Source organism: Ochlerotatus camptorhynchus, unplaced genomic scaffold, assembly GCF_037179485.1.
Source record: "Ochlerotatus camptorhynchus isolate MF236.1 unplaced genomic scaffold, CSIRO-AGI_Acam_v1.1 ptg000100l, whole genome shotgun sequence".
Taxonomy (NCBI): Eukaryota; Metazoa; Arthropoda; class Insecta; order Diptera; family Culicidae; genus Ochlerotatus; species Ochlerotatus camptorhynchus.
In genome coordinates, this window is record NW_027040590.1 from 21,729 (window position 1) to 93,817 (window position 72,089).

Below are 72,089 nucleotides of genomic sequence, written 5' to 3' on the forward strand. Positions count from 1 at the left end.
GTTTGAATTTTTAGATTGTTAAGAAGCAAATGTTCATTAAAGGGCTATCGGCTATCATCCAGAAACAGAGTTAGCTTTATGGCTAATATCCGTTATGGCAACCTTCCGTATGGAAAACGGCACTACACAGAAAAAAATTATGAATTTTAACTATCGCGTAAAATCTCCCTTCGTTTAATTTTGAGCAATACTTGGCATAAACAGCGAAATCGTTTACAAGCTTGCATACAATATTGCTAATTTATGCGATATTGCGCTTAAATTTACACGAAAAATCGCGTAAATTTATGCCAAATTTAGCGTTAATTTTATGTGCGCTATATCTCGCAGAAATTAACATGAATTTTTCGAACGGTGTACGGTTAACCATATATATTGCTTAATGGGGTAGCATCCAACTGCACAAAACATACAGATTATCCTTACAGGTTCGAACGGACCGAAACGTTGGACAAAAATTAAATAGCAGTATTTTGATTTTGTCGAGACTGAACAGCCATTCACAACTTACAGGTTAAAAGCATACGGACGCGTTCCGAAAGTTTCCATCAAATCATATGCAAATTCAAACACTCGTAGACGATCAACTTCGTGACCAGTGCAGTGTGTGTCAGCCCAAAAGAGCGAAAGTCCCACAATAATTAATGACTTCCACCAACGACGGAACTCAACGGATCAAGCCAGTAGCAGCCAGCAACCCACAACAGAGATGAGCTAAGGGTTCGTTCCTCGTTGGCACTGGATGTTCACGATGGCAGCGACAGTCAACATTGCCGCCAAAGGCGTTGATAAAAAAAAGTTTGTGTTTCGCTTTAATTTTCGCTCGCCAACCCTCTTGAGCGAGCTCGCTTCGTTATTCATACCGACCGTACCGAGACTAGATGGTGGAACAACGATGCCAACAATGGTGACGGGTACACGGGACGTGCTGGAGTGTGTGTGTAAGTATATTCCCTCATGAGTTATGGCATGAATTGCGGCCTGATGGCCAAATGAAGGATGGAAGGATCTTGAAACTCGAGCATCCACTACTGGCTGACTGGATGTGATGATCATCATCAGCAGCTTCGTTATACATCTCTTGACGGTTGATTTGAGCGCAGTATCTACAACAACAACAACGTCAACAGCAAGAAGGCCGTACCCGTCAGGATGACGAAAATTAAAATTCCCCGTCCATTCCGAACAAGCATCATGTCATGAGTTGAGTTGATGGGAAAAGTGAAACAGAATGGGAGAGGAAAATTGAAAACGATGACAGCGTGACAATGTAGACATCCATGCGCTTGTGGGTGAGTGGAGCCAATGGGCGGGGTTTGGTTTCATCATGGAGGGAGGGGTGGGGAAGTTATGAGCATCATGAAATATGTTACCAGCAGTCCCTTGATGAACATTCATGAACGATGTAATGGCGCTTTGATAATGTTGATGAGCAGCAGTTTTGATCCGCCTCGTCGGGATAAGGGTTGCTGGTGATTAGTCTTTTTTAAATCATCTCTTGTGCTGTGCGGTTTTCAGAGGCTGACGAATGAAAAAAAAAAAACAACGAGCTGACTGTGATGGAGTGGATAAACTGAATGAGCTTGACAACAGATAGAAGGGTGATGTTTTGGCTTAGCAAGGTCAGTTGGAATGACCTTGCTGGGCATTGATTGCAAAAACAATACGGGATGAGCAGAGAAGTCAAAGAAGGCCATATCAAGTAACAATTTTGGATTCATCATAGTTTTGAAGAGCGCAGTGTCTACTTAAGACTTAAAATGGACTTGAAGAACATAATAAAACCTGAAATGTGTCTTTGGATAGTACATACCGCATACCGAGTTAGCTGGATGATATATGAACATGTCTGTTAGTTGATATGTTGAATATTTTTTTATTCGGTCATCTGATTGCGGAGATATGTCTCGAACAAGTTTCGGGAATATGGGCCTTGATACAACAAATAAACAAAAATGTGCGATACATCAAATCACACGAGAATTCGAAAACAAGGTCAATGGCAGCCATACTGAGTCCACATTGGCCACATCGCTTCGGGGAAGTAATCATAATCTGGCTAGAAGATCCAAATCTCAGCATGTGACACTTCAAATCACATGAAAATTCAACAACAAGGCGATTGAGGTGATCATATTGAGTGCCCTGTTACTCCCGGACATGTTCCGGGGCCACCCGAGGAAGAGGCTGCAATCTGATTTCAGTTCTCATGATGCGATTTTTCAAATATTATATTTGTAAGAAAGCTTTGATCTTACCAAAGGTGAACAATTAAGGTTTTAAGCTAGACTAAGAAATTCTGTAACTTTCAAAAACTTGATAATATGATATATTTGGTTAAAAGACAAAAGGTTGGAAGACAAAAGGTCTAAGGCACAAAACGTCGAATGGACAAACGGTCAAATTGTTCATAGAGGGACAAAAGGTCAAAATGAAAATAGAGTGATAAAAGTTTGATGGACAAATGGTTGAATAGACACAGGGTCGAAGGAACAAAAGGTCGAATAAATAAAAGGTTGAACTGAACTTAGAGGAACAAAAGGACAAAAGGTCGAATGGAAAAATGATGAATGTTTAAAAGGATAAATGGAAAAGGTAAAAATGGATAAAAATGCAAATGGACAAAAGTGTCGTGCTCGCTTGCTCGCCATTGTTGAAGAAACACGTCCGTAGTTTTCGAACATAACCAACTGAATGATCTCACATGAACAGTTCTTTCCCATTTGTGGCACAGACCTAACTGGTCCATATGTATGAACAGTTCTACCTTGATACAGCCACCATCCACCCCAACAAACAATTTGGGTTGATCAACAGCTGAATAAGCTATTGTTTAGCTGAATAAGCTTGTTTTTGCCTGAATAAGCTCTTATTCAACATTCAATGTTTGTTGGGACGCGACATCTCTTAGTTCTCTTTTCGTGATTCTCTCGCTATCTCCCTCTGCCTACAAGATTTGCGTGCGGGGCTTTCACACACTATCGCAGCACAAGAATATCCTCCTAAGCAACAATTTTTGTTTTATTTAAGTTTTATAGCAGTTGATATAACCAAATTATAAAACCTTCACTGACGACCACATTGCTTTAACAATCTCCTGAGAACCGCAATACAGCCATGTCATGGCCAATTGGCCCACTTTTAATGCAGTCATTAAAACTTGATATGCGAACTACTTTAGGAGCATAGGATTTATGTCAGTTTTATCACACTCTAGACGTGATTGTTAAAAATGAAAACATAAAACCTCCTCCAGGTCAGAAAGTTTTAACAGCCTTCTAATGACTACCATAAAACTATATTACAACCGCATAAATCGCTCCTGAAGAAGTTGATAAAACATGATACGCAAAACATTTTGACAACTTTGAAGGTTTTAAGTTGGGGTTTTTGGATGATAGTTAATATTGAGAAATATTTTATTGTGGTTTTATTCTTTCGATGTTTGATGTGAAATCATGATCCTTGTCAGTTGGTTATAATGGCTGATATTATTGTACATTGAAAATAAGACGACTTTATTATAATTTTAAACCAATCTGTATATGCTTCACAGCATGCCGTGCAATATTTATGGTGATTATTATACCAAATAGGAGCATAAATTTAGTGCGCCATATGAATACTAAAATATAGGGATATTTTTAATTTGTCTGCATTAGCACCATGCATTAAAGAGTCATTCAAAGATTATCTATTTAGTACAAAACTGTTACTACTGTTGAGAAATAAACAGTCACATATTATTTAATTATACATAGATGTATGAAAGTGTTTTATTGCCTATCAATTAAAGCGTAATTATTCATACTGTGTGAAATTTGTTCATACGGCGACATTTTTTTTCGTTATAACTTGCTACTCCTTAAAAATACCTCAATATAACATATTCTCCTAGATTGGAATTCTATAGCATAACATAAACCTAATGGTTGTATCTTAGCATTTCGTAGTCCAAATTGAGAGCGTTAAGTTATATTTAAGCTATATAACTAGCTTGCTGGTTTCATTCGGTACAGCGAATCAAAACAAAACAAAAACCATGACCACCTGTCAAAAAGTCAACATTCCAAGCGATCCTCCTATTTTCGCTTGTAATCAAGATGTAAGAAATGCTTATTGGATCCACTAAAAGCTTTTTCAATACAAGGTTTAAAGCCGTGATGTCAATACTGGCCATCTCCAAACGGATTTAGTGAAACTGTCGGCGTTGCTTTAAGAAGGGTTCGTGGATCTTTCGGAAGTGTATCGGAAAGCCGCTTGTTCAATATTTTTAAGAGCTCCTTCACCGCACTGTGCCTTATGTAGGGATCGTATAACTGTAGTTCCTCCAGGAGTTTCATATTGTCGATCGTCTCATCTTCATCGTGTTCAGAAGCACTGAAGGGGTTTTCATTTCATATATCTGAATAGATTTGTTTTTTATAATGACAAAAAATTTCAGAGTATTTTTTGTTGTAACAGTATATTTCTTATCTGTGAATCTTAGGCCTCTGATAAAGATGATAGTTGTAATGAAGCTTTAATGAAGGTCTAAGACTGCTTCAAGTTTTATATCGGTCATAAAAAGTGTACCATAAAACATAATTGTATGTTTGTTTTGGTTTTATTCTTCAGTTATAAGTAGTCATGCAGAACCACCTTACAGCTACCGTTAAAACTATGAAGTCTGAGTTTTAATTTAGTAGTCATAAAACAGTTTTATAGATGACTTGACGGCCTGATTTTATGACAAGCACACAAAACCGTAATACAACCATGGGCTGGAAGGGATGCTATGATAAAACAATGATAAAATAAGAATAAATCTTCCAAGCATTTAGATTGTTACTTGGGCTGTTCTCTTTTTCACGGTATCGACAATTGATTATCTCCGGCTTTCTTTCTCACTCCCAACCTATTCTCTCAATTCCATTATTGAGACCGAAGTTTCTGAATCATGGCTCCACGCTCCACGAGCTTGTTGCTGTTCGTGCTTCGTGTCGGATTTCCAGTAGTCCTTTCTGTTCGTGCAAGTGCTCGACTCTCGATTTCGAACTAAGAACTGTGCGATATATTTGAATATTTTGCATTCGAAGAGTTGCACACTTGTCTCATTTTATTCATATAATTCAGATATACACTCTAACCACTACAGAGAGCAGAGGAGAAAGCACAGGTCTGATATACACTCTAACCACTACAAAAAGGTCGAATGGATAAACAGGTCAAATATTTTAAGGATAATCATGTGCAGTTCATTGGAAAATTAAGATAACAAATAGTTACTGTGCATGTCATTACAATTTATCAGACAAATAACTGACTATCTCTAGAGTATATTTCTGCTTTAAATCATAAACAGTTCTTTGGGAGCACTTGTGTAGTTTTTGTAAAGATCTTTTAAATTTTGAGCGTCCAGGTTTATTCGACCATTTGTCCATTCGATCAATTTTCCATTTGGACCATTTGTCCCTCTAAGCTCAATATCACCTTTTGTCCCTTCGACCTTTTTTCTCTTATACCTTTTGTCCTTTCGACATTTTGTCGTTCGACCTTTTCTCCTTGTACCTTACGGCTTTCGACCTTTTGTCCTATAATCTTATGAGAACTGCAGGGCAGAGAAGGTTCAATGAATATCTACAAAATTTCAAAAACTTTAGGGCATTAATTTAAGGGAAATAGTGGAAAACTTAAAATTGTTTCGCAAAATTCAGTGAAGGATAAGGAAGTCCATGGAAGTTTAGAGAACATCAGGGAGGGGAATTGTGAGAAAATAAGCACGATACCAGAAACTTCAGGGATGCTTGGAGAGCTTCACAGAAGTCTTAGATACTCTACTAAAATTATAGACACCTATTAAAAGAAACGTGGATTGAAGGTAAACTCCGATTTTTTCATAAAACTGCAAAATTCAAACATTGGGAAGATTCCAAGAACTTCTGGACAACTTTGGAAACTTCAGGGAATTTTCGAGAAACTTAATGCGAGATTTTAAGGATATCAGGAGAATTTAGAGGAAGGTCAGAAAACTTCACAGAAGACCAGAGAACTTGAGGAAAACTGAGGGAACATTTTTTTTTTCTCCAAAAGCTTAAGGAGACTAGAAAACTTCAGGAAATTCCGAAAACTTCAGGAAAGTTCCGAAAACTTAACGATAATCCAATGTATAGTTTTAATGGTCTTATTATCGAGATATTCATCCACAGGCTGGTTCATTTTCCAGGGAGAGTTCAAAGTTTGGGTCAGATTAAAGATCTGTATGGGTGAGTTGGGTATCTTAAAAATTTTTAGAAATATACATGCTACAAGACCAGAGAACATAAAGGAAGTTTGAAGATTTTTTAGGCAGTTTAATTAATTTTGGTGCAGCAATAACAACTTCCATAAAATTGTCAAGTAAATTGCAGAAACTTTAAATTTGCTCCGAGCAATGTTTGAAGGCTTAAGCATTGTTCTGAGAGCAACAGAGAATTTGTAGAACACCAGGAAAGTGCAGGAACAATTTTAAGGGGAAGTTCCGTAAACTTCAGAGCAGTTTCGAGAACTTTAGAAAAATTGCGGGAGCTTCGACGAAGATCAAAGAACTCCAAGATGGTTCCACTAGATTCAGAAAAATTGCATTTTTTTTTATGTTGTGAGACCATCGGGGTAGTTCAGAGAACCCCAGAGAACATTAGTGATTTCTACCATTCAATTTATTATCTCTTGAGATAATTCGAGTGCTTTGGGAAGAATAACATTTAAAACAGTTTCAAGAAAGCTGTAGGCATTTGCAATAATTTTCCAAGATCTATGGGATATTCAGATAATTACAAATATGTTCCGAAAAGTTCGGAATAATTGCTTGATCTTCTAGGAACATCCTTAAATTTCAGAATAATTTTCTGAACATTAGCCAAGTTCAACAAAATATTTAGAGCAGTAACATAACGTCAGGAAAGCCCCAAATTTGTTTGTGAAAGTCCAGACTTTCAGAATACTTGAAGATATAGAAGAATTAGTTCCGCTAAATTCACGCCAATTTTATGAACTTCAATAATACTTCGATAAGCATAGAACTGTGGCTTTAAATTTTAGAAAAATTGATCATCGAGAAGTCCCGATAGCTGTAGCAAAGTTCAAAGAACAAATGACAAACAAAGTAAAAAAAAAAACACGAGAAAACATTGGAGAACTTCACAGAATTTCAGAGAACTTCTAAAAAGTTCTGAGAATTCCAGCAAAATAACGGAATCGTCAGAGAAGATTCATAAATATGAATAAAAAACAAAATATGTTCCGAGAGTTTCTAATATATTTTGGAAACATCAGGCAAATTTATTGAATTTCATAAATAATAAGACATCTTTAGAATAATTTTTATAGCACTTTCAGTTCAAGACAGTTTCATTGAGTTTTTAGGACTTCAATGAAGCCCAGAGGACTTCTGAAAAGCCTTAAGAAAAAATCTGGGAAGTCCAGATAAAACTTCTGGGTAGTGCAGAGAAAACATCTGGGTAGCCCAGAAAAAATTTCTGGATAGTCCAGAGAAAGTTCTAAGCAGTCCAGAGAAAATTTCTGAAAAGTCCAGAGAAAACATCCAATGAGTGCTGAGAAACTTTCTGGGAAGTCCAGAGAAAACTTTTGGGAAGTCCAGAGAAATTTTTTGGAAAGTCCTTAGAAAACTTATGGAAATCCAGAGAAAACTTCTGGGAGGTACAGAGAAAACATCTGGGTAGCCCAGAAAAAATTTCTGGATAGTCCAGAGAAAGTTCTGAGCAGTCCAGAGAAAATTTCTGAAAAGTCAAGAGAAAACATCCAATAAGTGCTGAGAAACTTTCTGGGAAGTCCAGAGAAAACTTCTGGGAAGTCCTTTGAAAACTTATGGAAAAACCAGAGAAAAGTTCTGGGAAGTCCAGATAAAACTCCTGAGAAGTTCAGAACAAACTTTTTCGAAGTCCAAAGAATTCTGGAAAGTCCAGAAAATTTCTGGAAAGTCCAGAGAAAACGTCTAATTAGTGCAGAGAAACCTTTTTGGAAGTCCATAGAAAACTTCTGGGAAGTCCAGAGAAAACATGTGGGTAGTCCAGAGAAAACTTCTGGAAATTCCAGAGAAAGTTTTGAGAAGTCAAGAGAAAACTTCTGTGAAGTCTAGAAAAAAACTTCTGGAAAGTCCTGAGAAATCTTCGTAGAGGTCCAGAGAAAACATCTGGGAAGTCAAGAGAAAACTTCTGGGAAGTCAAAAGAAAACTTCTGGGAAGTCTAGAGCAAACTTCTGGAAAATCCAGAGAAAACTTCTGGGTAGTCCAGAGAAAACTTCTGGAAAGTCCAGAGAAAGTTCTGAGAAGTCCAGAGAAAACTTCTGGGAAGTCTAGAGAAAACTTCTGGAAAGTCCTGAGAAATCTTCGGAGAAGTCCAGAGAAAACATCTGGGAAGTCAAGAGAAAACTTCTGGGAAGTCAAAAGAAAACTTCTGGGAAGTCTAGAGAAAACTTCTGGGAAGTCCAGAGAAAACTTCTGGGAAGTTTAGAGAAAACTTCTGGAAAGTCCTGAGAAATCTTCGGAGATGTCCAGAGAAAACTTTTGGGAAGTCCAGAGAAAACATCTGGGAAGTCAAGAGAAAACTTCTGGGAAGTCCAGAGAAAACTTCTGGGAAGTCCAGAGAAATCTTCTGAGAAGTTCAGAGCAAACTTCTGAGAAGTTCAGAACAAACTTCTTCGAAGTCCAGAGAACTTCTGAAAAGTTGTAAGTCCAGATAAACCTTCTGGCAAACCGAGAGCAATCTTCTGAGAAGTCCAGAGAAAGCTTATGGGAAGTAAAGAGAAAACTTCTGGGAAGTACAGAAAAAACTACTGGAAAGTCCAGAAAAATACTGAGAAGTACAGAGAACTTCTGGAAAGTTCAGACAACTTCTGGAAACGCCAGAGAATTTATGTTAAGCTCAGAAATCTTTCGAGGAATTCAGTGAACTTTTGGAAATTTCATTTCTTGGAAATCCAGAAAAAAAACTTTTGGGAAGTCCAGAGAAAACATCTGGATAGTCCAGAGAAAACTTCTGGAATGTCCAGAGAAAGTTCTGAGAAGTCCAGAGAAAACTTCCGGGAAGTCTAGAAAAAACTTCTTTAAAGTCCTGAGAAATCTTCGGAGAAGTCTAGAGAAAACTTCTGGGAAGTCCAGAGAAAACTTTTGGGAAGTCCAGAGAAAACTTCTGGGAAGTCTAGAGAAAACTTCTGGAAAGTCCTGAGAAATCTTCGGAGATGTCCATAGAAAACTTTTGGGAAGTCCAGAGAAAACTTTTGGGAAGTCCAGAGAAAACTTCTGCGAAGTTCAGAACAAACTGCTTGAAAGTCCAGAGAACTTCTGAAAAGTTGTAAATCCAGATAAACCTTCTGGCAAATCGAGAGCAATCTTCTGAGAAGTCCAGATAAAGCTTCTGGGAAGCAAAGAGAAAACTTCTGGGAAGTACAGAAAAAAAACTACTGGAAAGTCCAGAAAAATACCGAGAAGTCCAGAGAACTTCTGGAAAGTTCAGACAACTTCTGGAAATGCCAAAGAACTTCTAGTAAGCCCAGAAATCTTCCGGGACATTCAGTGAAATTTTGGAACATCCAGAGAACTTCTTGGAATTCCAGAAAAAAAAACTTTTGGGAAGTCTACAGAATACTTCTGGGAAGTCCAGAGAAAACTTCTGGGAAGTCTAGAGCAAACTTTTGATAAGTGCAGAGAAAACTTCTTGGTAGTCCAAAGAAAACTTCTGGCAAGCCAAATAATCCTGGAGTTCATGTAAACTGATTTACTAGATGAACTTGACATGTAGTAACTAAATATGCCCAAATATATGCATAGTATTTGTGTACATTATTCACGGTATATTATTATTTTTTTTTTTTTTTTTTTTTTTGGGATTTGAACCACTGCGACCATTAAGCTGATCTATTGTGGTATACCCCTGTTTAGTATCGCATCTGTTCAGGACGACGAGTTACCATTTAGGGTAACTGCCGTTGTTGCCTGATAATGCAGAGTTCCCCAATCTGGTATCATTCTTAGAATGAATTCAACCACCATTTTGGGATTTTTTAACCAAATCTCAGAAGGACTTAGTATGCTTTTGTTGAAATGTTGTCTTCTGCGCACGAATAGTGCCGAACATTCGCAGAGTAAATGTTGAGAGGTCTCTGTCTCACAGTCACAAAACCTACAGATATCTGTTTGACTTCGATTTATCTTTTTCAAATGATATCTAGCGGGACAGTGTCCCGTAAGTAGCCCAATAAGTATGTTTAGTGATTTTTTATTTAAATTTAGTATTTTTTCCGTAATTCCTTTGTTTGGAGTAATAAACAATTTGGATTGCCTTGAAGTATTCGTAGCAGCCCAATTTGACTGTATTATATTGTCTTCCCATTTTTTCATTTCCATTTGTATTACACATTTAGATACCCCACAGAAAGGTTCTGGTCCTATAAATTGGACACTTGAGCCTTGTCTAGCGAGTAAATCGGCTTTTTCGTTTCCTTCGATTCCGCAATGGCCTGGTACCCAGTACAGATAAACCTGGTTTTTGACTGCCAGTTGCTTCAGAAGTATTATGCATTCCCACACCAGTTTTGATTGGCATGTGAAAGATTGTAGTGCATTCAATGCTGCCTGGCTATCTGAAAGTATGCAGATTCGCGTGTGTCGATAATTCCTTTTTTGACAAATATATGCACACTCTAAGATAGCGTAAATTTCTGCAAGAAAAACAGTTGTCCATCTTCCCATTGGTATTGAAACGTTAAGCCCCGGGCCTGTGATCCCAGCTCCAGTGCTATCATTCATTTTTGAACCATCTGTGTAGAAAATTATTGATCCTGGTGGAATTATTGGCCCTCCTGATTCCCATATTTCGCGGTTAGATTTAACTACTTTATACGGTATACCTAGGTTTAACCTTTTTTCCATCCAGTCTTCGTTCATTACTACTAATGGATTAATGAGAAAATCTTTCAGTATACTAAGGTGCCCTGAAAGATTGCCTTCAAGATAGACGTTTGTTCTGCGTAGCCTTAGTGCACTCTTTCCAGCTTCCATTTGCACGTATTGATGCAGTGGCAGCATATTGAGAGCTGCCTCCATGGCCTTTGATGGCGTGCTGTGCATTGCTCCTGTTATGGCCATGCAGGCCAAACGTTGAAATTTTTCTAGCTTTTTCTGGGTCACGCTTTGCTTTGTTTTAGGCCACCAAACCAATGAAGCGTATACTATTCTAGGTCTTACAATAACCGTGTAGATCCAATGTATCATTTTAGGATTAAGTCCCCATTTTTTTCCAAATGTTTTTTTACTAACCCAGAGAGCATTCGTGGCTTTTCTTATTACCTGCTCTAAGTGTAAGTTCCAATTAAGTTTATCATCTAGAATGACTCCCAGATACTTTACGTTTGACGAGTATTTTATAATAGATCCATCAATTGACAAACTTTTGAGTGTTACTTGTCTTCTGCGAGTGAACGGGACCAAAACTGTTTTGGATGGGTTTATATTTAACCCTTCATTTTGGCACCACTGAAATGTGCAGTTCAATGCAGATTGCATTCTATCTGTGATGATGTGATCAAATTTTCCACGAACTATTATGACCACGTCATCAGCAAACCCGATAACTTCGAAGCCTTCTTCCACTAGTTTATTGAGAAGATCATCAACAACAAGTGACCATAACAAGGGTGACAATACACCTCCTTGAGGACACCCCCTAGTGGTCTTTATTGTTATTGATGATTCTCCCAAGTCAGCCGATACTTCTCTATTATTCAGCATTTTCATAATCCAAATTATAATGCAAGGATCGACGTTCCTTTTTTCCATTGAGTTTTTTATAGATTTGTAAGATGTATTATCAAAAGCGCCCTCTACATCGAGAAATGCTGCGAGAACAATTTCTTTTTTGTCAAGAGTATTTTCTACTTTTGTAACTAGTTTATGTAAAGCTGTGACTGTAGATTTGTTTGATTGATAAGCAAATTGAGACCTGTTAAGAGGGCTCGTTTGCAAACATTTTGATTTTATATACTCGTCTATTATCTTTTCCATGATTTTAAGCATGGTAGATGTTAGACTTATTGGTCTGAACGATTTTGGATTTGTTTTGTCTCTTTTGCCTGCTTTAGGAATAAAGACAACACGAACGTGGGTCCATATTTTTGGTATATGACCAAGCACTAAACTAGCTTTAAAAATATTAGTTAAGGAATCAAGTAGTACTTCTCCACCTTTCTGAAGAAATGCAGGAAAGATACCATCTTTTCCAGGAGATTTGAATAATTCGAAGGAGTTCACTGCCCACTCAACCTTAGTTCGTGTGAAGATGGTATTAAGTACGGCTGAATTTACGGTCGTAGTCCCGGATGGCCTACAATTCTCTTCTGTACCTACTACATTATCACTCGACACCAAATTTGATCCTGGGAAATGAGTTTTCATCATTATTTCAAGGGTTTCTTTTGTATCAATAGTAAAATTACCATTTGTTTTCTTTAAATTTCCAAGACCATTTGAATGGTCCTTAGAAAGTACTTTTTGTAGTTTGGCTACATCTGGAGTTTTCTCAATGTTTTCACAGTGAGACTTCCAGGTTCTTCTGCGTGATTTCCTTAATTCTTTATTGTATGCGGTAAGGGCCTTTTTATATTGGTCCCACTGTCCAGAAACTTTTACTCGATTGAAAAGTTTCCGAGTTGTTTTCCTTAGCTTATTCAAAGTTCTATTCCACCAAGGAACATCTCTGTTTGAGAGTTCTTCCTTGACTGGACAGCTCGCTTCATACGCCTGTATGATTTTTCCAGTGATATTTTCTGCTGCTTTGTCCAGTTGTCTGATTGATTCTATTTTATCGTCCAATTTTATATCTACAGATCGCATTTTCAACTCGTAACTTTCCCAGTTGGTAATCCTAGGATTTCTGTAGGCTACTTTGAATAATTCACCAGCATTGTACTCAAACACTATATGTTTGTGGTCAGATAAAGATTGTTCATCTGAGACATGCCAGTTTCTAATATTTGTCGAAAGCATAGGACTACAAATTGTCAAGTCCAATACTTCTTGTCTTCTTTTTGTTGTAAATGTAGGTTGATCTCCTTTGTTACATATATCGATGTTATTCGAAGATATGTATTAAAAGAGGTCTTCACCTCTTTTATTAGTATCGGTGCTTCCCCAAGTTATGTGATGGGAATTTGCATCACATCCAATGATGAAGTGTTTGTTGTTCTTTTTGCAGAAGTTAGTGAAGGCTGCTAATTCGGGTGGAGGAACTGTATCCACATCCCCAGGGAAGTAAGCCGAAGCTATGTAGGCTTCAGTTTTTCCCCGGGTTGTGGGAATTTCCATTCGAATTGCAACTAAATCTTTGGTAATATATTGTGTTATAGGTACGAATTTGATCCCCCCTTTTATTAAAATCGCTGTCCGAGGTTTTGGATTGCTTTCATCATAAATTAGCTTACCTGCCTGTGTGCCTATTCCAAGAACTCGGCCCACTCCAAGCCCACGGCTCTTGTATTAGCGCCACGGTTATATTTTCCTTCACGAATCTTCGACAAAGGACTCCGGTTGCCCCTTTGGCATGATGAAGATTTATTTGAATAAATTTTAAGTTAGTACTCATTTTTAATTTTTTTTTTTTTTTTTTTTTTTACTGCTTCTGGTTCTTTGATGACCCAGAGAATTTACGGTCCTGTAGAGGCCCAGAACTATCTCGGCCCTTTGGATGCCCAGATATGTTCCGGTCCTTTAGAGACTCAGAGTAATTCCGGTCCTTTGAAAGCCCAGATGACTTACGGTTCTGTGGAGGCCTAGAATCATTTCGGCCCTTTGCATGCCCAGATATATTCCGGTCCTTTAGAGACCCAGAAAAAATCCAGTCCTTTGAAGGCCCAGAAAGATTCTGGTCTTTAGGAGGCCCAGAAATTATCTGGTCATTTGGAGGCCCACATGGGTTCCTGTCCATCGGATGCCCATAGTGATTCAAGTCCTTGGAGTTTTCTTGAAGGTTTTGATCAGGATTTTGGTTGGTTTTGGAGGACATTACTCCTGGCAAGTTTCCGTCAGTTCCACTTGTTCCCGGGACACTAAGATCGTCTTTGTTCCCAGAATTCTGGCAACTTTCCGGCTTCTTGCCTTTGAGATCGTCACTCGAATCAACCATCCCCTCTGAATCGGGTTTGTACATACCTTTTTTCCGTAGAGTTGTTTGCCCAAACTTGAAGTTGATGAGGAAATTACATGCTTTAAAATGTTGCATGGACGCCTCATCCACAGTGAAGAACCACTCAACGTGTTTCTCATAGAGAGTGTTACGTTGAATTATCCTCCATTTGTTGGTGCTCAAGCCATCGTTTTGGCTCTCTATGAAAACCCGGATAGTGTCATTATCGTCGTTCACGCTTTGAGGGAAAAAGCCAATCATCACGTCTAATCTTGGGATGTCGTCCGCGTCGATTACCGTTAGTTCCACGCCTTCCCATGGAGTAAGCATAGGAACTACAGAATCTAGCCAATCCGCCGTTTCCGTGTCTTGGCAATTACTCACTAGATGTCCAGTTCGTTGCCAACAGTTGATGAATTTCGGTTTGAAGGACTCTCTTCTTTGCTGTGTGACCTTTTGAAGTATGGCCTCCTGCACGACGTACATCTGTTCCATCGTCAATTGGATTTGTGGATAGTTCTTTGGCATAATTCCTACCCTTACCCATTTGGCCACGTCACTGTAGGTCGGATTTTGACCAACTGATTGCTCTTGCCTAATATTTTCCATCCTTTTATTCACAGACGTGTGAACCTGCCCCTTTTGCTTTTTGGGGATAGGTTTTCCGTCACTGTTGTTACTGCTGTTGATATTCCTTGGTCTCTTCGGTGTAGACACATTTGGGGGCAATAGTACCATCGAAAGCGCTTCCTCTCGACCATGCCCACTCAGCAGCAATTTCTTGAACCGCTTCTTTTTCGCTCCACTTAGCTTTGGCTTCAAGACTGGCCTTGACTCACTTTGTTGTTGTTCATTTCGTATCTCCTTAATGGTGACATTCACTCCGTCGTCTTCATCTTCAGAGTTCAGAATGGAAGACGAGACAGATCCCCCACTTCCAACATTATCCATCGAGACACTTTGCAGAAGATCATCTTCTTTGTGTGTATCTTCTGTTTCCATATTTTCGGTAGCTGCCTGCTTAATGGATTCTTCGTTCAAATCCATGATTCCGCACAACAAACTGTATTCAGTTTCGTATTTTTGTTTTTTGTTCAAAAACAAAAAAAAAAAATTCAAGAAAATTTCCCTTCTGGCACACCGCGCACTATTTGAGTGACTCGCAAATTTTCTCTCCACGTATCGGAGTATAGCTCGATGACACTTATTCGATCTTTCCTTTTGTACAATAGATCATCACTGGCACTCAACACGCGGTCGTCTGCCGTCACTTTTCGGTTATCTTTAACTCCCCGCTCTTCACTACTTGCTATCTCCTTTCTTCACTTCTACTATTATTAACACTTCTATTATATTCTGCCAGCAACAGGTGCACTTTTTCACGCTGTTTTTCACGTGAAACACTGCACTATTCTGCTGTACTCCACTTGATCTATGCACTACGGCACTTAAAGTTGATTTTCACGATAACTTTACCCCTGAAAGAGATCACTTTCAAGTATATTTTTTAGAAAACTAAGAGCTTCTATAGCCAACTAGGCGGTTGCCATACTCTCAGCACTCAGCACAACATATTATTATGTAAATAAGATGTTGCAGGTTCTGCAAACCGTCCTGAAGTTCAGATTAATTTATCTTCTAAATAAACTACGACTCGAAAAATGGCCTTAGCAACAGAACACGTTCAAAGCTATTCAAAAAGTGTATGCGCCTCATTTACAATATATTTCCATGTATATCAGATGTTCTAGGTTATCCAAACCGTTCTGGTGATCAATTCTGCAAGATCAATTACGACTTTAACAATCTCTATTGTAACGAAACATGTCCAATAGACTGATGCAAAATTTTACTTTTTCGCTCCACAGTGCTTAAATGGTTTCAAATCGGGTCCTGATGAGCCTCCCAAAGTTACAACTCATTTGGTTAGAAACAGACTTCACACAAGCCATTTGAAGTTTACATGTAAATTACTATGGGAAATCTCAACTTGCCTTCTAGTCTTTTTCTATATTAGGCTGCGAAACAGTTCGATAGCCATTCTTATAGAAAATTTTTTCATCTACAACTTTGCTCAAGATCGTTTCTATGTAAAACAAGATAGGAAAAAGTTATTAATTATTTAACAGATTGGTAAACTTATGACATGATCAAGTAGCTGCTCAGTAGGCAACACTGTATTCTGCAGTGTGACATAGTAGCCATGATTTTTGTGTCCTATTCAACGCCCCAGAAACACCAATGTTGCCTGCTGAGCAGTTGATTGAGCATGATCATAAGACATCAGCGCATTGAACCATTGATAACTTTCGATTCTTGCATTTAATTAAAAAGTGGTCTTGAGCAAAGTTGTAGCTGGAAAACTTTCCTACAAGTACAGCTGAAAGCTTTGAAGCAGACGGATATGGTGAATTATTAGATAGATATGAACAAAAATCTTGATTTTACCATATTAATTCCCATACAAACTTCAAATGGTTTGTGCCATCTCAGTTTCTCACCAAATGGGTTCCAATTTTGAGAGGTTAGTCAGGATCCGATTTGGAATCGTTTAAGTATTGTGGAATGGAAATTTCAAATTTTGCATCACTCTAATGTCCAAGCATATTAATTCACTCTTCATGCATGATTTTCGATCTGTTTTCATGTATATCAGATGTACTAGGCTCTCCAAATCGTCCTGAAGTTCAGGTCAGTGTGGTAGATAAGGTTGATGCGGAATAAAAATAATAATAAAATAAATAAATAAAATACTTGAGAGTTGTGTCAAGTAATGCAACACTCCATTTGAGTTGAGCAAAATTAGCGTGAAGCATGACAGATGTGAAAAGAAATCCTGACACAGCAAGCAGTGCTGGAAAAATGAGGAAAAAACGGATGGTTTAAATATGAGCTACCTAAACTTGTTGAGGACATTCTTGTAACGAACTTTGGAAGCGACGGATAGCAGCAGCAGCAGCAGCAGTAACAACAACAGCAGCAGCAGCAGTAACAACAATAGCAGCAGCAGCAGTGATGGAAGCAGAGCGGCCGTAGCAGCTGAGATTCGTGTAGCCGTGACCGAGGCTGGAAACCTCGGTCCGGTCACGACAGTCAGCTTATCAACAAGATATAGTAGGTCATTTAATATGAGCTCCAGACTATTTTGGGGAATCTAGAACAGCTGGTGTGCATATATAATGCACCTGAACACCACAAATCTGTTTGGGCATACAGTCATATTGTCATATTGTCATAGAAATTGTCATAGTCTTGGATAACCAAGTAAAGCAGACCATCCGGGAGCACCAGCACGATTAGATGAACGTAGAATGTACCGCCAATGGTATATTTTGGCTCCATGAATCTACTTGGATATATTTTGATACTACAAACATTGCCCCAGTATTGGCTGATCTAGTTCATTATCTGAGCAAAGTTCCATTACAATTTGGTGGAACACGAACATCTGATGTATATCAAAATGGATCACGAAAGATGCACATTGGCTCTATGAATCTACTGGGGCATATTTCGGTACTGCATATGCATAGATCAGTTGATGTGAACTCCAGAGTGATTTGGAGAACCTACAAAATCTCACATACACGGAATTTTATAGTAATTAATCACTCTCTCGGTCATTGCTCTAGAATTTTAACGATGTATTCAATGATTAGTACTCCAGTATAATTTAGATGACTTAAAACTTAAAAAAATATGAGATACCGCAATTTTCCAACTGTTAATAAAGCAGCCATCCCATGAAGCAGCACATCCCTTAATTTTCCATGAAGTTCTCAGAAGTATTTATGTAACTTTCACAAAGATCTCCAAACTTTCGAAAATTTCTCTTGACTTTGGAATTGAAGTTCCTTGAACTTCACTGAAATTCTCTGAACTTCCATGTCAGTTACGGAATCCTCTATAAGAATAAACTTCCCTTAGCATCACTAAGACCTCCCTGAAGTTTCATTAATTTTCCTAATGTTTATGGTACACTACTGAAGTTCCCTCCATTTTTTAAGAATTCTTTGAACATCCTGAAGTAATTAGAACTTCCCAAAAAAGTATTTGAAATTTCACTGAAGCTAATTGAATTGCCCTGAGGTTTTTTGATCTTCCCTGATTTACTGGGAACTCGTCTGTAGTCCTTTAGATTCTCCTGAAAATTTTGGAACTGCACTTCCTTTGAGTTCTCTGAACTTTTGTGAAATTCCTAACATTTTTTTAGCATTGTCTTAACTTCGTTACAGTTCTCTGAGCTTCATGAAAAACTTGGAGCTTCTGACAATTTTTTTCTTTTACCTTTGTTACTAGCGTAAGATAGGTATTAGAATCGATTTTCACACGTCTTGCCGTCTGCACCTGACAGCCATCCACACACGCTATCTCACCTGTATGAAACATTATCAATCGATAGAACTCGACTCGATCAGGCTCGACAGTTTGATTACGACATCGTAGAATCAAATTGAACATCAAAAATCGACCCGGCATGGAGGCGAACCAGCCTCAGGCTGAAAGCCTCCTATATAACGATAAATCAATCAATCAATTGTATGTGCGTCTGTGGACGCGTTTCATCTAGGCAAGCTTTTTTCGAGATGGCTCATCCGATCAATATGGTTGATATTGTAACAAGCGTGGAAGCTCAACAAAAACGAACCTTGCTTCCGCGCCAGACAGCAAAGCTGTCGCAAAGCCGCGATGTGACGAATGCCGGATGAGACTGCTGGTAGGATCACTTCCGAACACCTAGAACACGTGCAACCAAATATCCAACAAACTAGTCCAGAATTCTAACTGAAATCATTAAATACGAGTAATACGACAGCCCCATATTCTCGATCAGTCTAGTCAAGACGCATAATACGTTCGCCTGCGTTTATACTTCTCAGCCTAACACGTCTAGTCCAATTGGATTAATTTTCTCTTCGTTTATTGTCTTATAATCTAGTACATCACCTGAATGAACGGGTTTTTCCGGCGGCTGATGAACCGTAGGTGGTGGTAGGTGGCTGGTGACACTCGATGACTCCGGAGGTGTAGCGTTGCGTACCGGTACGATGCGACGAGACGATGAACACTATGTTGAGAAGTATCGATGCGATAGATGCGATGAACTCGCCTCCCCGTGTGCTTTATGCTGGCAGCGGGCGGTGCTTGACGGTCGAAGTACAGCAGGTGACCGTTTTCTCGACCGCTAATATTCTCGGCGGTGTATAAGGACGTTTACTAGGTCCTCGTATGCCGTTTTCGAGAAGGGAAGCACGGATTGAAAGCGTGACGTCACTGGATACCTTAAGTATCGTACGGTAGTATGACGGACCGAATGGTGGAGTACAGGGGGACCGCAATTTTCCGTACCGATGGCGTGCTTCCGGGGATGTAACGATCTTCTCTCACGGCGGTCGTATGGAAATGACGGGTATACGACGTGACCGTTCCCTGACGGTACTCTCTGGCTTTCTAGGGTGGAATCTCGCACGTGGTGACTTCCGGCGGCAAACCAGGTTATGCCCTAACCGGCGACCTTCGTTTGAAGGAAATCTTCAAACGACGAATGTACTTTAAAATCTAACACTTGGTGGAAATTGTATCAAAAGAATTACCTGATGAACGTTTTGCACTACTCGCAGAGGTATCTTTGGCATTTAATTGTTCACAATAATTTCTTGCCTTTAATTTCTGACTAGAAAAATTATTACAATTTTTAGGTTTTGTAAAATTGATATCAGGTTATTTAAACTCACTTAATCGTTTCAATTTTGTTCACACAATTAGTTACTGTTTAATATACAATTGATTGTTCTTTTCTCACAACGTATTTTTTTTCTGTATCCACTTACACCCTTTCTATCGAAATGATCAAACCGGACTGAGAACGATGCTACGAACTTTTTTCCCAAACCCCTTTTGGGTTCTATTGTACATTCTACCGCGAGGACGTGTTCGTTTTTTATTGGTTGAATGTAACCCCATATGAACGTCATGAATTTTTTTAGCTTGTCGCTACTCGCTACCAACGTGCTCGAGGGGACTTGTCCCATTGTTATTCTGTACATATAAATTTAAATTTAAATTATATTTATATCATTGTAAATACATTTTTGTAACCCCGTTACAATATCTCGTTTGAAAGGCCCTATTGCGCCATTGATCGCTATTGATTTTTTTCTCGATCTGACTTCCGGTTTCGGAGATATAAAGGGCAGAGTAATTTTAGCTAACGATTTTTTAAAAATCAACGGTACACTTTATCAACATGATTTTTTTTAACAATAGAAAGACTTAATTAATATCTACTTGTGAAAAAAATTTCATACCGATCTGACGTTTGGTGTTGCAGATTCCACCTTGTTACCTTTGTTACTAGCGTAACATAGGAATTAGAATCGATTTTCACACGTCTTGTCGTCTGCGACCGATAGCCATCCACACAAGATATCTCACCTGTATGAAACATTATCAATCGACCGATCGCGCCAAGGTAGATGACGCAGTGCTAGCCGGATGAATCGTCGCTGGACACGTTCAATCCTTAAGGTCCAGGAAACATCATTTGGAGTCCAAACAACAGAAGCGGTTTCGAGAATTGGCCGTACCAGCGCGCAATACAAGGATTTCAAGCAATATGAATCCGTAAAATCCTTTGCAATTTTCGAAATAAAGCCCAACTGTCGATTTGCCTTGGCAATTATCGAAGTGTAGTGAGAATTGGACGTCAGTTTTGGATCCAGAACAACTACGAGATCAGTAATCACTTCAACTCGTTTAAGTGAAGTACCCTTGATGCTATAATCGAACAATATCGGTTGTTTTGAACGATGAAATGTCATAACAGAGCACTTCGGTACGTTAATAATTAACAACCCAAATAAAAGCCTCAATAATCTGCTGGAAAATGAGGAAAATTTACGAAAATTTTACACAGTCTAATAGTAGTACCAATAGACTGATAAAATCCAACCGTTAGTGTTATCATTTTCTGGCATTTATTCCTTGAAAAAGCTGGAAAACAGGATACAAATTTTTCTGAGCTCCTGTACTTTTTTGCAATTTATGAGTAAAGTAAAATCAAATTTGTGTTGATCTCGTTTGCCGTGTGCAACGATTTTTTCCACCTGTCTGCACACGTTATTTCTAAACAATCCAATTTTCAGAAAGATCTACTAATTTCCATTAGCAGTATGGCTACCCAATATTGAGCAAACTAGATTGTTACTGACAAGATAACATATTAACACTCGGATTTAGGTCGATGTTGTTCATTCACCATCTTGTCAGTCCCAACTTTGTTTACTCAATTTTGGTGGATATGAGTAGATCCTACTCAAATTTGGGTTGTTTAGAAATAACTTGCATCCTGCGCTGTTCTTGCCCATACATCTAAACATCTATACATATAAAGTGGACGTTACGTCAATAAATTCACAAGGAGGATAGTGTAACTGGCGCTTTAAACCTATACGTCACCCTCATTTTTAAAAATCGCTATTAGAACTGGTACATCGTGAAACAAATCTAAAAACTCTAACGACCCGTAGACAGTGATGTCCCTTTTTTTCGATTTCAATTCTGTATTCTCGCGGAACATTTGAAAATGGCCTGTCCTTGGATTGGGCCATCTTGAGAGTCGATCTTATACTTAGCTCTGATTGAATCGGTACCATAGAACCGATTTTTGGTAGTTCGGTCTTATGGTTTTTATTTTAATTGACCTTTCCGACTTTGATAATTCACACAATTATGTAATCCCATTTTCAAGTGCTTTGTTTGCTATCCTCACTTTCGTTCTAGACAAAAATGTTGTTTTATCATTATTATCCTCACTTTCGGACCATCAATACTCTTGCATAAAGAATCGACTATACGCTAGTTTACGTTGGTACCCCAAAAAATTCTTTCCTTTATAATATTCAATTGAATGTTGTCGTGAGGGTAAGGAGCAATGTTTTTTTTTTTTTTTTTTTCTTTATTTTAGAGATTTTTAGCCTGAGGCTAGTTCATCTCTTTAGTCATGGGTGAGGCCTCAGAAGGAGAACCTCCTACGGAGTTGTTTGACAGAGTTTTAGCATAACAATTTGATCGTTTTCCTTAATGACTATCTAGGGTGACCACCATCATGAGGGTCAAAGATTCATCCCATGTGGTGTCCCTCCTGCTACTGAAAACTGTAAAATACAGCTTTCCTGGCTCTTCGCAAAAAAACAAGTTAAAACATATGGAACGATGACCTGAACGAGACGACACCGTGACGAGGTCCAAAGGCTCATCCCGTCCGGTGCCGTCCCGACAGCTAGCAGAAAACAAACAAACAAAAACTGATACTAGCAACTGACTACAAAAACGGACTAAATTTGATGATACAAATTCGCCTCCCTCAGGAATACAAGGAGGGCGTCGGCAGCAGGCGAGTCCTCTCCGAGCAGGTTCCGGATGCTGGAGGTAATCCCGTAAGTCTCCCGGAGGTCCTGGAATTCCGGGCAGACACACAGTAGGTGTTCGACGGTTGCCGGAACGTGGCAGATAGTGCAGCTCCTGCGGAAGGGTCCTCCGCCGAAGTTGAGATATAGACGGCAGTGTCCAGTCCTCAGCCTCGAGAGTATCCTCTGGTCCGGTAGGTTTCGGAGGTCCGTCCATGCCTCCGTGGTTCCCTTGATTTTCCGGATGAAAGGCCCTCGAGTGCTGGCCCATTGGTCGGTCCATGCCTTCCGAACGGTGGCCTTAATCCACCGTTTGACGTCCTGGAGGGGAACTTTGTCGGTGAATCTGGGACCCGACGGTCCAGTTCCAGCGAGTTGGTCGGCTGCCTCGTTTCCGGGAATTCCGCAGTGGCCGGGTATCCACGCAAAAACGGTATTACTGGGTGCGTACTTGACAGTAGCCTGAATCCACGGGTGGGTGGGAGTTGCCGAGCAGAGCTCCTGGATAGCGCTGTACGAATCTGTCAAAATGAGAATTGGTTGATTAGCTGGTGACGTGGCCGCGTGGAAGATCGCGGCCGCTTCTGCCGAGTAAACGGAGCACTGCGGTGGTAGGCTGTTGCTGACGAGTATGCCACTTCCGGATACTCCGATGCCAACGCCCGTGTTGGATCGGGAACCATCGGTGTACCGGTGGGTGAAATCGGTAAACTTGGACCTGAGAAGCTCAGCTACTGTGCAACGTAGGGCTACAGAGTTGTCTCCTGCTTTGAATCGATTCTTGATCGCGTTTTCGATTATGAGTTTGGAAGAGAGCCAACTCTTCTCTCCGTGCCAGTGGATCCTAGCCACCGGGGGGAGGTCGATGCTGGCGATCGATTGCATGATTCTATCCCCCTCGTCGAGGAGGAAGACTCTGCCATTCCCTGCTGTTTTGGCGGCGAAGGATGCAGCTTTGTACAGCGTGGCGTTTATGATGCGGTACCGAAAGGGTAGGACCCCTGCTTCAACACACGCAGAATCTGCGGGGGTGGAAGGTAGGAGACCGGAAATGATCCGGATACAACTGTTGAAAGTCGGGCCAAGAATTTCCTCCTGCTTCTCCGATGCGATGCACGTAAGTTCGGTTCCGTACAGCAGCCGGCTGTCGATGATGGCTTGCGAGACACGGAAGCGAACTGCCCGGTTGTTGGATCGGTGTGGCCTGGAAATGGTCCTGACCAGATTGACCCTGCTTCTACAATCCTTCTTCACCTGGTTGAAGTGGGGCACGAAAGACAACGTGCGGTCCACTAGAACACCCAGAATCCGAACGGAGTTCCTAACGGGGATAGCTTGATCGGCGATCTTGATGGCGGCCCCGCTTACCCTGTGTCGGGACGGGCAGACGTGGCATCTAACACTTTTCCTGGCCGAGAGCTGGAAACCAGCTGTTTCGGCCCATTTCACGACGGCTGTGACGGCAGCTTGCGCTATGTTCCTGGTGCGGATTGTGGTGGGCCCGGTTACCACGATGAGAACGTCGTCGGCATACACAAAGATGTGCACGTTCTTGGGTAGCCGTAAGGAGCAATGAGCACAGGAGAGAGGTAGCGAAAACCTTCAAATGTTGCTGTATTCGTAAATATCGGAAACGCAAATAGTGATGTCATTGTGGGGAGCGATGCTGATGTTGATGATACGTTCGTTAAATTTACCACGCAGTCTGGGATGAGAGTAAATCGATTTTTCGATGTAAATACAATTACAAAAGTTAACACTTCTTTTATTTTATTTTAAAGATCGAAAAGATCGAAAGAAGAGATCGATGTTTTGACGTGATAAATCAAATGATTATTAAATTAGGATTTGGGCTCCTTTTTCTTTTTTCTTTTTTTAAAGTCACTTTAACGCTCTTGGGTTATTCGTGACTTGTCCGGGGGTGAGATTTGAGCTCGTGACTTTGGCGTGAGAGGTATGGATGCTAACCACTACGCCGGGGTCACCCCCTGATTTGGACTCCAATTCAAACTAGCAATTGCTGTTCTATTGAGCAGTGCAGAAACTGAGACAAATAAAAATAAAAATATCCATTGAGGCCTCGTTTATCTATGGATAATATCATAAACGAGATTTTACTGTGTAACAAAGGTTCTATTCACCTGCCCGGTGGATCAATATGGATTTTTACTGAAATTATTGGAACTGCGGTACTCTAATGGAACTATCAGCTCTATACTTTCATCTCCTCATCTATCGTATGAAATTACAACTTTAAGTCTGATAGATCTGAGCATCTCATACTTTCATAAAATGCTTCTGCATCATCCTGATGATCATGAACTTCTCTGGAGTTTTTTATTTGCAATTTACACGAAGTTCTCTGAACTTTCCTGAACTCAACTGGAGTTCTACGTAATGTTGTGAAGTTTCAAAAGTCATCCTAAAAAAATTAAATTTCACTGGAGTTCTATGGATTTTCCTCAAATTTCTTGAACTTCTGTAAGGTTCCCGTTATTTTCCAGAAGCTAAAACGAAACCATAAATGAAGTTTTTTAGATTAGCTATGGAGTTTTTGAATTGTTTCAAAATTCATGAAAGCTTTTAATTTCTCCGAAAGTCTTGACATTCCTGGCGTTTTCGATGCTTCTCTGAAGTTATTGGAACTGCCTTAAAGCTTTCAAAACTTCCCTGAACTCTTAAGAACATTTTGAAAGGTCCCGAATATTTCCTGAAATTAATAAAAATTTCCTGAAATTAATAATAATGTGTCATTAGGTTCATTAATCTTCCCTGAAGTTGCCGAAATTGTTCTTAAATTTAAGAAACTTCATTGAATCTCACGGAACTCTTTTTAAATTTCTCCCTCTTTCTAAATGTCCAAACAAACAATATAGCAGGCTAAAAGTTGAATAAGCCTGTTTTTGGCTGCATCAGGCTGATCTGCAGCTCAAAGTGCGTGCCGATGCTGTAAACAAGCACGCTTCTCGGCAACGGAACAGACAGTTAATAACATGTTTCATAATCAAATTACACATATACATGCATTTTTCCACCCTTCCCCAAATCGAAAAACTGATAAACATTGTTACCAGACTCCCTTAAAGATCGATTTTCAGCGGTATCGCTCTTAAACGGAAAATACCCAATTTAAACACTGAATCGCTTCCAGCTAGGCCTAGTCGTTCATTTTCATTCGCCTTCGGTTGGAAAAATCAGAGGAACAATAATATTATAAATAAAATTCCAATTCTCGATAACGCACCACATCCCACACAACCTCTGCTCTGGTAACCGCAGGAAAAGCCGTTTATACTAACTATCCTATGTTTTTTTTATTTCTTATAAAGCTTCCACCCTCCGATCGGAACGGTTCTCTTTCTTCTTGTTGTTGTCTTCAGCCAATTGAAAATCAAGAACAGCAATTTCCTACCCCCCGATCTGTTGCTTTCACTTTCGCTTTAAACGTATTCAATAGCTTCTCTGCGTCACGCATGTTTTCCAATCGCACTGCCTATGGGACATCGAATATGGCCCACCCACTACTACTGGCATATTTCACTGACTGACGACGAAGACATTGCAAAGTAAAGCCTCGAACAGACGCACTTCTGATAAGCGGGAAAATCGAAGCCAAATAAAGTTATCTCCCCCTGCTCCTGCTCCGAACAGGAAGCAGGAGGCCACACCCCAGGGGCAATCAATGCCTGTTGTGAAACAGATTTCATACCGAATAGGGCCGGGGGAGGAGGCGGCGGCGGCGATTGCACAACTGTAGATTGAAGATTCAAAACCATGATTACAAATCCTAGCGCCTACACCGAGAGGAGACAGCTCTCTATCTCGGTGAGGGATGTCGAACCAGATTAGGGCTACACATATGTATGTGGAAGGCGGATCAGCACAGCTGAGACTCGTGTTTTGGTTAGGCTTTAGGCTTCGAAATCGGGCAATCTGACACGAGCTGGGGAAAATTATGATCCCTTTTTGGGCGACATTTCTTCGCGGAACATGTCTGCATGAAAATGGAGAAGGCGGATTGTGACGAGCATATGTTTACAATCCGATTTTAATAGGATAAGAATCCACTGTAAGCATTCCAAATCCAGACGCGATGGTGAAGCTTGAAATGAATATATTATAAGTTCGTGCTGCTCGGTCTGGATCGTGATGCGCGTGATTGAACTTTCAATGGAGATTCCTCTGGCATGCTTTAAAACTGAACCGATTCCTCCGAAATCCCACCATCAATATTCCATTTCATTCCACACAGTCAGGCAGCCGTCAATCGTTGGGGGTAGCCAATTTATTGCTGCTGAGGAACAAATTTGCTTCATCCGTTCCCGCTCTTTGCCACAACATACTTCCTGGAAAACAAACAATAAAACACCAACTTTTTGTGGCACTTTGGGTTCGCGCCACCACCCCAGTACCAGATCCAGAACCATCCCCGCCGCAAACCTCGACTACGACGAGCGAGGGTTTGTCTGTCGGTTTTTTGTCATCTTCGAAGCGTGAAAAAGTCGACGTGGCGAGCTGGTACCTCACCACCACCACCACCACCGACCGACTAAAAAGTGCCGCCTGAAAGCGACGTGATGTAGCTTTGTCAACAAAACGCGCAAAACTTTTCCGTTTTGGGAACAACTTTTCTTGCAGTCAGACGAACCGACGATGCGGATGATGATGCCGTGGTGTAGGCGGGTTGGTAGGTACAGACAATTATGTTCTGTGTCGTCGAGACGGTGTGGTCAGTTGCGCCAACTTGGTGTATTGAACGGCAAAAGCAACGGCCGAAGAGGAGCGAGGGGGTCATATTTATCCCCACTAATGTTTTTTATGAAAAATCCGTATAAAAAACCGGGAATTTGATCATGTACAATTTTAAAAACTAGTTGTGAAGTAGGTTTCACTTAAATTGTCTTAAGATAGTTAATTCCTTATGATAGAACCAAATATTATGTCTGTTGCCTGCGATATCATTCTAAAGGCAAGTTGCGATTAAGAAATAACTTTTAGTTCCGTTTATTTATTTATTTTTTTGAGGAAAAGCCCACACTAGTGGGTGCAAAACCTCATCATTTCAGTACCAACAGATAGCATTGAATCCTACATATACATTTGCTTGAACTAAGTCCTAAACATATAAAAAGATATGAATGATAACATAATTAACTTAATTTAAACACGGAAAACAGAAACTGTCAGGAAGTTAAAAGTACACTTTAAAACATATTCTTAAGCCTAACGCGGGAGATATTAAAATCAAAGCAGTTATAATATTTGTTGAAAATCTTGCACATGCTAGTTAACGTCTCATAAAAAGCGCCGTAGTTTGTGCGAGAAGTCGGTATGTTGAAAAAATAATCAGAACGTAAGTTTACGCGTCTGATATTGACATTCAACTGCTGCAGAAGTGAACCACAATTAATGTCCGATCGTAGGAGATCCTCGATGAAGGTAAATAGCCTTAGAGACGCCTCGGCGAACACCAAGTAATTGTAGGGACATCAAATTACAGCGACTTGTGCATAGTTGTTAAATGTACCGTCCCGTCTCTTAAGGTTATTTGGTGTTGGATTAGTAGGGTTAGTAGTCGTTGTTTAAAATTGTTAAATTTGTTAGTAGGATTAATTGTTCTAAATATGAAAATTGTATAAAACCGTACAACAGTACAGTGGGTATGAGTATTCTATCTGTGGGCACAACAACATTCGGGCGAAATTTTGATTTCAAAATGGATGGAAAATAACGTCTCACGAGAAGAGCAATGGGATGGGAAAAGCGCGAAGGAAAACCGCCATTCCTCAATCAGTATCTGGCATTCGTGTGCTTCGGATCGTTTAAACCAAGTGTCCTTAAATTAATGCAAAGTGAGTGGTGAATCGCGGGAATATCTATGTGTTCAATCAGGTAATACGGCTTGGCTAATTAATAACCGATAGCTTCTCTTCTTCTTCTTATTCGCATTTCAAGCTTATTGCTTAGCGCATATTAGCTTATTGCGTGCTCTCAACTTAGTGTTCTAAATGCACTTCCGCAGTTATTAATTGAGAGCTTTCGATGCCACTTACCAATGCATGAATTTGTATATTGTGTGGCAAGGCAAGCACAATGATACTCTATGCCCAGGGAAGTCGAGAAAATTTCCAACCCGAAAGATTCCCTCGACCGGACCAGGAATCGAACCCGCCGCCTCCGGCTTGGTAATACCGTGCCTTTACTGACTAGGCTATGAGGCCCCATCCGATAGCTATAATTAATCGAATGACCATTAACCAGTACGGCAATTAATAAAAATAAACCCCGTTGCCCTCACAGGACCTTTCTGTGGTACCATTCGGTACAGCGTCATTTTGTGAACCAACCGACTAAGCCGGTCAGGAAGCACACGAGTCGGATTATTGGTTCTTAGTGGCTATTAATCCTAACAGTAAAGGACATCTTTCGCTTTGGCCTTGCAAGGTCAAAATCGCCGCATTCCTCGGGCCAAGACGGCTCTAAACGCAAAAAAGGACCCCTCTCAGCAGAGTCACTCCGGCTTTGCCTGGACTCTGATGATTCTTGTCAACGAGGGTAGACGCCAGGAGACCGCAGATCACCATCAAGTCAAGTCGATCTGTTGACCGATCCACTAGCAAGTAAATTCAAACATCACCACCCTATCAGGCTTGATTCACCTGATGTCAAGCTCGTCGTATGTAGGATCATCGGCGAGCGCTCGCACATCGGCAGAGTAGTCTTCGGTGGCGCAGAAACAACGGCAGCAGTTCAGTACCGGTACGTCAAACCCCCATAGTAAAAACCCACTGTACACCCATAAAATTCAATAGAACTAAAATTAGAAATCCAATCCACACCTGCTATAGATTTTATTAATAAATCATTAGTATACACCCTTTGATTGCTGTGTCACTTAAACTTTTCATAGCTTTTAGTCAGGTGACAGTACTGCACATGAGGATCGCGAAGCCCCTCCAGATTACCCAGTAGTAAGCCAACCCTGAGACACAGCTCTAGAGATGTCTTGCTACTGAGCGTTTTTACCGGGATACAGACAGTAGAGTTACAACTTTCATAACTAGGGAGATTAAAAGGATCACTCCAGGATAGCCAACAAAGGGCGAAACGTACAAATCTTCGCTGAATGGCCTCAATATGATTCACACCGTTGCTGTAAAAAGGAGTCCATACTATGAAACAGTACTCTAATGATGAGCGGACTAGTGAACAATAGAGTGTTTTTAAACAGAAAATGTCCCTAAAGTCTTTGGCGAAACGAAAAATGAAACCAAGTTGAGAAGATGCCTCAACGTCCAGCTGCTGCTGAAGAAACAATGCATCACTTCGATCTTTGATGACAAAGTATAGTTTGAAATCGTCAGCATAAGATAGCTACAGGCAATGGATCGAAAAGTGAACGTCATTCAGATACAATAAAAATATGAACGGTCCCAGATGACTGCCTTGAGGTACACCAGAAGAAACAGCGAACGGTTGAGAAAAATGATCTCCAATCTTCACTGACATATGTCGACCGGTGAGGTATGAGCGAAGCCAATCAAGAAGGGAACCTTGAAAACCAAGCCGCTCTAGTTAGGCCACTGCAATCTCGTGATTGATTTTATCAAAAGCAGCAGAAAGATCGGTGTGGATAGCATCCACTTGATGACCTCTTTTCATCTCGCGTATGATTGATGATGTGTATTGAACGAGGTTTGTAGCGGCATAAATCCGTGTTTTTCAGTCGCGATGTAACTAGAGCATGTGTGTTTAAAATAATCTACCACCAATAGGGTAGAGCGCTACTTCATCGTAATCGCCCATTTCCGTTCTATCGATCAGAAAAGATCAATAATATCAATGATTTCACCGTTCACAAATCAATAATATGTTTGATCCGATGCGTTAGTTTATTAGCTACAACATAAAGCCTGTTAGAGCGCATTGTATGAATATTTAATCTCATTGTTCTCAAAACAAAAGAAGCGCTCCTAGCGAATCCCCTTTTTCTACGTTTATCCGTAGGACGAAGAAAATCTGATGGCATTTCAATGCGTTAGGACGGAATTGAAACTCGTAGAACGAATTTAGAATCAAGAAACAGTATTAGATTTTAAATAATATCTCAAAAATGTGTGACTCTTTATCAAATCCAACGGTACGTATGGAAAGGTGAATAAATTTAGAAGTCATCTTTGACAGAAATATTCCATTTGCTGTTTAAACTCGTCCAGAAAAGAGAGGTAAAGCGCGGGTTGTGCTTCGTAGGACGGAAATTAGATCAAAAATCCCAGTTCAAAAAGTTTTGAAACTGCGCATAAAGCAGTGATACCACGGTAGTTAGACATCGACTGCTTATTGCCTTTTTTGTAAACAGTGAAAACAAAAGAATCCTTCTAGCAGTCGGGAAAGATCCCAGTATCCAAAAAGAGGTTGAAGATGGATGCCAAAGGTGCGGCCAGCACTCCAATACATAGTTGAAGATGCTAATTTCAAATAACAGACTCAAGTGGTAATTTTTATACGATAGATGGAGGAGATGAAAGTATAGAATTGATAATTCCGTTAGAATTAGTAGTAGTAGATAGCGAGCTAGGATAACTTTTTAGGAAGGTACAAATCAGTTTTTTTTTCATCTCTCTTTACCAAACTCCCCCTTTGGAGAGGGATGGTGGGTTGTCTCTTCCCCCCGCCACTACTGGCAAAAAGAGATGAACGCCGACCGCTCAAGTACCAAAGATGTGTGTGAAACAGTTCTACCGATTTTTACCGCACTTTAGTTGTTATTTGAATGAAGGCATCCAGTCGTAGGTTTGGAAAATTGCAGTTATGGTTCCTCGAAGTCAGTCCTACTTTAGTCATACGATACGGTGTCCACGGTAACCCAAAAAGTGCAAGCTTGATATAAGTGTAATGATAACTGCAGAGGTGAATGGTGTCTACAACGTTTAACTAGTGGTTCGGGTGCCTCTTGAACCGAGCAATTAGAGGCGAGTTTACGGCTAAGGAAACATAGATCAAACAGTCTATGATTTTCATTGGAGATCCCGTTCCGTTGCAGAAGATCAGCAGTATTGTAGCAATCTAGGAGAGAGGTGTAATGTATGAGAGAGGTGTAATGTATGAGCCATTAGAGTGAGGATGAAAGAACCCAGTTTCATTCGATGACCAGTTGACTGAAGCAAGATTGAAATCACCTACAACAAAGTCCAGTGCGCATCGAGCTTCCTTGCCGTGCGGATCTATTTGCTTTTTGCTGAAGGAAGTGTTATTACTACCTAAAGCTACAACAAATTTAAACAGCACTTTTCAGTGCTCAACTTGTAAAATTTCTACCTTGTTCAACTCTCATTCCTCTTTGATCCTTGTGTGGACCCTACCTGAGGTAATCCTTCTTGGAAATCGATTTGGAAAATTCCTCTTCGATCCTTCAGATTCTAATAGTAATCTGCTTGGAAGTCGATTTGGATAAAAAATTTACTGCCGACATGGCGCCTAAACGCAAAAGAAAGGGGCAAACTCTTGACCCCCCTTCTGATGAAATTAATTTGAGTAATCAATTTGATTTGCTCACGGATGATGAGAATGATCCATCATCCAAGAAAAATTCTAGTTAACTTTCCCGGCTTAATGCCAAGAAGGAAAAGATTCCCCCTATTGTGATAACCACTTTTGATTTCCATGCTCTTCGCATGGAACTTTTGAATTTCGTGAAAGTTAAGTTTTCACTACAAATTGGACGTCGGGATGAATGCCGTGTATTGGCTGAAACCTTGGACGGATTTAAATGTCTTCTCAAGTATCTTACTGAGAAGCAGCATAATTTTTTTACTTACGACACCAAAACTGAACGTGTGTTCAAGGTTGTCATGAAATGACTGCCCAGTGGTGAATCCCTGGATTTGATCAAAGATGAACTGGCAAAATTACTTGGAGTTGTGCCACTCCAAGTATTCAAAATGAAAATAAAATCCCGTCCTGGCGATTCGCGCAACGGTTTTTTTTTAATGATTTCCATTTAGTTTACTTCAAGTCTAGTGAACTAAACAACCTTAAGGCCTTAGAAAAAGCTAGCCTTATGCTCCATGTCCGAGTGAAGTGGGAACACTTCAGGAAGACTTGAAGAAATTTGCAAAACCTTACCCAGTGCCGTAAGTGCCAGGGATGGGGTCACGGTACTAAAAATTGCTACATGCCAGCTAAATGCATGAATTGTGGTTATTCCTCTCACGCAAAGGACGACTGTCCTGTGAAGGAAGATCCTAAGAAATTTAAATGTTCAAATTGTGGTGAAAACCACAAATCCAATTTTTGGGAATGTAAGACTCGCAAAGCGATCCTACAATCTTGTTCTAACCGACAGGTAGGAAACGCTCCACGTTTCCGACCAGGTACAAATTCCTCTGCTGTTAACAACGTTCAGCGAGGAAAAAATTCTACATTCGTACCCGTAGGTACAAATATCACCCCTGCTTCAAATTTTTCATCTGTACCTACTCCCCTCGCTGCTAACAATGTTCAGCGAGTTAATGGAGCTACCTATGCTGCTATTGCAGCGGGTAGAAATCATAATACTAACCAACGTTCTAACGGAAATTTTGACAATTTGGACTTAGGAAGCATTACTGCTCCTAAAATGGAATTTTTACAGAATTCATTAATTGACATGATTTCTGATATGCTTAAATCTAACTCCATGTTTGATGCTATTAAAACTGGAGTAAAATTTGCTAATAATATTGTCATGACTTTAAAATTCAGTAATGAATTTTAAAGCATTAAACATTTTAAATTGGAATGCTCGATCTCTTAAAGATAATGAAGACGAGCTATTAAACTTTTTGAGAGTTCATAACGTGCATATTGCCGTTATAACTGAAACGTTCCTTAAACCTGACCATAAGGTTAAGAAGGACTCAAATTATTTAATTGATAGAAATGATCGTCTTGATGGACCCTGTGGTGGCGTTGCCATCTTTGTTCATAGACGAATAAAACATAAAATTCTTTCTTCATTTGAAACCAAAGTTTTTGAAACTTTGGGAGTTTATAGCTGCCTATTTGCCATTCCAATGCGTAGGCCAGCAAAAGAATTTTCTCAAGAGTGACCTTCAGAAACTTACCCGTCATAGGTCTAAATTCTTCATTATTGGTGATTTTAATGCAAAACACCGCTCATGGAATAATGCTCAAAGCAATTCCAATGGTAATATTCTGTTTGATGATTGTTCTGCAGGTTATTACACTATTCAATATCCAAACAGCCCAACATACTTTTCTTCTGCAAGAAATCCCTCTACTATTGATTTAGTCTTAACCGATTCATGTCAACTTTGTAGCCAATTGGTCACCCATGCTGACTTCGGTTCTGATCACCTTCCAGTAACTTTTGAAATATCCCAAGAAATAATTTGTAATCCCAACAGCTCTACTTTCAATTACCATAGGGCTGATTGGGAGCATAATCGAACATTTATGGAATATAACTTCGATCCAAACATTCCTTTGCAAACCAAAGATGAAATTAATTATGCTCTTGAATGTCTGACTACTTCTATAGTTGAAGCAAGAGCTGCCTCAGTACCAAAATGCGAGGTTAAATTCGATTCAATTATAATAGACGATGATCTTCAGCTCTTGATCCGTCTTAAAAATGTCCGTAGGAGACAATTTCAAAGAACACGCGATCCTGCCATGAAAGTTATCTGGCGGGATTTGCAAAAACAAATTAAAAAGCGATTCTCTGCCCTGAGGAACAAAACTTTTGAAAATAATGTTTCTAAATTAGACCCGAATTCCAAACCCTTTTGGAAACTCACAAAAATTTTGATAAAACCTCAAAAGCCTATTCCAGTGCTTAAAGAAGGTGGTCAAATTTTGATCACAAATTTGGAAAAAGCTCAGAAACTTGCTAAGCAATTCGAGAGTTCCCATAATTTCAGTTTTGGTCTTACTAGTCCTATTGAGAATCAGGTTGCTCGGGATTTTCGGAATATTTTCTCTCGGGAAAATATTTTTGATGATTCCTGGGGGACTGATTTGGACGAAGTAAGGTCTATAACTAAAAAGTTTGAAAATATGAAATGATGGTATTTTCTATATCCTCATCAAAAAACTCCCAGAGAGTACCTTGTCTTTCTTGGTAAAATTATTTAACAGATGTTTTCATTTGGCATACTTTCCTGATAAATGAAAAAATTCAAAAGTTGTTCCAATTTTGAAGCCGGATAAAAATACAGCTGAAGCTTCTAGCTACCGTCCAATAAGTTTGCTTTCTTCAATAAGTAAACTTTTTGAAAAGATAATTTTGAATAGAATGATGCTTCACATCAATAAGAACTCAATTTTTGCAGATGAGCAGTTTGGATTTCGCCATGGGCATTCAACTACTCATCAACTCTTAAGAGTAACCAATTTAATTCGTTCAAACAAATCTGAAGGCCACTCAACTGGAGTTGCTCTTCTAGACATAGAAAAAGCATTCGACAGTGTTTGGCATGAAGGTTTGATTACTAAATTGAAAAAGTTTAATTTTCCACTTTATATTATGAAATTAGTTCAAAATTATTTAACTGACAGAACTCTGCAGGTAAATTATCAAAATTCCGAATCTAATAGATTACCTGTTAGAGCAGGGGTTCCTCAGGGTAGCATTTTTGGGCCTATATTGTATAACATTTTCACTTCGGACCTCCCTGATTTGCCTCAGGGTTGCCACAAATCTTTGTTCGCTGATGACACAGGCATTTCCACTAAAGGAAGAAGTCTTCGTGTTATTTGCAGCAGACTGCAGAAAAATTTAGATATTTTCTCTTCTTATTTACAAAAATGGAAGATTTCTCCCAACGCTTCCAAAACTCAACTTATAATATTTCCACATAAGCCTAGAGCTTCGTTTTTGAAACCTAGTAGTAGTCACATAGTCACTATGAACGGAGTTCCAATTTCCTGGTCAAACCAAGTGAAATATCTTGGATTAATACTTGACCAAAAATTAACTTTTAAAGATCACATTGAGGGCATTCAAGCCAAATGTAACAAATATATAAAATGTTTGTATCCTCTTATAAACAGGAAATCCAAACTTTGCCTGACGAATAAACTTCTAATATTTAACAAGTTTTTAGACCGGCCATGCTTTACGTTGTGCCAATATGGTCTAGTTGTTGCACTACCAGGAAAAAAGCACTTCAAAGGATTCAGAATAAAGTTCTGAACATGATTTTGAAGATGCCTCCCTGGTACAGTACTACTGAGGTACATAGAATTTCGAATGTTGAGAGTTTAGAACAAATATCAGATAAAATAATTAATAATTCCAGGCAAAAATCGTTGCAATCCTCAATTGCAACGATTTATTCCCTTTATACTTAGATAAGATTTAGTTTTAGTTTTTAGTTTAAGATATCAATTGTTATACTGACATGAAGGTTTAAGAAACCTGTTTTAAATACTGAATTGCCAAGGCAGGAACAATGTAAAAACACTTAGATATATATCATAACAATTAAGGCTGGTAAGTTACTGTAGTAACTGGAGCACCTAGGTTAAAAATGAAATGTAATTTATTTTGAATTTGGAACAAATAAAGAGTTAAAAAAAAATCCCACCGTGTATCAATATTTTATGAATCGTGGGCGGCATCGGGTGCCATGGATATAATTCCACATACAGTTTAGCGGTGTCTTTTGTATAAATAGAACATTTGTCGATGTCAATTTTATGGCCACAAGATTGAACCTCCAAAATAACTTTGAAGCGATTGAGTAAATTGTAATCAGCTTTATCTCGAGTAACAGTTAAGACAACAAACAAACAAACAAACATTATACAATTCAACATAAACACGAATTTAAGTCACAATTTCCAGTTTCGTAATCCGTTAAAATATTGAGCAAGGAATGAATGCAGTTGGCAGGAACATTTTGAAAACATCTTTTTGTTTAGTTGATCGAAAACCGGAGGCTGAAGCCTCCTTAATAAAGAAATCCTAACCTAACCTACTTGCTCGAAAACGAGACTGATGTTTCCCGTTGAACCTTACATATTTATCACTTCCTAACTACTCAATAAAAAAACTTTTCTGAAAATTTCAAGAAATTTGATACTATGGCTCAATAGCTACCCTGCTTATGCGTGCTCGAATTTTAACAGACTTCTCAAAAGGCTGACAGCAGCGCAGACGATACAAAACAAAAATTTTTCATCGTTTTGAGTTTCTTAACTCCAGACTACCAGATCGAATCGACCCTATATAATACGAAGTAAACTGAGAACTATTGTGCTACCTATTTCCAGACGATATAATCGCCCAAGTAACAATTTTGGTTTTACGCGGTACAATTGAAAGCCAAAATAACCCGCTAGTGACAGTCAATTTTACGCTCGCTCTGTACGTTAAACACAGTTTCGAAAGTAGTGCACTGTAATCGCAAAATAATGCGCTATAAAGCGCATTACTTCCGACACTAAATATGTTCAACGTACAGAACGAGAGTAAAATCGATTATCGCTAGTGAGCTATTCCGATTTTCAAGTGTACACTAAATAAATGAGAATAAGCAGTTTGATCGTATGTAGCGTCAGTAAACGGAACAGTGCAGGTACTGCTTCAACCGTTCAACAGCAGCATCAGCAGCAGAAATAATAATTCTGTTGATTGTGGACCGAACCCAAGGTTTTATAGCATTTTACAAGTCTTAATCACGGTCTATAGAACTCTCATAAAACCAAAATTGTTACTTGGGAACTGATCCATCTTGCACAAACGTAATCTGCTCTGCTTGGCTGTAGTACTCCTAGTGCACAGACTGAGGTGTAACAAAATTTCGTGTACCTAGTTATATTATTCCATATGGAGTTTTATACAACTATGGCGTCCAAATCTACTTCTTACCCTTTCATTGAAATTTAACCTGATGATTTGCATTACCTTCAATGAAATTTTATAGATATAAAAATGCGTGAAACCCTTGAAATAGCGTTTTTCTAACAAATACAGATTGAAACTTTAAAACCCGATCCCAGGCAAAACGGGAGGGTACTTTAACGAATGAACTTCTACTCCCCTACAGCGGAACAGGTGTATGAAATGCTCATGTTCTGAGTTTGCGTAAGCGTTGGCGCAGTTTAATGCCATGACGCAACTAAAGATTCTGAGAACTACTGATGATACATGCTGAGATCTTCCTATTATAAATTCACAGTACTTTCGACGAAAAGTTTATCCAGAAGATCAGCATAACCAGAAACAATATCCACTGTACGGACGATTGCATGATGGATATAGCCAGTTATCACTACTCTAATCCAGTGCTCTAGAGTGGTATACGGGCACATTTAAAATTGATGCTGCTGCCTATTTCTGGACAGATTCAAACTGCGAACTTCATTCGCTGTAAGCATCTCCAAGTGGAACACTTCCGAACCCAATAGCATAGACAACGAACATTCAAACCTATATCGATGGATTCCAATAACAGCATAAACCCGCACGTGACAATCCTGATATTGCTCAAATGCACGCCCTATTTTCACCTAATGAATGACAATTCCAGAAACTAGTTAGTGTTGTTGATTTCTTTATAGTGGTCTTTGATAGTAAAACCGAACAAAACGCATTTGAATAACAAATCCTATTTATTAACTTCATAATATTCAAATAAATTAAATGAAATCTCACCTGGTTTTAGAACACTCTTCTTTGTGCACAGATATCGGCATTAGAGAAGCTAAGAGCTTACCTGAAAAAGAAAAGGAAAATTCAAAATCAAACATCAACTCCAATTCAAGCAATAAAATCTAATTCCGCACACATTCCGATGATCATGCTTAGCACACCCAAACACACACACACCCACAATGCAAACGTTCACACCGAGTGCAAATGGCACACGATCGAAAATCTAATTGAGAATCAAATCATCGATCGTATTTTCTGCTAATTAGTTTTCGCCAAAGCAACAACGTCGGCTGGCACACTACTTCGCTAACTAATGTTGACAGCAATCGGGACAACGCAAACACCGGAACCGGGGCTGAGCTGCAAGTGATGGTGGCAGTAGCAGCAGCAGCTTTGGTAATTGGGGGAAAAACTTTACTCTAGCAGTAGACGGATACGGGTTCGAGCTTGAACTGGGACATCAGGTTAGACTCGTGCATCCAGAGGCAAGCCCTCGGAGCTGGCTAGTTACTTGGACCAGTCTAAATCCGTCTGCATGCATCCCGGCAAATAGAAGCGAAACACTATATTTATAAACAAAATTCATCTATACCCGGTTCGCATTCGATGCACTCAGCAGGCTTCCTCCACGTTCGCGGCAAACTCCCAGGAAAACCCTCCAGACAGCACATGGATTTTGATGCCACTATTTGCCGTGTTTTCCACTCGGTGCAGAAAACGGCAACGACAATAACGGCGGTGATGGTGCTGATGATGCAAGCCGCCGCCGCCGTCGCCACAGTCGTATGCACTTTACGCTTACTGCGGCGATCGTCGGGAGCCAGCGATTCTAATCCAGCAGGTGCCGATGAAGTGATTTGAATGCAAATTTTGCCGTCCTCAGCGGCGGTCGTGTGTCGTCTGCATGCACTAGACAGACAGCGACGATACTTTAACGGGATAATAGAGCATAGCAAATGTGCATCAGCTGGGGGTTTCGTGGTAGTTATGGTCTCTTCTGATGCTGAGCCCGAAAAAATGGGTTTAATCAAATGTGCTGAGTTGAAGGTATCTTTATTATCGGTCATTAGAAGACAACAGGGATTAGGGTCGGTCTTCAAAAGAGAAGAATCCGATTTTGTTTATACAGTCAACTCTCTGTAACTCGATATTTAAGGGACCACCGAGTTACAGAATTATCGACTTATAGAATTACAATTAAAATGTTTTTGCTCGTTGTTAATTTTAAGAAAAATCTGAGGATTTATTTTAAAATATTAAGCCAATATGACCAAAAATACGCACATAGGACTCTCAATTCTTAAAATTTAATTTGTCGCATGAAAGGTTTGGCTATCTGTCCCAATGTTGCCCAAAAAAATGCTGGATGTGTATGCTATTCAATATAATCACATAGGGGAAATGGCTCTAATGTTGGCTTTTGGATCTAAGATTGGGCCCATGAATAAAAATCAGCTATTTATCAATTTTAAATTTATCAATCTAAATTTAAATCAAAATTTAAATTTATCAATCTAGATGAACGTGTCATTGGGACGGTACTAATGGAAATTTTTGGGCGCTATTGAAAATTTAGTCGATTGCTGAATTTATGTATGGGCCCAAACTAGGGGCATTTAGGCCGGCATTACATCCATTTCCCCTATAATTTAATATGAATAAGATTTGATCTACCGCACAGCGGGTGTTAGTTCGCGACTATTTTTAATCACTTCTGTTGCCCTATCGCCCTGAGTCAGTGATGCCAGATTTGAAAGTGTTATAAAGGATATATATCAACCACTTCCGAAAATATTTGTTGCTACAAGACAGTGTCAATATCTAGAGAAAATTCATGAAGTCCCCTTGGTAGCAAAGTTGAAAAAAAAATCAACATTTCATTCATTAGAACTACACTACATGAATGAACCACAAACAGCTCTTATTTGTTGACAGACGCAACCAGCGCAACCAGAAATACTCAGAGAGAGAGATGGGCGGAGAAAACAAAAGACAATTCGGCAGCAGGGGTTTTTACATAAATTATCTTGCAACCCTTGCTAGAAGCTAGCATTTCACATGACTTTTATTTTAGATTCGATTTACGAGCAAAATAATAATTGATTGCATAGCAATATTTGCACATTTCTTGGTGCCATTAATTAACCTACTAAGATTAACTAATCAATAGAGTTAGGCCGACAACATAGTAGAGGCGATTTGAATCGATTCGATGCGTTGGCAATAAGCGAAGCGCTTGCGTGAAAGCACCCTCTATGAGCGTTCTATGGGAATCGCTCAAACCTGTTATATAGCAAATTTGTTTTTGATTCAGTTCCAACCTGGATCGGGTATCAAAGTTGGTTCTGCTTGTTGTCTGTCAAACGTCAGTGTGAACGTTTGTTTTTGTAACCTGGCTCGGGTTGAGGTTCGCACTGACAATAAGCTTGGGTTCGCACGGGTTGGAACTGGTTCCAACCTGGATAATAAACAAATTCGCTATTAGTGAAAGCGATGCGAAGAGATGTGCAGCGTTCAGCAAAGCGACAGAGCTGTTCGTGTTGTGTTTTGACGCCTGCGAACGCAAGTGGACTGATTCGATTGAGGAAAAATGGACCTCGATATCGATTCGGAAAATCTGATTGTTCTCGTTTTTACGAGGGAGGCACTGTGAGACAAAACATTGAAACAGTACCGGAACAGGTTGATTGTCGATAAGCTTTGGCGACAAGTTTCCTGTAAGCTGGGAGGAGAGGCAACAACAGACTTGGAAAGTGAGGTGTTCAACAGCAGCTGATTGACATTGAAGCCCGGAAATTGAGTCTTCTGGAAAAAAAAAAGACTAATAAGTCTAGTGCTTGTGACGACGATGAGGATGAAGCAATCTTCAAAAACCTCCTGCCACATGTGAAAAAACTGAATCCAAGAGAAAAACTGGAATTTCGAAAGGAGATGCAAAGTCTCGTACACAAGCTTGTGTACAAGGACAACAGAACCCTTGATGATCTGAATGTGTACAATATTCAACGTTCTACGCCGTTACAGAGTAATCAATCGTTCACCAGGTAGAATAGGTTCTTGATTAAAGTTGGTCCAGTCTTTTATTATCTTGTTTGTCACTAGATTCAAAATCAGATCGAATGCATCCATATCCATGCCTTAAATTTTGGACAATTTGTGGTATTTTTCAAGCATGATTTAATTTTATCGCCAGGTAATGGAAGGTCTGGCAATCACTCAACATCAGGCATTTGACCATTCATAAACTTGCAGCCTGACACCAAAAAAAGCTCGCTTTTAGAAGCATTATTTTACGAGTTTATTCCTGGTAGTGATAGCAACAATCAGTACATTAGTGCAGACCTTCCAAACTGAATTTAATACTTCTTGAAGCAAACCAAGGTCAAAGATTTCATTAATCACATTATTAAAAACTGCATTCATGGTCACTTGTGGTCTGGAGTGTAGAAGTATAGCTATAATGTGACCATAAAATCAATAAAAATCTAAGCACATCATTTTATATTATTTGCACCTGTGTCGTGCACAGGTTGCACATGTGGAAGCGACATCACTGGTTTTCTAGTTCAGGTTTATCGTGGATTCTTTCACAGGATTTTTTTGGGATTTGTTCTGGTTTTTTTAATGATCTAAGAAATACATCTTGGAACTCCAGCTCACACATAATTTTCATCAAAATACTCTTAAAAACGAAAACTTTACATTCACTCTGCAATTTACATCGAATTTCTAATGAGTGTAGCATAATTGCTTTAAACTCTTCTTAATATACTTCTGTTTCTTTTGAAATTTTCATCAATATGTTCTTAGTACATATCTTTCCAAAGCATCGATGCAATTATTCCTTAAACTACTTTTGAAATCTGCTAAGGAATTTCTAAAAATATGTTTCAGAATTCTCATGGAATGCCACTTTTAGTTTCTATTTAATTCTCATAGAAATTGCATGGAATACTCCATGGAATTCCTTTAAGGCTCTCTTAAGAATTTCCTTGGAAATGTCCTCAGAAATTTCATTGAATTCTTCTCATAAATTATAGTCAGAACCAGTGTTGGCAAAATCAGCAATCAATTGATATTTTTCCACTCTCATGCGCTCGTAATATCACGCGTGATATTGGAACAAAATATCATGCTTTATATTGATTTTACAAGCTCCTTTGATATTGCGAGATTATTCACAACGTTCAGAAATCAAGCGTAGAGTTGACTCGACACAAAAATGATTCCGTTGCACCTCGTTTTCGTAGAAAGAGAAGGTATAGTTTGCTATTTCTTTTTACTCTTCACCGATGGCAGACACGAAGTGACTGCTGCCAGCCGTTATGGAAGTTTCGGTTGCATTCGGGTGTAAAGCAAAAATCATGAAACTCAATCTCACCACAGTTTGTTGAAATTTGCAGCTGGTGAGTTTTGTTAGCTTGATACTCCGAGCTGCGATATCACAGTTTGCAAAATCAACCGCAGTTGTTTGCTTGTTGATTTATGTCTACGAAAATCAAGCGTGATCTTGGGCGTTGGTGAGATTTGATTTTTTGATATTTTCCCATCACTGGTTAGCACTCCCTTGGAATTTTCTTCAGAATTCTTTTAAAATTCTCCTTTAAATTCACCTGCAATTCTACTCATCATTCCTAGTCAAAATTCCTTGTCATACATTAAGTTTTTTTATTTTCTCCTAATGGATAATGCTTCAATTTCCCGTTGAATTTCTTCTCAGAATCAACTAAGAATTAATTTCACATTTGCTTAGATATTATGCTTAAAAAATCTTTTGAATTTTCTTCTCACCTTGGAATTCTACTTGGACTGAAATTGAAGCTCTTCTCGTTTGAATTTATTTTAGAATTCTTCTCAAAACTCTCTTGGAAATCTCCTGAGCATTTACCAAGAATCAAAAGGTCTTCAGAATGACCTTGGAAGCCACCTCAACAATAAATTGAAATTCATGTCAGAACACCCTTGGAATACTCAATAGAATTCTCTTTAAGATACCACGAAATGCCTGAATCAAGTCCATGTCCCTTTTTTTTTTCCTTGATTCTTTTTCCGTCGATCTTGTTTTCCGTACTGAGTACCAATGCTACCGACGCCAGAGAGGCAGCACCTACACCTGGACCATACCTATTGATCCATCAACTGATGGATCGGGGACCAACAACGGCTTTACTTTGCTTCCGAAGGAAGACGTGATCAGAGATTTTATGCCTCAGAAAACCCCGGTGGTGGCGACTAGAATTCAGCCCAGGCCATTTCGGATGATAGGCAATCACGCTTACCATTACACCACCAGTGCTGATATCCATGACTCTTTAAAATTTGCTAAGATCCATTATATTGATATTTGTTTTCAAATTTGGGATCTTGAAAAAAAAATCAAAATCGGACATTTAATTTGTGGTTTCAGAATCTTGTATTATTATTTTTGTTAATATCCAGGAATTAAACATTTTCTTCAGCCCTACGAAGATTTCTTTTCTCAGCATCTTAGGAATCTGACTCATTGAAATTTTCATTAAATCTCACAGTCACAGATTGTTCAATCAAACAATTCTTAAAAATTTGTCCCAATTATTTCAATTTTAAAATGCCTAAAGCAATTTCAACCATTATTTTTTTTTTCAATTTATAAAATTCGTGTATATGGCAAGCTTTAATTTCAAGAGCGTTTACAGACTTCGAAAAATTTATATGAAATTTGAATAAATTTGAAATTTTGAAAGCTTTGGGAATAACATTAATGTGCTTTAAATATTTAAATAAAGTGCTGTCCAGTTAGAATCTGGAATCACTTATTTTGCAGCAGTGGCACGGGAAGTGACCGCTGCAATAATTATTTTACAGTGGTTTGTTTACCTAGGCGCCCACTTTCTGTGGTATAAATATGGTGTTTCGTGCAGTGAGTCAAAAATTATTCCAGATGGAGAGAAAAAAATCTGCACACCCACGTTGATAATGCAACGTGGTCCGCAATAAAAATCGCAAAAACCTTGAAAATCGCCAAATCAACCGTGTATGATGTGCTCAAACGTTTCAGGGAGCGAAAGAGCGTGGATCGAGTGCCTCAAGGTAAGACGATGGACTCAAAGCTGTACTAGGAAGAATGCCTCAAAAACCACGTACTACCTTTCATTAAAGCCCATAAAGGTCCCGTGAAGTTTTGGCGAGTTGCCACTACAGCCGGGAAGTCATCCAGTGGTACCGCGATAATAACGTAGATTTCATCGATAAAAATATAAATCCACCCAACTGCCCGCAGTTCCGGCCCATCGAGAGATTTTGGGCAATAATGAAGCGAAAGCTCGGGACGCGATTCAGATGACCAAAATGTGGAACAAATGTGCCAAGGAAGTTGACTCCGGAGGTTTGCAGCGTTTGATGGGAGGAATAAAGAAGATAGTGCGAATTTTCATTAGAAACGAAGAGAAATGATGTGTATTGATATTACTACAGTGAATTACCTTTGTTTTGATGTATTAACCCTATTCGTACGTCAATCTGTTACCGAGATACAGATGATTTAATTATTCCGGATTCTAAATGGACATAGCTTTACTACACACTTTGAAAGAACTAATTTTTTACGGAATACGTCTTTGACATAAAAGATGAGACGTTAACAAACATGTCATGTCATATTAAGTTTAAAGATTAAGCTATATTTCGCGTCTATTATGACTCAAATTTATGTCAAAATTGACGCTTGTGTATGTCACTCTAAGGGCAACTAATTAAATGATTTTTTGTAAGTGTGTAGTAAGAACCTAAAATTATAATTTTTTCAAGATTCTTGGACTTCCGAAATTTAAAAAAAAACTAAAAATTATTAGGGATAACATTCACCCTGTATCCCTTCTTTCTGAGGACATAGTACGACACTTAATTGATCTCCTTTAAGACTTTTTCTCAAAACATCAGGCACTTTTGCCCTGAATACACCAATTTTATTAGCCTCATGATAGATTTCTATAAGGATGAAAAAGATGGACCATTTTTCCAAGCACACCAAAAACATGTTCTGCTAATGGGTTCTTGTTACGCAATTTGCCCACCAGTTATAATGTTTTCAAAGTCTCTTTGATTTCAACATCAAAATCACAAAATTCAGAAGCTCTACCTTTGACATATCGAGCTATAGAACATCGACCATAGGAGGCATCGACTTATGGCGAGTATGAAACATGGAAAATGAAAGGACCACCAAATCCATGAAGGTATAGAAAATATCGAGTTATAGAATATCCAATTGTGGAGAGTTGACTGTAGTTCAAATATGATTGCTTGTTTGACTGTGCAGTTTGCTTTCAAGTCCATAAGCAATGTCATGCATCAAGCTTTGGGAACAATCACAGTGTTGAATAAACACAGCATACTTCCACCAACATTATTCAATCATCACATTTAGGCCATGATTTATATCTGAGTTGATTTATTAACAAATTCCAGCACCTCATTACATCAAATACATTCACTGGTGAATTAACACCCTAAATTGTACTCGCAAGCGCTAATATATACATTCCTGAACGAACACCCCCTCCCCCCCCACCCTTTTTCTTCGCACCCACAACCCCTTGTTGTACGATTTAGAAAGTCCCCAGAAGAAAATCGAAACCATTTGTATAACAAATTAATAAATTTGTTTTTCCTGATTCGGTCACCTTTCGCGTCGCCTCGTTCCATCAGCCAGTGCCAGGGGTGGGTCACACGCCATCTGTCCCGAGAATGCAATCGACCTCTTTCCACAGTCCGGAAACACGACCATTTTGGGCACGGTCCCTGTGACTTCTGTTTTTCTTCTCCCTCTCTCTCTCTCTCTCGGCTTCCGACTGGCTGAGTGGTACGGGTTCTAATTTAGCGATTTCCAGCATAGATTAGTCGCATGAATAAGGAATGAAATCAGCAAATCGACAGCGCAAACAACGACACAACACAGAACACCTCCGGAGCGCACCCAGCCCCCGTAGATGAAGGGCCTCCTTCCGGGTCCGATGCTCGTCCGGTTCTGGTGGTCGCATACATGGCCTTTACGCTGAATGTGTACGATCGGATCGGTCCCATTCATGTGAAAGTCAGGGGAAATGCCACTATTGCCGGTGCAGATATCAAAATCAATTTTCGTTTCAATTTCGCAGGGAATGATAGTAAGTATCAAATTCAACTAACTGGATGCCACCGGGTACAAACATAATTAGCATTGAAAATAATTTAATAGTTTGTTCGACTGGTAGGGGAAATGGCTCTAATGTTGGCCTATAGATCTAAGATTGTCCCCATCGCTAAAAATCTGCTATTTATTAATTGTATCTAGATGAACACGTCATTGAGACGTTACTAGTGAATATTTTTGGTCGCTATTGAAAATTACTGTTACTGTTAATGTTAATGTTACTGTGTATTGTTCTCAAAGTTCTGTGCAGAGTTATCCTGAATCGGATACAGGAGAAGATCGACGCGACTCTCCGACGGCAGCAGGCAGGATTCCGTGCTGGAAGATCTTGTGTGGACCATATTGTCACGCTCCGCATCATCCTAGAGCAGGTCAATGAATTCCAAGAGTTCCTTTATTTGATATTCATTGACTACGAAAAGCTTTCGACCATCTCAATCACGAGAATCTGTGGGGCGCCCTGAGACGCAAGGGAGTCCCGGATAAAATCGTCAACCTCATCGAAGCGCAGTATGAGGCTTTCACGTGCAGAGTTCTGCATAACGGAGCCTTGTCCGACCCTATCCGGGTAGTCGCTGGTGTGAGACAAGGATGTATACTATCACCGCTACTGTTCCTCATCGTAATCGACGAGATCATGGTAGGTGCAATTGACCGTGTACCGAACCTTGGCTTTGGCAGCCTATCACCATGGAGCATCTCAACGACTTCGATTTGGCTGATGATGTTGCTCTACTAGCACAACGGCGCTCTGATATGCAGAGTAAGCTCAATGACCTAGCCGAACGCTCCTCTGCGGTGGGTCTCACCATCAACGTCAACAAGACCAAATCGTTGGATATCAACACGGGCAACCCTTCCAACTTTACGGTAGTGGGGCAAGCAGTGGAGAAGGTCGAAAGTTTCCAATATCTTGGCAGCCAAATAGCGTCGGACGGCGGGACCAAGAGCGACATAGGTGCACGAATCAAGAAGGCTAGGGCTGCCTTTGCGAGTTTACGAAACGTACGGAGATCTAACCAGATAATTCAACGCACCAAAATCCGAATTTTCAATCGAACGAGAAATCTGTGTTGTTATACACCAGCGAGACGTGGTGTGTATCAGCGGAGAACACTCAAAAGCTGCAGGTCTTCATCAACCGATGCCTGCGGTATATAATTCATGCCTGGTGGCCTCACAACTGGATCTCGAATGCCGAGCTCCATCGTCGATGTCATCAGAAGCCGATAGCAACAGAAATTCGAGAGCGAAAGTGGAGGTGGGTCGGCCACACACTTCGACGGGGCGGAAACGAAATCTGCAAGCAAGCGCTGGATTGGAATCCGGCAGGACATCGCAGCAGAGGCAGACCCAGGGGTTCATGGCGGCGAAGCCTCAATAAGGAAATTAAGCAAGTCTATAGGAATCTGACCTGGGCCCATGTCAAGGCAAAAGCGAGCAGCCGCCCGGGATGGAAGTCTTTCACTTTGACCCTTTGCACCTTTGTAAGTAAGTATTGAAAATTTAGTCGATTGCTGATTATGTATGGGCCCAAATAGGAGCATTTAGGCCGACATTACATGCATTTCCTCTATATGCAATAGTTTTGCTTCGAGCATTCTGAAAATGCTTAACCAGAGGGTCAGTTGCTTAACCAGTTTAAAGTGAAGGAGGGAATCTCCCCGTTAATCATGGGAAGCTTCGAGTCCTATGAACTCCCTTGAGAAGCCCAACGGATATCCCAGTGAATTCAAAAAAAACTATCCTAGAAGTCCTATGAACTCCTCCAAGCTCGGTTTGTTTGCATTAAATAAATCCTTTACTCCAGTTTATTTGTTCCGAAACAGATTTCAGGGGAACCGGTCCGGCACCCGAGAGGAAGCTTTAATGGTACAATTACGATTTATCATATAAAATTCGTGTGGAATTTTTTCTCTACTGGACTTGATCTAAAATCGACTCTGAAGGAACGTGTTCGGGAGATAAAAGTACATCAAGTACGATCACAGCAAGTGACAATTATTTGATGTTGTTTGCTTCTCAGGAATTTCAAGAGTATCAAATAAATTATTTGTCCGTTTTCAGCAAACTTATTTTGCAAAACATGGCAAATTTCCAAATAAATAGAATGACTTATACAAACCAAATATTTGCCATAGCAATATTTGGTCAAATACATTTATCAGAATTTGCCAAATATTTGAGGTTTTGTCACATAGTGTGATGTCAGCTTAAGTCAATGACACTCAAGTTCGGCACACGGACAGTTGGCCGAATAGACGTTTGTCATAATTGTTTTTGGCTAAATGGACGTTTGGCCAAATGGATGTTTTAACGAATTTTCCATTCGCTAAAACCTCCATTTGGCCAAACGTCAATTTGGCTACAAGTGATTTTTTAATTTATTAGATTGATTATGTTTCGGAGCCGTTGAAAATAAAACAGCACTTATTTGCGTAATGTTTTTCGGCTACTTTGCTTCAGCCATCATTGCACTCAAAATGAGGTTTAGGCAAATTTCTAGTTTAGATGTGACATACCAAATCTAGTCCCACACTCCCGTTCATACTGGCGACATCGCTCTGATGAGACAATGAAACCCTACCCCCTAGCTCCTCCCTTTTTCCTATGCTTCGAAAATGTACCCCTCTATCCTCGGGTAAGCCGTGAGTATTCGGCTCAACTCCTACTAGACATAGAATTAAGTGAATTTTGTTACAAACAAAGAACAATGAATTATCGGCTCCGTAAAGCTAACGCGATTAAGCCTTACAAATAAACGAACTAGATAAAAAAAAATGTTACATACCAGGGCAACAGAATAAAAATTTTGACTCTACCTGCTACGATTTGGATGAAACTTTGCATAATTGTTTATTATGGACAACCATCCATATTTTTTTCAAAAACTTGTGTCTATTGGATCACACCATCGGCGTCGGGCTCTGTCACATTTGAAAGTTTATAGCAGCAGCAACAAACCCCCTCCGATGGTAGCGATTAGTAGTAAAATTTACGTTTATTTTCTGGGTTTTTAGGTTTCAACATTTGATTTAACATTTCAATTGGTTATCCTTTGGCTCTTCATCTTTGTTCTAGTTAATTGGTTATTCTAATGTGATGATTGCGTTTAGCGCTAATTTACAGCCCTTTGTGGGATTGTTTTGGTTTGAATTTAAAAATTTGATAACCTACCTACTTGAGCACCTAACTACTTAAACTAGGTTGCCAAATCACGATCTGGTGGTTTGATCGCAGACAGGCGACTCTGAACCTTTCCAGCGTGGAAGTCTTTCGCTCCTCGAGTGTTTGAAGACCGGCCAGGTGGTGAATCACAGAATTACGAGTTCGCGGTGGACTGTTAAGGATCATTCTGAGGATCTTGTTTTGGATCCTCTGAAGCTTTAAGTGGTGGCACTTGGCACAACTCTTCCAGATTGGCATACCATACTCAATAGCCGGCAGAATGATTTGCTTGTGGACAGCAAGCTTGTTTTTGAGGGACAGGGTGGACTTCCTGTTTATCAGAGGGTAGAGCGACCTGATCAAGATGTTACACTTGGTGGATGTCTTGTCCACATGGGATCGGAATAGCAATTTGCTATCGAGGGTGAGACCAAGGTAGACTACTTCACTTGACCATTCAATGGGAGTGCTATCAAGATGGATCTTGACGTTAGCAAGCGAAACAAGCCGAGGTGAATACGAGTGTGGAAACAGAATGATGGTAGCGATTAGAGAGGGTATAGTATAAGAGAGGAGCGGACTGGCTGGTTTTGAGTCAAACAAATTGCCAAAGCCAGAGCCAATCGAGCAGCGCCTATCTTGATTGCATTGGCAGTGTTGCTAGAAATCACCTAAGCATAGGTTGTCAAGGTAGATTGTTTTGAATCCGCTCTTCTCTTATACTAGACCCTCTCTAGTAGCGATCTGTTCTGCAGTTGTAGTGTTTTATCCGTCATTCCATTTTGTAGATGTTTTTGAATGTTTTCAATATTTTGTTTATGTTTTGAAAAGTAGAATATTGTGATCGATATTGAATTGCTTTGTGCCTTACCTAGTATCTAAGAGAAGACAAAATACCATGTAAATAGTTAAGTGTTCGTACTACCGCCTGTCGTGACCTGACCGAGGTTTCCAGCCTCAACAAGAACGAAATGTAAACACGACCGTTCGCTCAAAGAATGGTCAAATAACTACCTCGAGACTGTCAAGCATCCCAGACTGTCAAGCATCTAGCCTTGCCTGGTTTGTTTGTAAAGGGTGATACGGTCAAAATTTGGTCAAGGGAAAACGCGTGTAAATCGGTGAAATCGTTTATTTAAAAAATCAAATTAAATTTATTTTGCAAGTTCAATTAGTATAAAATTCAGCAAAAAAATTCAGTTAGGCTTCCGCTTTTCCAAATCCGAATTGCCGGGCCTTACGCTTGACCCCTGCCATCAGATTTTGTACAACCACCTTGTCCACCTTCTTCGCCGCAGAAAGCCAGTTTGCCTTGAACTGCTGCTCACCCTTAGCAGGTTTTTTGGTCTTCTTTAGGTTCCGCTTGACAATAGCCCAGTATTTCTCAATTGGGCGGAGCTCTGGCGTGTTGGGAGGGTTCTTGTCCTTGGGAACCACCTGCACGTTGTTGGCGGCGTACCACTCCATGGCCTTTTTACCGTAATGGCAAGATGCCAAATCCGGCCAAAACAGTACGGAACAACCGTGTTTCTTCAGGAAAGGCAGCAGACGTTTATTCAAACACTCTTTCACGTAAATTTCTTGGTTGACAGTCCCGGAAGCTATGAAAATGCTGCTTTTCAAGCCACAGGTACACATGGCTTGCCAAACCAGATATTTCTTTGCGAACTTTGACAGTTTCATGTGCTTGAAAACATCTGCTACCTTTCCCCTTCCTTTTGCCGTATAAAACTCCTGTCCCGGAAGCTGCTTGTAGTCGGCTTTGACGTAGGTTTCGTCGTCCATTACCACGCAGTCAAACTTCGTCAGCATCGTCGTGTACAGCCTCCGGGATCGCGCTTTGGCCGTCGTATTTTGTTTATCATCGCGATTTGAAGTCACTACCTTCTTGTAAGTCGATAGTCCGGCTCGTTTTTTGGCTCGATGCACGGTTGTAGACGATACACCCAGCTTATTTGCGGCATCTCGGAGAGAGAGGTTAGGGTTTCGCTTGAAACTACCGGCAACTGTCATTGTCGTCTCAGCGGCTTCCGGTTTTCGATTTCCCCCCGATCCAGACTTCCTGGCTGTCGACAAACGTTCCCCAAACACTTTAATTACATTTGTTACGGTTGATTTGGCAACTTTTAGCGATTTTGCCAACTTTGCGTGCGAGTAGCTCGGATTTTCGCGATGCGCGAGCAAAATTTTGATACGCTGCTCTTCTTGCTTGGACGGCAGTTTGACAACTGAAGAGTGAATTCCAAAATCGAAATAGGAGCAACATTCTACACACACACACCTTCAAAATGAGGGGTGTTCAGGTTTTTTAAATGCAAAATTGAAAGAAATACGTCAAGTTGATATTGACCAAATTTTGAGCGTATCACCCTTCATGTACATCTGCGTTGCAAGATTGTTGTAAAGCTTATCGGTATCAAAGGTTTAAAAAAAAATTATTTATCGGTATTTACTATTTTAATTAATTTTACCTTTTTGCCATTTTCTGAAAGTGAAAATTTTAAATTTTGAACAATGGTCGGAAAATTCCGGAAGAAAACTCCGGGGAATGTTTGAATTAGCTTCTGAAGGAAGCTGGAAAAACATCCATAGAAAGAAGAAAGAAGCTTTCCTGGAGGATGTTTGAGGAAAGTGCTAAGAAAAATCGGATTAACATTTGAGGAACTGCCAAGACAAAAACTGTGAAACTCCTGGCGACCATTTAAAGAAACTTATGGAAAAAAAATAAATAAAATGTCACATCCAAATACAGCCAAAAAAGTTTCGGAAATCGGAAGTATATTCCAGATGTAGCCATTTCCAGAGGAAGCCAGAAGATGCTAGGGATAAGTTTAATTGAACTTCCTGGATAAGACGGAAGAAACTTCATGGACACGTTGGCAGAAACTTCCTAAGGTAGATTGGAAGACACTTCTGGAGAAAGTCGAAAGCAAGAGCGCTTACGTAACAGTCGAAAGAAACAAGGACATAATTCCGGAAGAAAGAGCTTCTGGAGGATGTTCTAATGATCCAGAAAATTTTCCTGATATTCATAAAACATCCTTGAAGACCCCGCAATTCCGCTCCTTAAAAGTATTTGTAATGTTCTTGAAGTTAATTGGGCTGATCATCCTTGAAGTTCTCGGAACTTCCCTGATTATATTGGGACTTCCAAAATATCGCTAATAATTTTTGAAGTTCTCTGGGCTTCCTTGAAGATTACGAAATTTTTTGAGTGCTCTCACAATTTCTTGAATTTATTGTAACATCAGCATTGAATATCGACACTTGTATTACAAAAGCACGGAACTTCCCATAAAATGTTCTCACAACGTTCTAATGTTCATGTTATTTCACTTATGTTTCCTAAATTTGTATGCCTCCCTCGGAACATTGCTGAAGTTTTAGAAAATTGCCTGAGTTTCTTGGAACTCGTTTGAAATTTCAGCAATTTTCTTAAAATTAATTTATCGGTCCTGATGTTCTCAGAGCTTGTTAAAACTCTCCTTAATTCTCCTGAAACAAATGGAACTATTCTGAAAACCATTTTATTTCCCTTGTGAAGTTTAGAAAATATATATGACGTTTCCTTAAGTTTACTGAAATGCACTGGACTTTCATTAAATTTTTGAGTTTTTGAATGTTAACAAAAGTTAATGAAAATGTCTTTAATTTATCGAAACTTACTCAAAAGTCTGGACTTTTCTGAACTTTCAGAACTTCTTAAAGGTTCTTACAGCTAGTGTGGATCCGAAATAAGAATCTGGAAGTATTCCTGAAGTTCCGGGAAAGTTGAAAAAACTGGCGGGAGATGATGGAAGAATCATTCGAGCGAAGGCTGAAGAAGCTTCCAAGGAAGTCCAAATTAGTTTCCGGGAGGAATCAAAAAATATCTTACGGTGTTATGGGGAAGAAATATCTAGGGGAAAGTTGGAAGAAAATTCAGGAAGCTTAATAAATGAATAAAAACTTCGGGAAGTTAAATAATGTTTTTAAAGTATTTCCCGATTCCAAAGGAATTATCGGAAAGAGCCATCGACTGTGTCTCAATGTAATCAATGAGTAGCCAAAAACGGTGAGAAAATGGAAACATTAGTCGAAAAAGTATCAAGCATAAGACAGTTTTAGAGATAATTTTTGTTTACAACTTTAATGACAGAACAAGTTTTAGATATTCAAAAACATACAAGTCTCTCACAATAAAATTCTTTAAATAGAATCGGTACAAATCAGAATTAAATCCCAAAAAAAAATATTCTGAGGAACTTTTCCTGTGTATCGGTATCTAGTTTAAAAATCGGTATAAATACCGATAAATCGGTATATCTGGCAACGCTGATGTACATGCATGTGTGTATGTTTTTTGAACCAAGCCACTGCAACACGCCAAACATAAACTTACTCATATTCAAACAAGAATTACCCACACTTATTATTATTATTTCTTGTTCATTTCTATATACACGCTATTATGAATCAACTCAGTGACTAGATGGATGGCATCCATTCTTGTATCCAGTAAGGAGTTGTCAAAATCTGTAAAGTCAAAAATAATTCAAATCGAAATTTTCCCAAAGTAAAAAAAAATGGTGCAGGTATAAAATAAAGATTTTTGCGCTGACAGTGAATAAAGCACAACATGTATAAATCTGATACTAATTACAGATTATTACAGATATGGAACTGTTTTCATGGCGAATGCTACCAGCAGCTATAGTTAGTAAGTATATTGTTAGTTTCTGGACTTTGAACATTCTCCTAATTCTAGGTTATCGAGATATTCTACGGCTCCGCAAAGCTGCAGCAAATGAGCCTGGAAAAATAAACGCATTATATAAATAAAGAGATATTCTGCGAGAAGTCATGTAAAATCAAATCTCAATAAATCGTTAGCATTCGTAACGGTATCGTTTTTTGGGTATTTCAATGTCGTTTTGCATAGTTGTATATTTTTTCAACAATACGATCTCAACAATCAATGGCAGACTGGAGGAGCTAGTGGGTGAGGTTTTGTTTGATAGAGCTACTGCAGCGGTCATATCAACTAATAGTTTCTGTCGGATGTACGTTTAACCAGATTTGAGTAAATGCATGTTTACCCATTTTTGGGTAGGTTCAGTTTTGACCGATTTGGTCGGATTCTACCCAAATTGGAAAAGTTTTGAAATAATGTGTACCGATCCTTTGTGGCTTTTGATGAAGGGTAGCAGTCGCTTCTGCAGGCACCCTTTCTGGTAAATCTCCTTGTTGATTGTGCCTGTAGTGACGAAAGATTTACTCTTTCGGCCACACGTGCAAACTGCTTGCCAAATAAGGTATTTTCTGGCAAATTTCGATACCTTCTTCGTCCTGAAATACTCAGCTCATTTTTGGACATAGCAGAATAGAAATTCAGCCCTGGAAGCTGCTTGAAATCCTCCAGGACATAAGTTTCATCGTCCATAACTTCGACAAATATTCACAATACAAACGTCGAGCCCGTGATTTGACTGTTGAATTCTATTTGTCGTTGCGATTTGGAACTGTTTTTAATATGACTGCCGCCCCAAACGCTAAAACCAGGTGACATTCCTATTTTAGAGATTCCGGATTTCCTTCAATATACTTTTCACCTTTCGGTACATGACAGGATCAGCACGTCCAATGTTTTTATCACTTCTCGGTTTCCTCTCGACCGTCAAACGTTCCGAAAATGATTTGAGCACACCGTGAACAGTGGATTTAGGTAAATCCAATATTTTTGCAAGTTCCCTATATTGACCAGTCAGGATTTTCATTACGTCCGTACAAAATCCGATCGCACACGAGTTTTTCATTCGTCACCATCTTGAACACCAAACATGGAATGTGAACCCCAATCATAGTCTTTTTCGTCAATAACTCCCAGCTATACCTCAGCGAATTTTTTCACTCCTACGTGCAATATTTCAAAAGTTACAGTGATTTCAATGCGTCCGCAGTAATGTGGATATAGACCTTATAAGATACTTTTTTTTTGTGCAGCTTATTGGTTCACGGCGTTACATAAAATATTTGATAATCAATACTTGTTGACAGTGCTACTTAAAATACTTTAACAATGACATACAAAATTGAAATTAGCTATAGCATTTTTCTAATGGCCATTATTGAAAATACCGAAATTTGCACATGCCAGTACCGGTATTTCGGTACCAGAAAAATACCCGGTATTACAGGTATAACCGGTACAAGTAAAACCGATACAACAACCCTTTATCCATTCCCGGGAGTCTCATTTCATTATGGGCCATGCATTAATTATGTCAAGCTGAAATGCGGAAAAAATACGATCTCCTCCTCCCTATCATCACGCTTTTAACAAAATTATACACGACCCCTTCTCCCTCCTCTCTTAGAGCGTGACATAATATATACATCATCCCTATGCAGAATTTTACATAAATCAAGGAACACCAGAGACCGAGATTCCTGCTACTCCGGTATACATTGGGACTCTGATAACTCATGAAAAAGCGAAAATAATGCCGATAATCTACAAACCATCGGAACTACAAGGAACTCCTATAGATGAGACGCTGGAAGGGAAATATGACGGTTTCGGGGTCTTACACACTTCACTGGAACTGTCAAAACAATGCAGACTGCATATGATGATCCACGGTTTAAACCGAACAGAAATGGATCATTAGATCCAGAATGAGAAGAACATATTTTACTTGGTGAATACTGCCGAGCCTTGTGGTAGTAAAACTAGTGTTGCCTAGTTAAGACAGACAACATGCTTTGATGGTGTGAGTGTTCTCTTCTATACCGGCAATCCAACCCGTCACCCCAATTCTACACCGCCTTTCAATAATAAGCCATTTCGCGAATAAGCATCCAAAATTTTTATGCTTTTTCCAGGAATACACCACACCCGCCACTTTGGCCATCACATCGCATAATAGCGACTAATCACAGGAGAAAGATCCCCTAGCGTGGGCCCACGTTCGAACGGTTCCAATGAACCGAAATGAGACAGCATAAACTATTCCGCCACGTGTAGGCAGCCGGATGCAGCGTGGGAAGGTACGACGTAGGATTGGAAGCATTTTCTACACTGAAAAAGAAAACAAGCTGCGCCAGCTGTAGTAGAAAATCAAACTCCCGCCAATTCTCCCTCAGGGTGGGTGGTGGTGCGCATTGGTTGAGCATGCTTTGGCAAGCAAATATCGGAACATCATAACCAAATGGGTGATTGTTTATTTTTGGTACTAATTATGCCAGCACCCTGCTCACCCCGGACTGGAAACTGCGTACGTACCTAGCTATATACAACTGGGTGTTGACTGGCATAGCTGGGCAAGGCAAGGCAAAGGTGTGGCCTTTCACGTTTGGTTGTATTTTTCGCCCCCTGCCACTCTCGCTGGGTCCTGAGCAGGAAATTTAATCTCATCGTTGATCTAGAGTGAACGGTTGATTATGTCATTATGAGCTGTTAATCGACGGCTTTTAAGCAGCGCGGGTGAGAGTGCTCTTTAGCTGGTGCCGGTGGAAATAGTCTCAGCCGTTTTGGGGGTGCGGAAATGAGTGATTTGATGGATTTCGTCGTTTTTTTTTTTTTTCCTTTGCATATTTGAATCGACCGGAAGCGCAGAATTTCATTTTCATTACATTCAATCGGCTGCATCTGTTCCAATCTAGTTGGATGTATAAACACTGGAATTGTGAAGTTTGCCTTGTTCCAATACTGAAAAATCGGAGATAAATTCCTATTTTTCTACGAAAACAAAACGAGATATGCAATCAGGAAATGCTATGAAAATATGGCAATCAATTGCGCTGTTCCATTGAATTTCATTTATTTACGCAACTTTGAAAACAATCATGGCTTCATACTGTTTCCACTCTATCTAGCGGGGGAAAAAACAGAGCAAATCCGTTCCGTTCATCCATTCATCCATCCATCCATGGCTGGAAGCCTTATACTTTTACCAATTGATCAAATCACTTGATTTCGATTTTCAACGCTATCTCATAAAAAGGGACAAACTTTTAGCATAAGCATCATCTATCATCCCCGTTCGTATTCCAAGGGTAGTTCCTTTCAGACAAATGGCAGGCCTGCAGCAAAAACTATCAATTAGCTTAAAACGTGCGGCATGTCCCTTGCCACCCGGCAAGTGGTAGTAAAAGCAACTTAATTTCCTGTTCGGCAAACCGGCGGTGAGCGTTGTTCCTACTAGGAGTGACTTTTCCGAACCAGCCCCAGGATGCATCTCCGAATGAGTCAAAGTGATTGCGGAAAAGAGGAAAGGACGAGGGGTCAATGTTTTCAAACAAATCAATCGTGTTTATCGATCTGGCTCGAAGCTACAACAGGGAAGCTGGGGAGGATGAAACATCAAAGAGGAAGATGACAAAAGATTAGACAAAAAGACATGCCGAGGGTGACAGCCTGGATGACCAATAAGTCAAACCGTGTGTAAGGGCGATGAGTCATAGGATCTGATTATGAGAATCATTCTATACAAATTTTGCTATTTGCCATTGGGGCGGAATCGGATATCAACGATGAGTAGGGAATTTTCTGGGTGATGGTGTCAATTTTGGCGGAAGATTGAACTTTTCAAACAGTTTGTATTAAGATGCTCAAATAAAATCTAGCTCATGCTGTGGGTAGCCAAGGGTATCAAAACACGCGCTTTTTTATTCACGCTGAAATGGTTGATTAAAGAGAAGTTTCTCGAATTACAACACTCCTTCCTTAAAGTAAGGTGCAAAATTTATTTATTTAATATGATGAGATACAAAATAACTGTGAAGAGCAAACCTGTAGAGAACATTACTATGAACAACTTTGTTGAAGACTATAACTTTCTAGCTCTTATAACTGCTGAGATATAAAAGTTTTTGGTGGAGACATCGTTAAAATCAGTTTTGTATCTGTAACTATGAATTGAGCAAACAATTTGCAAAACTATGGGTGAAATACAATCGAAACAAGGATCGGGTGATTAACGAGGCAGGCTATTTGAATAAGGACAGGTCACAGTGCAGATACGCTGGCATTTGCCACATCTGTGAAACTTCGCGAGGAAGGGAAAAACAGATTAGGCTTCATTGGTTCAGTTAGCCACACAGACTATCCCTGATCGTCTGAAGGAATCGTCGTACCCTACACTCCAGATGAAGCGTTAGCATTGTTGCTTGACCTCGGATTAACGAAGGCTCAGTGGAATAAGCTCCGATCAGGTGCCAGATCACGAAACGTTGATCTGTATCCATCGTACAAGAAACTTCTGCTGGCAAAGGAAAGATGCTACCCAGTACAAGAAGCCATAACCGTTACTGAAACCGAAATGGAGATAACATTCCAAGTGTTGTTGAACCACACATCGTCAAGAATTGTCAAACATTGAAAACCTTCACAGATGAAGATTTTAAGAATGTGACTCTCTTTGCAAAGTACTGCTGCGATGGAACAGGCAATTTGAGTGAGTTTACCCCTCCGTTACTCGCGCCAACTTTTGTAACACGAGTACTCGCGCGTTGTACTTTGTACAACAGTGTGAGTTTTCCATTGCCATTTTGCAGCCGAGCTACCAATCGATATGAAACCAACGGGTATTCATTACAAAACTTGTTTTTAACTAAACAAGCTAAATTTTTATCACAGTTAACCCCCAAAAAATGCGGATAATAGAGAAAATGTGAATGGAAGCCGCGTAAACGGTGTCCGCACTACGTGGGATTTGACTTAAGGGGTTACGCCTACCTGCAAACTTTCAAAAAATCGATTTTTTTATTGTTCTTATCGAAAGTATATAAAGTCAAGAATATTTCCACAAAAGATCAAGTTGATCCGATGAAAATTGTGAAAGTTATGCGACGTACAAAAATATTCACTCATAGTGGACTAAACCCAACTTGAAACTTTAAACGCGATTATCTCGGAATCATATTTTCAAAACCGGTGCCAAAAATTTCTCGAAATGTATACATTCGATTCGTACGATTCGTTTTGATTTCTGTTCAGTACTATTTTGTGCAGTCCACGATCGTTCGGATTTCGTCTATCATTTAATTTCGATTTTCTTCAGCCGATCAAAGACAAATTTTAAGGATCAAAAATCGGCACTCCAACTTTGCAAGGCCGCCATTTTGTCAAAAAAATTAAAAAAAAAAACCGAACGATCAAGGACTAGTTTAACACATGCTTAACGATTTGGCATGGTTTTTTTTTTTATTATTTCAGATGATTACATCACAAACCGCAGTTGGCACCGCAATAAGCGTTTTTTAGAACATCGTCCATGGGAAGCAGCCGTGCGGGGCACCAGGACCTCGTTTTTACAGCATCGACTGATAAATGTATCATTCAATATGTTGCGTCGTTTTCGAGAAAAAAAAAATCCAAACTTTCGCTTTTTTTCGGTCTTGCAGGTAGGCGTAACCCCTTAATTGGTTACAACATGGAAAATGTCGAGAACCTGACCAGATAGAAAGTTGCTGTCTTGGGCAAAGTTGTTCTAGAGATCATATTCTTTCTTTTACTCTTTATCATGTCAGGATCTACTGATGTATCACAAGCGAGAACTTAACATGTATACGAGCACTACCTAGTGAGAAGATTCTGAACTACTGTTAATCAGCAAAAAGGCTATGATCTCCTGAACAGTTTTGCCTAAGACAGTAACTTTTTTATCTGGTCAGGATCTCGAGATATTTTATATGAGAATTTCAGGTTTATACTAGCGCCGTGTAGTGAGAAAATTCTGAACATATGTCCACCAGCCAAACATACTTGACACCCAGAACAAGTTTGCCGAAGACAGTAACTTCTATCTGCTCGGGATCTCGAGCTATTGTATATGCGAAAATTGCACGTATATACTAGCGCCACGTAGCGAGAATTTTCTGAACTACTCCACCAACGAAAAGATCTTGACTTCCTGAAAAACTTTGCTCAAGACAGTAACTTTTTATATGGTAAGGATCTAGAGATATTTTATATATGCGAGAATTTTACATGTATACTAGCGCCGCGAAGCGAGAAAACTCTGAACTACTGTCAACCAACGAAAAGGCCTTGACCTTCTGAACAACTTTGTCGACGACAGTAACTGTCTATATCTGGTCATTATCTCGAGATATATAACATGCGAGAATCTCACATGTATACTAGCGCTACATAGTCAGACAATTCTGAACTACTGTCCACCAGCAACAAGGCTATGATCTCCTGAACAACTTTGTCAGAGACAGTAACTTTCTATCTGGTCAGGATCTCGATATATTCCATGTTGTAATCAATTTAGTAAAATCCCACGTAGTATGGTCACAGTTTTCGCGGTTTCCATTTACATTTTCCCTATTATCCGCATTTTTTAGGTGTTTACTGTAATCAAAGTTTAGCTTGTTTAGATCAAAACAAGTTTTTTGAGGAATACTCGTCGGTTTCAGATCGATTGGTAACTCAGCAACAAAATGGCAATGGAAATCTCATGTGTGTTGTACAAAGTACAACAGCGCGAGTAACGGAGGGTTAAGGAAATATTTTCTGAAGATGATGGCACCACATCGGATGCAAGCTCTTTTATTACATCTATTGTTCCGATTAAAGAATCAACAAAAGGTAAAAAATATTTCAAAATCCGCATCCTTCTTCAACCAGGTAAGTCTAACTAATAAACTTAATCTAACGTAACCTAATCTAACCTTTCTCTTTCTTTTTTTCCGTCGATCTTGTTTTCCGTGCTGAGCACCAATGCTACCGACGTGCCAGGAAGGCAGCTCCCACACCTGGACCCTACCTATCGACCCATCAACTCATGAACCGGGGACGGCGTGATCAGAAATGTTATGCCTCAGAACATCCCGGCAGCGCCGACTGGTATTGAACCCAGGCCTGCTGGGGTGAGAGGTAATCACGCTTACCACTACACCACCGGCGCCGTTGTCTAACCTTTCTCAACCAGGTATTGCCGACCTTTCTCAACCAGGTATTGCCGACCATCAAACCTTAAGTTTGCCAAAGAGACGACTGCTCTCACGCTTAAAAGAGAAGTATAAGGCCGATGACATAGCAACGCGTTTAGCGAAGCGTGCGCGTGTGCATGTGCGTCTGAGCTGCTTTGATGAGCGTCCATGCAACATTCTTGGTGAAATGCTTACACCTGTCATAGTAAAAGCGTTGCGATGCGTCGACAATAGCGTCAAAGCACTCCTTGAAGTGTTTTCACGCGCGTGCACGCAAAAGACTGTTATAGTACCATTGAAATTAAATGGTGATCGACTAGGTAACTGAGATTTCGGTCGTATTCTATAAAATGAATGTGAATAATTACTTTATAAATAGCATCGGTAGATCGGACGTCTAGAAGTTTAAGAAAATTTAAAATATAGCCGGCATTTTTGTTTTGTTAAATGTTAAGCAAACTGTTAATAAGAAATTGTAAAATGTAAAATTTTAAATGTAAAATGTAAAATGTAAAATGTAAAATGTAAAATGTAAAATGTAAAATGTAAAATGTAAAATGTAAAATGTAAAATGTAAAATGTAAAATGTAAAATGTAAAATGTAAAATGTAAAATGTAAAATGTAAAATGTAAAATGTAAAATGTAAAATGTAAAATGTAAAATGTAAAATGTAAAATGTAAAATGTAAAATGTAAAATGTAAAATGTAAAATGTAAAATGTAAAATGTAAAATGTAAAATGTAAAATGTAAAATGTAAAATGTAAAATGTAAAATGTAAAGTGTAAAATGTAAAATGTAAAATGTAAAATGTAAAATGTAAAATGTTAAATGTTAAATGTTAAATGTAAAATGTAAAATGTAAAATGTAAAATGTAAAATGTAAAATGTAAAATGTAAAATGTAAAATGTAAAATGTAAAATGTAAAATGTAAAATGTAAAATGTAGAATGTAAAATGTAAAATGTAAAATGTAAAATGTAAAATGTAAAATGTAAAATGTAAAATGTAAAATGTAAAATGTAAAATGTAAAATGTAAAATGTAAAATGTAAAATGTAAAATGTAAAATGTAAAATGTAAAATGTAAAATGTAAGATGTAAAATGTAAAATGATAAATTCTAAATTTCAAATGTAACATTAAAAATGTTTAATGTTAATTGCTACATGATGAATGCTAAATGCTTAATGTTACATGTTACATGTTAAATGTTGAATGTTATATGTTACATGTGAAATGTTACATACATGTTAAATTTTAAATGTTAAATGTAACATGTTAAATGTTTATTGTTTTTTGTTAAATGTTAATTTTTAAATGTAAAATGTGAAATTTTAAATATTATTTGTTAATTGTTAAATGCTAAAGGTTAAATGCTAAAGGTTAAATGCTAAAGGTTAAATGCTAAAGGTTAAATGCTAAAGGTTAAATGCTAAAGGTTAAATGCAAAATACTAAATACAATTTCAAGACCAACAATTGAAATGGCCTTAACTCCATTTTGTAAACAAACCTTGTAAGGCCATTTTCTCGCGAACCGAAGTCCGCAAAGGCAAACCAACATTATGAACAGCTAGGGAAAATTCTCCTCTACTCGATTGTGGTTTAGGTTTGCCAATGAAGTGATCGGTTCGCGAGAACATGGCCTGACAAGGTTTGTTTACAAAATGGAGTTAAGGCCATTTTAATTGTTGGTCGTGATATGTTAGATGTTAAATGTTACTTGTTAATTGTTACATTTAACATGTATCACTTTAAATGCTTAATATTAAATGTTAAATGCTAAATTTGAAACTCGAAATGGTTAATTTTAAATGATAAATGATAAATGTAAAGTGTTAAATATTAAATTGGTTAAATGCTGGAAATGATGAATGTTGATTGTTAAATGCCAAATGTTGGATGGTAATTGTAAACATGTTAGATGTTAATTGTTAAATGTTAAATGTGCATGTTATATGTTAATTGCTAAAGTAAAATGTTTAATGTTAGATGTTAAATGCTGAATGTGTATGTCTAATGCTAAATATTGAATATTAAATGTTACATGTTTAATGTTAATTGTTAATTGTTACATGTTAAATGTTCATTTGTCATCTTGTTAGTACCAACTTTTAGCACTCAATTTTGAGTAGCCCTAGTTTCGACGAAATTTGAGTAGATCCTACTGAAAATTGGGTAGTTTAGAATGAGCGTAAAGACCAGTTATTTTGACTGAAAACAATGCGAGCTGCGCTTTCAAAAACGCGTTGAGTATGTCATAGCACGCATCACTCGACGCTTTATTGAAATTCAGCAAATCTTGGATCGAAACACAAAAGATCGATTCTTTTGGTTCGATTAATCGATTTTTTGAATCGCTCTCAAACACGACAAAAATCGATTGGATCGATCCTTTTCATTCGATTTTTGTTCCGATTCAAAACAAAATCTTCAGTGCATTTGCATTTGCAAATTAATATTGATTTTTTTTTGTCTTCACCTTTGCACATCATTTACCTTGAACATGAATTCTGCAAACAACCAGTGTGACAGTTCAGTTGGCAAGAATCAGAGACGGTCAATGGAGACACGCATAGACTGAAGTAAGAAGAACCAAACGAACCGTCAAACGCTGAACCAAACGAGCAAAGTAAATAAACATTACTGTTCGCTCAATTCACCAGAAAGGAGTATTGTTCTCAATGATGACAAAAGTGTTTAATTATGTTCACGTTTAGGTGGGCTATGTTTTAGTTGGGCTCCCGTTAGTTGGGCTGTAGCCCACCTAAATCGAAGTCAAACGGCATTTTTGACAGTGCTATTTCTTTTTCGAGGGGCTCATGTATGAACAATTTGGTTAGTTGCTAAAGAATTGTGATGATAATAAACAATCGGTGTATCCCTCAACCAATTTATAGCTAGACAGCTCAGCCTAACTAACGAAAGTCTTTGACTAAGTGGGCTACGGGTTTAGTCCAACGAGCGAAAGTTGACTGTATCGGTTATTTATTTATTTATTGTGGATGCAATTAAAAACAACATTTATTAGTAACAAAAAAAATTTATTAAGTTTTATGGTCATAAAAATGATTGCGTCTTCGTTTTATTTTTGCAAAATGTTGCCGCACATTTAACTTTTATTCAGTAGGAACTGACTTTCGAACGTTCAAATTTTCTTAACAGCATTTCGGCACTGTATGAAAGTCATTTGAAGCCACTGGAAGAAACATGGTTGCCAGTGACATTTCAAAAGATCCCTCAAAAACCGTGCTGCTGTTTTGACATGAATTTTCATTGTGTTTCTCTATCAACGTCTCTGGCAAGAACGAGAAAGAGAAAGTTTGGGGCTCCAGAGACGTTAATAGACTTTTTTGACGTTTATTTGTCTTTCTCTATCTAGTACATATGAATGAACAGACGGTTTGTTTTCTCACTAATCTGTTTCCCTCTTGCTCGCGCTCATCATTGGTGCAGTAATGTGCGCCGATTAAACATCAGAAAGGTCTTTAATCGTCTCTCTGTACGGGTCTCGAATAGTATCTCGAACTCTCTTCCACTTCTGTCTTTCACTCGAGAACGTTCAACGTCTCACTCTGTCAGAGAGCAAGTCAGAGAGGTTATTCTCTAAAACTGGTGAAACCACACAGAATCGAAATCGGCTCAATACAAAACGCATGGCTCAATCACTCAAATGAAATCAAAATAGTCATTTACTATATTCTCATCATGTATGTATGTTACACTCACAAATTTTACTGCGTACGTACTACATAATATCTAAATGATATCAATCATCACACTAAATGACTATTATAAGTGAAATGTCATACCAAGATAGCTTATGTAACGTAATATCAACTTTAGACCGAACTTGGCGTTAATCTGCACCAACTTTCTTATGAACCGTTATATTTGAAACATGTGTTATTTTTAAAAATCAATCGATTCAAATAGATCGATTCAAAAAGATCGATCCAAAATGATTGATAAAATAGGTGAATCGATTATTTTCAAAAAAATTAATCGATTCACTTAGATTGATTCTTGCATCAAGATCGCCCAATGCTATGCTCAACGCTCCGCGTTACTATGTCATCGGCCTAAGGCCCAAACGTAATGTGGACGGAAGCGGAACGGAAACGGAAAGTTTGACAGTTGTCGCAAATGACATCAAGATGCCTAACCGAAGTCGATTTGATTCTAAAGGCCGGCGCACAATAGATACGTTTTGGGGTTTTTTGACAGTTAACCCATGCATTATCTGTCAAAAAACCCGAAAACGTATCTATTGTGCGCCAGCCTTAACTAGTTTTCAATCCGACAAGTAGGCTTACTCAGATCGGGCTTTTCCGCTGCCACTGCCGTTCCGCTTCCGCTGTCATTGCGTTTGGGCCTTAAAGGGTACGGCCAGGGTAGACGCGATTCGCATAGCGTCGCGTCACGTGTCACGTGTAAGGTAGTGGAACTAAATTTATATTACTAATCCGACTCTCATTCTTTATACTGGTACTCCACTATAGACGCCCACATTCATCAGCATTTCCTTCGATTTAATATAAACTCCGTTATCTGCTCCCTACCTGATCTCAATCATTACAGCAATAATCATATTTGCATTCCACCTGGAATTTACCCTGCCGGAAATTCAAAGCACATATTCTCCACCGATACAGATGCCAAAATTGCTCCCTTCACAGAACCGATCCGATTACATGGCGCGTGTCGTATGTATGGCATTTATCATGCACCACATACCGCCTTCATTTTGCATTCCATCGAAAATGCCTCCCCTGTCCTTGCTCACCTTTCATCGGCATCGAAAATTCACTTTGGATTGGAATCGGCGAACGGGGATCGAAACCCCAAAACGAGCCTTCCCGGAACTGTCGTGGTAACCATTGGACCAAGATCGAATTGTTCAACGCAGGGGCCGATCGAAGAAAAAAAAATACGTATCGCAAGCAAATCGATGCGGATGGGTCCATTTCTTGATGTATGACTGGAATATTTCATTTCCGATGGGCGGAAAATCAATACATTTATTGTGTGTTAAACTTGAACAACTAGGTAGGTAGAGGGCGAGCAAGTGACGAAAAAACCCCAACCTCTCATTGCAGTAGAACCAGCTTGTAGTACGTGACGGAGATGAAAATCAATAGCTCAATTGAATTTCACCGTTTGTGTGACTGGGAAAGTTATACTTTTGTGTTTTGAGTCCCTAAAGGGTACCGGGAGCGACGGCATTGAAAGGTTGGGTCTTGGCACAAATCGGCACCACGTCAATCGATGTGAAGGTTTAAATTCTCCTTTTCCGCTTGATTGGAAGCATGATTTATGATTCCTTTTTGGTTCCTACTGGCCCCGATGTAGCGATGGGCAGAAAGTGCTCGGGGTCCACTGGGTGGGCTATCGCTGCACTGGGAAGAGGTTTTATCGATGTAATACTCATATTGCAGTGTTACTTGGAAGGACGGACTTTCTTTGTTCTATTTATCGTACAGTCTGGAAAGGGGAAGGATCGATAAGAAGGAAACCATTCAATGCTGCAATCTTTCAAGTTGTTTCTGCTGCGTTCGAGTAACTTTAAGAAAGAATCGATTCAAAGGATATTGAATCGCTGGGAACCAGCTGTGCACATCAAACACGGCGCCGGTCGTGGAGTGGTAAGCGTGACTGCTTTCGGTCCCCAGCGTGTCTGGGTTCAATCCCGACCGAGGCGATAAAATCTCTGGTCATCTGTTGGTCCCAGCCATTTACCCAGGTGCGGAAGCCACCTCACTGAAATTCGATTGTCATCAATGGATACCAATCGGTGTCCGTCGGTGATTGGCACTTGATTCCAGAACAGAGACCAACGTTAAATAAAGGAATCAAGTAGACATCAAACACTTTTCAGAAAACACCGACTTTGAACAAATATGATTAAATGCTTCAGATCTCAGAATTTCAATGCTATTGAAGCTTTTCCTATTTCCAGCAGGGAATTTTGTGTGCTACCGATATTTTATGGATTTTCCATGGGGGGATGTGAAGGACAAAATTTTACCTGTGTATCATAGATCCAACATGGCGTTCAATGTTTTTAATTTAATTATTTTGATCATCAAAAAACTTGTGAACTTTTTGTTTAAGGCCAGCTGTTGGAGTAGGGTACAGAACGACTTCGGCCTAATCCCCCATTTTGGGCCTATCGAGCAGAAAACTTCAAATAAATCCATGATTTCAGAGTTGACAAGTCAATTTTGCGTTTGGTACGATACTCTAGTTAATAAGCTACCGAACGAAGTCAATGAGAACACATGATATGAAAGTTTGCACCCATTATTCCCAAAAACAAAAGAAGCGCTCCGAACGAACCAATTTTTATCTTTATACGATAGGCCGAAGTGAATTCATTGGCCTTTCAATGGCGTTTCAATGCGTTGGGCCAAGTTTAGAATCCGTAGGCCGAGTTTGACTTTGTTAGACTTTTGACAATATCTCAACGATTGGTTTCTCTTTAGCAAATCTTACGGTACGTACGGAAAGGTAAAAGGATTTGGAAGCCATCAGTAATAATAACATTTCGTTTGGTGCTAAACTGCGGTAGATTAAGAAAGACTAAGTGCGAGTTGTGCTTAATAGGCCGGAAATGGGGTAGTTAACCCTATTTAAATAGTGATAGTTTGTTGATACCAGAACAATTGGGATATCAGGAAGGTCATTCTTGTGAAACCGCGTTGAATTTGGTATAAGCGAAGTGGCAAAATAACTTGGAGTGTAAAGATACGATTGTTGCTGTTTTTTTGGATCTTAAACGCGCTTTTGAAATAATTTCTATGTCCTTATTGATAAGATCAATCAAGGCTTTAGAATTACGAGTACTGCATATAAATGGTTTGAAATCTATTTGCCTGACAGAACTCAACGGACTGTTTTCAATGATTCTGTTTCCAGTCCCGTGGGGAATAACCTTCTAGTGCTCCAGGGAAGTGTATTAGGGCCCCTGTTATTTATTTTGTATATTAATGACTTGCGACGTGTTCTACGGTTTTGCGGCATTAATCTTTTTACAGATGATACTGTGTTATGCATTGCATCTAAGGACTTAGATGATGCCGTTTCACACTTGAATGCACTGGCGTGCACAGGGTGGGGCATACTGGGGCAATTGCCCCACCTTTTATAAATAAGATTTTTATTTTCACGTTTACAAAATTATGATATAAAATAACTTTCTTGATAACTTGATTTGAAGGTAAAATTAATTTCGTTACATAATATAAGGGCACTGGAAACCTTTAATTGCGTCAATTCCTTTGAGATGGTGCCTGAAAATTACACCACAAAGGTGCATGAAGGGACAAACTTCGATTAATTTTTTTATTGGTTAAAAAATTGCACCACAGTGGTGAAAACAAAAAATTCTGGTGTATTTTTTTTTTCAAGGGTGTTTATGGAGGGTTAAAAGAAGAGGGTAAATTTGAGGTTGAAAAAATTCACCCTCGTGGTGGTAAATCGAAGAAAAAGCTTTCTATTGAATATTTCTGGTGTAAAAATATCATCAAGGTGTTGCATGGAGGGACTAATCAAAATGTATAACTCTGGTGGAAAAATTAAATCACGCTAAAAATTTGGAGGTGCACATTTAACTGAAAATTTCTGGTGGAAAGTTCGCAACACTGTGGTGAATGTAGAAGCAAGGTTTATTCATTTTTCTGGTGTATAATTTGCATCGTTTTGATGAATGCAAGCTTTTTTGAAAATTTATGGTGGAAAATTTGCACCATTTTGGTGCATGAAGAGACAAAGCCTGAAAATTGCACCACAAAGGTCAATGGTGAAACAAACTTCACTGACAATTTTTGGTGCATGGAGGAGCAACAGAACAGAATATTTCTGGTGGAAAACTTGCACTGGTATGGTAAATTAAGGCACAAGTCTTATTTTAAATTAAGCTATATTGAAAATTTATGGTGGATAATCTGCACCGTTCTGGTGAACGGATGGGCAAACTTTTAGGAATTTTTTTGTTATTAAATGTGCATCCTTCTGCTAAATAGAGAAACAAACTTCAATAATAATTTCTGGTTTAAAATTTGCACCATGATGATTGGAGGGAAACTGCTTTACTTAAAATTTATGATGAAAAATCTGAAAATATTTGTTGGAAAACCTGAAACATTATGATGATAGGAGATGCAAGCTATATTAAAAATGTCTGGTTAAAATGAAAAAAGGAAATCTGCACCCAGCAGAAGATTGGAAAAGCAATTTTTATTGAACATTACCGGTGAAAAATTTGCATCGTTCTGGTCAATTGAAATTTTCTGGTTTAAAATTACCTGAGGGCAAGTTTGTATTGAACATTTCTGGTGTAAGATTTGCAACAATCTGCTGCATGGAAGGGCAAGTTGAATTGAAAATTCCTTATGTAAAAATTGCACAGTTCTTGTGAATGGAGGGGCAAGCTTTATTGAACATTTCTGAGAAGAACCTCAAGGGTATTGAATTCTGAGGACAGTTCCAAAAGAAAAGATTTCTGGGGATGATTTCATGAAAATTCTGCGAATAATTTCTAGTGAATCCTGCAGATAGTTTCATGATAATTTTGGAAAGAATACCGAGAGAATCCAATTTATTAATAATAATAAAATTGCCAAGGGATGTTAAGGAAAATTTCAAGGGAAAGGGAAGAATTTCTGGAGAATACAGAGGAAATTTTTCAGAAACTTTGGGGAAATTTAAGTTCCAAGGTGTTCATAGGAAAAAAAAATTCTAAAATATTCCGAAAAGTATCTCAAGGATAGTTCCAAAATATTTCTGGAGAGAATTCAAAGAAAATTCTGCGGATAATTTCAAGTGCATCCTGCAGATAGTTTCAAGATAATTTCAAAAAGAATACTGAGAAAATCAATTTTTGAGTGAAATTCCACAGGTATTTTAAGCGAAATTTCAAGCAAATTCCGAGGATAATTTCTAGCTCATTCTGGGAAATTTTTTGAAACTCTAAAGGAATTTAAGTTCCAAGGTGTTCTGAAAAAAAAACACGAAGAGTTCTAAGTATAATAACAGTGGACTTCTGAGAATAATTTCAAAAGAGTTCTTAGAAGAGTTCTAAAAAAATCTGAGAAGAACCTCAAGAATATTGCATTCTGAGGACAGTTCCAAAAGATTTTTGAGGAGTATTCAAAAAAAATTCTGCGAATAATTTCTAGTTTATCCTGATAGTTCCAAGATAATTCCAAAAAGAATACCGAGAAAATTAAATTTTGAGTGTAATTCCAAAAGGATTTTGAGGAAAATTTCAAGGGAGTACCGATAATTTCTAGCTCATTCCGGAAATAATTTCTGGATAATACTGAGGAAATTCTTCTGAAACTCTAAGGGAATTTTAGTTCCAAGGTGTTGTGAGTAAAAGTCAAGAAGTTCTAAAAATAATTTCAGATTGAGAAGTATTTCAAAAGAGCTCATAGAGTTCTAAAAATTTCGAAAAGAACCTCAAGGAATTCTGAGGATGGAATTATTCGCAACTGTACAAAGTTTAAAGACAGCTTTTGGATTCCGTTATTGAAAAGTAGGTATTAGTTTGCCATTGAACCTTGGTCTCTAGTTGCCTTACTAAGAATTCGTCAAAGAATCTTGTTTGAAAATTTCAAGACATTTGTTACCGTGGTTGAAAAGTTACGGCTGTTTCTGTGCGTTGCAATAAGTTCGGGATTGTCCATTATATCATCTTTATGTTGAATGTTAGGCATCATTTCCTGTCACCCCGACTGGCGGTAAATAGTTTTGTGCGCTTTTGTTCCAATCGTTACATATTTTTGAACCTTTTGGCATTTAGGTTAAAATTTGAAAAAAATAGAACTACAATTTTTGCTGAAAATGACCGAGTACAGACTATGGCTTATATCATGTAATATAGACTGTATTGCAATGAGCACTCACATATAGGATTTCCAGTGAAAACTAGATGTATGAGTGCTCATTACAAGATAGCCTATATTACATAATATAGGCCATAGTCTAAACGGGGTATAAGGCAACGCGGCTACAAAATCTCTATATAATGGAACGTTTCATCGATATTGTGCGCATATTTAGCAAAGGTGGCCGACCACTTCGTGAACATTCTGGGAAAGTGTGCCTCCCAGTTGGTGGCTAACTACGATCCTGTGCTGAAAAACACTTGGCGGAAGGTGCCATAAATTGCCAGTACACAAGTAACCGTATAGACCTTTTTGACGTTTAATCGTTTTTCTCTATCTATCACACATGAATGAATGGACGGTTTGTTTTCCCACTAATCTGTTTCCCTCTTGCTCGCACTCGTTCGATTTAAATTGTGCAGTAGTGTGTGCCGATTAAACGTCAAAAAGCTCTATTCAAAATGACATGATTACGTCGTTACACAATGTAATGTTGCTGAACATTGCAAAAACCTTGCGAGGAAAACCAGTCTCAATCATTGCAGATGAGACGATCGATTGTGGCCACCACGAGCAGTTGACAATTGTCATCAGGTATAATTGATAATGATCGGCCGACGGTAACATTCGTGGGTGTGAGACGGGTGCTGAAAACAGATGCGACGACCATCTTCATTGCATTTCTGAGGTCCTGACAGCAGATTTCTTGGGAGC

At 39.0% G+C, this 72,089-nt stretch overlaps 1 protein-coding gene across 1 annotated transcript; it reads right to left on the minus strand.

The window, feature by feature from the left end:
- Positions 1–22,490: 22,490 nt before the first annotated feature.
- LOC135698985 (uncharacterized) lies at positions 22,491–43,532 on the minus strand. The gene is made up of 2 exons (XM_065219152.1): positions 43,506–43,532; positions 22,491–24,113 (listed from the first exon to the last, which is right to left on the minus strand). Exons 1-2 carry the CDS (start codon positions 43,530–43,532, stop codon positions 22,491–22,493), a joined length of 1,650 nt encoding a protein of 549 aa, XP_065075224.1.
- Between the last annotated feature and the right edge of the window lie 28,557 nt (positions 43,533–72,089).

Bases quoted from the DNA above. Each gene is read 5' to 3' on its own strand.
- LOC135698985 (XM_065219152.1), bottom strand. From the start codon at position 43,532: ATGGATATCAGCACTGGTGGTGTAATG. The intron at 24,114-43,505 runs GTAAGCGTGATT...CGGCTACCCAAG, and splicing joins TCAGCACTGGTGGTGTAATG to AACGTGCACATCTTTGTGTA.